At 38.2% G+C, this 72089-nt stretch overlaps 1 protein-coding gene across 2 annotated transcripts; it reads left to right on the top strand.

The window, feature by feature from the left end:
* The first annotated feature begins 48675 nt into the window (after nt 1–48675).
* On the top strand, nt 48676–71655 carry map3k7 (mitogen-activated protein kinase kinase kinase 7). Of its 2 annotated transcripts, XM_023347675.1 has the most exons (18): nt 48676–48896; nt 49405–49524; nt 49610–49720; nt 52247–52312; nt 52390–52435; nt 53368–53506; nt 55278–55402; nt 56256–56384; nt 57493–57623; nt 59524–59605; nt 60009–60139; nt 61921–62068; nt 62637–62717; nt 66709–66776; nt 67444–67537; nt 68902–68963; nt 69078–69193; nt 70310–71655. In XM_023347675.1, the coding sequence occupies exons 2-18, from the start codon at nt 49432–49434 to the stop codon at nt 70488–70490; spliced, it is 1803 nt and encodes a 600-aa protein (XP_023203443.1). In that variant the 5' UTR covers nt 48676–48896; nt 49405–49431; the 3' UTR covers nt 70491–71655. The 2 variants fall into 2 exon arrangements, with proteins under 2 accessions (XP_023203443.1, XP_023203444.1); XM_023347676.1 differs by lacking the exon at nt 62637–62717.
* The last annotated feature ends 434 nt before the right edge of the window (nt 71656–72089 follow it).

The following is a 72089-nucleotide window of genomic DNA, read 5'->3' as shown; positions in this document are numbered from 1 at the left end:
TTAAAAATGTCATTATGTAATGAAAGTACAATATAAGACTGATACACAAAGGTGATTGACAGCACTAGGACCCTCCTCCTGGCTCTGATTGGTTGTTTCTGATGGAACAGGTGCATAGGTGAAGGCAGCTTAGCTCCATGTCTTCACAGATTATCTGTCTTATAGTGTCACAACATAGTGATAGTTTTAACAAATATGTAAAAACATTTTTATTATATAAAAAGTCTCAATGCCCCACATTTGTTCTTCCCTTATGTTCTTGAATATCTGATTTGTTTTGAGTGCAGGTACTGAAACAATGCTACCAATAATCTTACTGAAATCCTGGTCTGGGTGAAACTATGTTTATGTGCAACACAAGCTGAGGGTAAATAATCATTGTTTCTCCTTCAAAATGCACTCCCACTGAAACATGGATAGACCATGAACATCTCATTTGTCACACAAAATATGTCATCTTTTGGCAATCTTTGAGTCTACAAGAGAAGACAGCTGTGTGATTAAAATTCTCACACTCTTGTAGTCTAAGATACTTTAGGGCAGCTGGCTTATTATGGCATTCTGTTTCATGTCTTTGGAATAAATTAATCACAGTAATGCTCTTCCCAAATCTCACGTTGATTCTCATCCCCTTCGGCATGTCAGGAAACTTGAGATGGAGATGAAACAAGAAGGGGAATAAATAGACTTTCAGATGTGCAAGTTTCTCTAATTAACTCTGACTGGAAAAAAACACGAGGTCAAACAAAGGTCAACCAGCAGCTGAGTTGTTCTAGTCTCATTTAAACTCTCAGGTTTCAGCTACGTATCCAGTCTTCATGAACACAGAGCTGTCACGTTAAGAATCCTTTCATTAACATTTTCTATTTCATTTCAAATATCTTTCTGATAATACACCAATAATGAATAAATTACATTCATTTGAGTGATGAATTTCTCATGCTATTGGTTGTATGATATGTAAAAATGATCCCAAAGAACTTTTTAAAAAATTCTTCTTTTCAGGTTTTGTTGCACTCATTAAGAGTCTGGGTCCAAATCCCTGGCAATGTGCTAAAGTGCATTTAAACTAGATCCTGTACCATGTCAGGCACACAAAAGAACTCAAATAAATCACAAAAGGTTCTCCAAGTAAGTTGTCATATATAGTGCATTAAAAAAGATTTAGTCCTTTTTTGTTTTGCTTACATATTTCAGATCATCAACCATATTTTGATTTAGGACAAGGATAAAGGGTAACCCTTTATTTGAAGGGGTGTGCATAAGACTGTCATAGTAGTGTCATAAATATGACAGCCTGATATCAGTAATTGTCATTCAGTAAATAATGACACTCTTAGTATAAAGTTGACATTGACATTGTTTAAAATGTCAACGTTTTGACTAAGACAAAATGTCTTGTTCTTACTTGTTTCACTTTACTTTAGGTATGGAGAAATGTTTATAATTGTGTCATTAATACTTTCCCTTATTACACTGTCAACAGCTTTAATAACACAATCATTAAGATCTCACGACAGTCAGAGTTAAGACTAGTAACAAATGACAGGGGACTGTAATAATACACACAGATGAATGACTTAAGTTTGGTAATTAATACTTATCACACATTTATGACAGATGATGATTACTGGTTAATGTCAGGTTGTCATAACAGCCTTGTTATCAGATAAATCACACTCTGGTGCTATGATTGAATACAATTAATCACTATGCCTAACTTTGTAAACTTGAAATATAAATATGCACACACTTGTGCCCTACTCTAACCAATTAAAATGAAGGCAATTATAATTTGTTAGCAGAATGCAGGTAATGTCTCCCAGTACGCAACAGCAGCTAAAGGAAACTTACTCCACTACATATGCATTGACAATGATGTAGCAAACTTGTTCAAGGGACAACTGACAAATAATATATTTTTTCCTAGTTTTTGGGTGGTACCGTCCTGGCCAATTGCTCACGTGTTAACTGTCCCTATTCTTTCATTTTCTGTGGAACTTGTGCATACAAGCTGATGTGCACATGCGGGGTAGCAACAAAGAAAGTTGAAAATGTTCAGCTTTTGTTGCGGTTTGCTGTCGTACAAACCTTTGGCTGTTGTTCTTCTCTCCCCATGTGTCGGGTCCACAACATGCTGCTGTGAACTATGTAAATGTCCTGGGAGAGAAGCTTTTAAAATAGGTAGTTCAATTAGTCTGCATTATGTAATATTAACACATTAAAACATCGACAGCCCTAGTTATCACATATATTTCCTTATGTTGCACTTTACGTTTGGGAATTCTTCATGTATTATAGAGTTTCTCTCCATGTGGTGCTATTGCTATCCAACCTCTCTCCCTCGTTTCAACCATCTCTACCTTGGTGTCCATTTTAATCAGCAGTCTTTGTTCAATTTAAATATCTTGTCTGTCTGAACAGAATTTAGGAGTCCAAATAACTTCATGTTATGTGCTGAGAAGAGGAAAAAAAATCTTTGTAATTTGGTTCTTTCAGCTCTTCAGACCAGATATCAATGTTCACAGGTTATGCACTCAGGTGATAAAAGACGGATGTCTGTTCTCTGCTCCTTGAAATGTATTTGTTGTCATATTTAATGCTGAGGGCCATTTCTGCCACAAAAGCAATATTAAGTGACAGATAATTTTTTTATTCTAATTTTTTATCAACTTTTGATGGTAGGTTGGTTTTTGACACATTTGTTTTTGTAAAAAATATAAATTTGTACCTCTTGGCAAAGTTATGTCTTGAAAATTCATACAATGCACAACATGACAATGGTGTACAAAATAACCAAAGTTGCTGACTTCTACGCCGTGTAAATAATATAGGAACAAATCATGCTGCTGCCAGGACACCAAAAAGCAGCAAAAGACTTGAACCTCACACAATTTGAAGATCATTCAAAAAGGTTTTTATGGAGACAGTTGGAGAGAAAAACAGATACTGAAAGTGAGTTGTGATGAATAAGCAGGAATCAATAGCAGATAATTCATTTCTGGTGGTGAGCTGAGCCCATCGGGAAGCCTGTCTGTGTAATGAATTAATAAAAAACTTCCACCATGAAGACAATGTGGAGCTTCATCCTCAGAACTGGTTGGTGATCTGGTGGAGCCAGAGCCTCTTCTGAGACAGGAAGGTCTTTAGGTTTTCTAACACCTGATCCCTGGCTTCCTCTTTCATCTTCATTTGTTTAGACTACAAAAATACAAAAATATGAAGATACAAACAATGATGAACGAGTTATAACAACAGCCTCACAATATCAAAGTCTCTTTGGGATACTGAGCTTAAATAAAACCAGGTTAAGTTTATGAAGAAACTAAACCTAGTATGTAATTTGAAACATACTGTAATTAATAATTTGAAGTAAGTGTTAAACGAATTTTAAAAAATTATATTTTGAGCATATATTTTAAAATATACACAAAATATCTTTGACAGATATTTTAAATATCTTTAAAATATACACTTGAGCAAGTGTATATTTTCACTTGGGCAAATACATATTTTGTTCACTTAAAGCACAAGTGTCAAACTCCAGTCCTCAAGGGCCGCTGTCCTGCAGTTTTTAGATGTGCCACAGGTACAAAACGTTGGAATGAAATGGTTTAATTTCCTCCTCCTTGTGTAGATCAGTTCTCCAAAACCTTAATGACCTAATTATTCTACTCAGGTGTGGTGCAGCAGAGGCACATCTAAAAGTTTCAGGACAGCGGCCCTTGAGGACTGGAGTTTGACACCCCTGACTTAAAGTATACTTTTATTTAATTTATTTCTTAAAAGTGTTTTTAGTACAATTACATTGAAGTGTGTTTAAAGTTATAATGTCGAAACTGGTACAAGCATACTTTTAGTATACTTCATATATCTTTATAGGTAGTACACTTAATACGTACTATACTTAAAATGTACTTTCACAAATGTAAGTATGTTTGAAAAATACTAAAGTATACTTTTTTTTTACTAGGGCATTTCAATTTCTGACAAACAAGAACAATAAGCTGTGTGTTGGGGAAAACGTTTGTGCATCTAAACAGTTGATTATGTTTGTGATTGCAAATAAATTCAAGATGAAGAACTGCTTTATATGACACCAAGCTGATATAGTGGGAGCTGCTCATGACAGTGTTGCTCACCATGACAGGAGATGTAATCAATTTACAGGCTTTTCCAAATTGATATTTAATTTGAAAAATGAACCACAAAGCATTGATGGATTGATATTGTTACCTACACTGACTGCCGAGCAGGTACTTGGAAAAGTAGGCCCAGATAACTTAGTTCTAGTGAGTGTTAGCTACCACACTGTCTCTAACCATAAAAAACCCTACCTTTCAACCAATGCTGTCTTCTTTCCGCTGACTTTTAGTCCTCTGCATTTTAACCATTGCTTAAGTTGCTCCACATTGTATCAAAGAATATTGAAATGAAGCTTCCAGGATGTCATCATCTTCCAACGTCACGTTCTACAGATGCTGCCATTCTGTTTTGTTACTTTCGGGCAACAGTGATGTCAATTACAATCAGTTTCATGGTAAACCCTGCTCTAGTACTCACCAATTTATAGGGAATAAATGCAGCATTTCAACAGCAATAAGTTATTGTTGTGGGAGTCTGAGTTTGCAGAAGGAGGCTGCTGAATGATGACGAATTACTTTCTTGTCTAAGTGATACATTCTGGGATGGGATCATTAACAGCATTGTTGAAGTGTAACTCAGCTTCAGCAGAACAATTTGATAAAGTTTGCTACTTCAGTGGCAGAAGTAGGTCAAACTTAGCTTATAATGCTGACGCATAAATACAGCCACAGTGTTTGAGGGAGACAGCACTTCTTAACTTTTATTGAATATTGAACCTTGGACATAAACTGAATAATGAAACCAAGAGGGAGGAAATGGGAAGAGAAACATCTACATGAGACTTAGACTGGGTAAGTGCTTCTTTCCTTTTTTCATTTTTCCTTTCTTGGCTGTATAGTTTTTTTTAAAAGAGATGGCCACAGCATCTTTAGGTATATGTAAATTGTTCCCAAGGGTGAACCAGACTGGTGCAGCTCCACAATACTTTTTTTTTACTTTCCAATTATGTTAAACAAGAAATCAGTGTGTTCCAGATGTTGCCTTAAACAGGTGAGCCTCCAGAAGCCTCAAAAGTGTCAATTAGCTTTGACCATTTACCATTGGGTTTTTCTAGCATTGTTTAAAGAGATAGTAATCATTCTGTAAATTTAAGATTTTGAAGGAGATGAATAAATATGACATTCTTTCTCTCATTATTGTAGTGAAATGTCTGAAAACACCTTTTGAAAGCACAAAATATTACTTTTTGATGTCTCAAAAAGTAATATTTATTACTGAGACATATTACTTTGTGTAATACACCCAATGTAGCATTTGCATATAAATATGGAATGTTTACCATTTCAATCAAATTCACCCATTCATCAAGAAAACCAAAATTAGGCTCGTTCTTTTTACTGTACAGTTTTCTCTTCATCGTTGCCCATTTTCTTTAAACATTTATTAGGTTTAAATAATACATTTTTAATAAAAATTGTGTTTTCACAAAATTATAGCTAAGGCATAAGCTGAGAGGTAATCTCTGGGTCAAGCCAGACACTGGGGAGCTTTACAGAGCCAAAGACAAATATAGAATGGAGAAGTAGATCTGTTCACTCTGCAGAGATTCATTGCTGCTGCCATTCCATAATTATCCCCACTCTCAGGCTTGTTGGCCAACCATGCTGCAATGCATTCATTAAACGCTGGATTCCTATTGTCTCAGTTGTTTCTCTCTCACCTCTTTCTGCCCCATGTTTTTCTTCTCCCTTCTATTTTCATCTCTCTTCCATCCACTTCTTTCAGTTTGCCCAATCCCTTTTGGGTTGCGTGATTGTCAGATTTGGTGGCCCTCTCCTGGTGGGACAGAGCTGCATATTTGTAGCACTGCTTCTTGTTTCTGTTTTATTCATCACACATCTTCCACATGGAATAACTTAGTAGTATGATCAAACTGAGATTGTTTTGCTCCATAGCAGGAAGGGAAGGATTTGGAGCAGTGGAGTGAATTCCTGGTGAAATCTGTTTCCATGACCACCCCAAGCTGTGGATGTGAATTTGTTCTTGTGCCTGAAAATTTCCTCAAGAGACCTACAGATTTATGTAAACTGCAAACCCAAGAGCTTGTTAGGCCATGTATGGCATCACAATATGTCATTGTGCATGAAATTAGAAGGGAGACCATTTTAGTCAAAGAAACTAATAATTCTTTTCACTCAATTTAATAAATACAGTGCTCCAACCAAACAAAGAGTATAAGTAAAACCATTAAAGAGATTTTTTTTAATTGTTAAAGTATGAATCCACCCAAGAATGGGTAAGTGAGAATTATTGACAAACAAGAAAAAGTGCAAGGCGATCAGCAGATTCTCCTTAGCATCTGGTTTCTGCTCAGGGTTTGCACATGAAGGTAAGTGATGAGGATAAACTGAGAATAGGTAGCAGAGGTAGGAAGTAATGGATGACCTGCCAGAGGGCTTTTCCCCGGCCACCTCTACCATAAACATCATTGCTGAAGATCTTAGAAGGCATCTGGTGAGACTCCACCTTGGTAAGGCTGCAAAGCCCTGATGATGGCATGAGCCAAAGGGTGCTCAAAGCCTGTGCTATCCAGCTCAGGCTTTGAGCTGGATAGCAGCTGAATACATGAGTACCTGATGGACTTCTCCATCATATATTCAACATCCTACATTGTTCCAGTGCCAAAGCACTCCAAGGACTACAGGTCTGTGGTGCTGACCTCCAACATCATGAAGACCCTGGAGAGACTCATCCTGGAGTATCTCCGCCCCCTGGTCCAGCCACACTTGGACCCTTGTAGTTTGCCTACCAGCCCAAACGTGGAGCTGAAGAAGTCCTACGAAGTTGTTTTGTGGCCTCAGCCTGGATTTCTCTTTGCCAGCTACACAGACATCAGTGTCATGACTGTGTGACTAACAATCCAAACTTCTATGTGGACACAGCATTGCTGTCAAAACCCACATGTTTTACCTTCCACCTCAGTCATGAACTCTTCTCCAAATACAAGTTAGTCTTCAAACAAATCAGGACATTTTGCTGCTGTGTTTGCACAGAGTCAGTTCTGACAAATTTTTCTAACAGTGAGTTTAAACAACTATACTTTACAATTGTCTATCAGTATTATTAGATCAAATCAAAGGTGTCTGCAGATTATAGCACAATATGAGTAAAAAATGAACCACAGTCACAGTTCTGTGCTCAACAAGCCTCAACAGCCCCTGAAATCTAATAGGATATTTGTGGAAAAGTGAAGTGGGACTTAAAGCAATGAAGCACATATTGGTGGATTGTGTTAGTTTAAATGTAGTTAATATTAATGGCATTTCATAGGTAATGACATACCATTAATGTCATTACCTATGTCCTCAAGAGTAGTGTGCTGCATGTTTTAGGCTCCAAAACATCAAAATGCACAATTAGTTTCATTCCTTAACAGATCCTGGTGTGGATCAGCTGGCAAGAAGCGACAGAAGTGTGGAAGGGGAATAGTGCCAGCTGGTGTGACCAGATTAGAGAGAACCTGCTGAATTTAAGCCATTAAGAACCAATAATGTTATTGTGCTATGAGAAAATAAAAGCTTTATTACTGTTATTAATTATTTCAGACATTTTCATGTCCTTGCCTCCAAACAACTTTATCTTTACATCAGTCATATGAGTTGCATTTGGCAAGTCCCATTATGCATGGCCTGGCTGATGCCCTGCTGGTCATAGTGTGTAAACAATGACCACCCGGTTGTAGACTTCCTCAGTAGGGAACACACACAAGTGCATCCCCCCCTCATGTTCTGCAGGAGCTTGCTAATGACTCATCCATTTTAGTCAGGAGTTTTAAACCAGAGAAACATCTACATGATGCAGTGATAGGGTTCATTATTCAGGCCACTGAAGGATTTGGACATGGATATTACTGTTGTATGTTCTAATTCTATCAAATTACACTGTTTCTCATAAATCTGGAACTATGGTTTACTGGTCTTGCTTTCAAAAATTTACAACTTGAAAAACAATATGCCTTATTTTTCATTTTTAAATGTATAGCCCACATGCATGTGGTGATTTGAAACTGTGTTAAGGTGTTCACTTATGTCTGTGATAATTACAAATGATGTGGGGTTGAATATAATATCTAAGAATTGTGCCCTTGAGGAGAATGGATGAGGCTGTATTTTATGAGCAAACCTAATGTGGATGTCTGTTGGCCACTGCTCTGAGACATCACAACAGTGATCTTAATAAAAGAACATTAGGTAAATTACCTGTGAAAATGGACAGCCATTTCCTTGCCCCAGGCACCCCTTTTCATCTGATTAGACTATTATGGTCATTAATCAGAAAGAAGGTCTGTCTTCAGGAGTTACAATGCTAGCGTGACTATTCAGGACAATGTTTTTCAAAATCCTCATGTTGTAAAGTGGCAGGGTTGTACGAGGAGGTCACACAGCGTTATATCACAGCTAACCTCAAACAGCTGAACTTCCCTTGTTGAAAATAGAACTGTTTAACCAAATCACACAAAAATGCACATAGAAATCACACAAAAGCAGAAAGAAACAAAAAACATGTGACTGAAGGTGTCCTTGTGAAATTTGGACAGAAATAAAGATTTTCATACAACAGTTTTTAATGCCTTCAAAGGTTTTTGGTACACACAGTATAGAGATCAATCCGCTCCTCCAGTGCCAAGTATTCAAGTATCCAAATGAGCCTACAAATAGCCTGACTAAATGGTGTCAGATTTCTCAAGAAGGAAATCTCTGCAGTTACTAAGTGGGAGGTTCCTGGGTGTTGGAAAAGTTGCTGTAAGATGTGATGGGTCACTTTTGGGGGATGTGTCTGTGAACAAGGGATTGGTTTTTACCAGGCTACATTATACCTTAACAAAATGTGACCCTAATTAAGCAAGTAGTTAATGCACTATGACCATTTGAAGAAGAAACACAAGAAGTTTCATCTGAAAAAAATGTTTCAGTATCAAAAGTGATTCCTCTTCTGTTACTCATTCAGCCTGTGAATGTCAGCGCAGCTCCCTTGCCACACAGCAATGCCAGCTCAGATTCAGAGTTGTTGAAACATTCACTGTCTAGCAGACAGTACATTTCTAAATGTGAGGTTTAAACATTTTGGTTTTTGAAACAAAGGTAATGTGGTTTTGAAAAAAACATTACATTGAAATGCAGGACATGAATCAGGCAGGACAGTCAGCTCTCACTCCAGCTCCAGGTTCAGTCCTATTGCTTGCTCACTTGCTCTTCTTCAGTGTCTTCTACCTCAAGGTCTGACCCAGGGGTGACAGAAGTATTTGTAATGTGGGGGGGCACATTGGCTAGGGCAGGAGGGGCTAACACACGGCTCACGAGCCCAACCCAACTTTTCTGCCTCTCCTGTGTCCTCACTGCAACTTGACTAGTCTGTCAAGACTCTCATTTTAACTACAGTGTCATTTTAGAGTTTGTCGCTCAGTGTATTCACTGTAATTAGTCTTTAGTATCTGATGCCTGACAGTGATAGCAGCAATAAGGAAGGATCACAAAGAAATATAATTAGATTTTAACATGTCAGTTACTTCAGAGTTAATTAATCTGTATCAATTGACCATTGTTCCAGAAGTGTACAATTTGCCTGGGACAAATGGGCAGCATAAACACTAGTTTGGTTTTTTCATTGATTACTGTTTGGTCCCTGCAGCAAGAATCAAACCTGATGCAAACCTGCCACATCACCTTCAGTGCTACACTGCAAGGCTAAGGGAAGAACAAAGACCTTTAGTGATTTACCAACATACAAAAGAAAAAACAATTTTCCACCATGACAGTTATCTATTTGTGTATATTTTTAATAGTATAAAATATGAAAGATTGTAATCATGGCAGCAGTCCGATCTACACTTGTGTGTGTGTGTGTGTGTGTGTGTGTGTGTGTGTGTGTGTGTGTGTGTGTGTGTGTGCGCGCGTGCGTGCGTGCGCGCGCGTGCGTGTGTGCGTGTGTGTGTGTGTGTGTGTGTGTGTTAGAAATAAATTATTCAAAGATTATCAACCTAAACCAAATTAAAACACTCCATGTAGGAAATTATACATAGATGCTTTTAGTATGATATTGTTGCTTGTGTGTAGTAATCAATCAGGTGGAGTATGTTGCATTAAAGACTCTCAGGGGGAAATGAACTGATGAGTGTAACAAAGTAAGAGAAAACACATTTCCGCCCACCACCTGGGGACCAGCCCTGGAATATCTAATTACCTTTAAATGAAAGCTAAGCAAAACTAAACTTAGCTTCACTTTGTGTCAAAATGGGTTTGTTAATAGATGGTTAAACTGGCTGGGGTACAGTTTGATAGCAGCAGTTTGATATGTTGATGAATGAAATATGTAATGTAAATGTGACAAAATAATGCAGAAAAAAACAATAGTAAAAAAAGGAAGACAAGACGTTGGCATTAATAGAGTTTGCTTTCTCACCTCTGTTGAAAATATAAATGAGAAAAGTAATTCAGAGAGTGATATAATTACCTTAAACATTTAAATGTAAAATAGTCAACATTTTAGTGACTTTAGAATGTCTGGTTCTTAGCAACTCCCGATAATCTTATTTGGGACAATTAAAATAATCAAGAGAATGATTCCTAATGAGTCACTGTTGCCCTTAAGATACTTCTTATTGTCAGGAATCATTGTTGGGACAAAGAAATAATGGTCCAAACATGTGTCCTTACATTTTCTGCTAAGCTTATTAACTGTCATTAGAAGCAGTCAAGCATGGAGGCCTGTGGCATGAACCTATTTTCTGTCACCTCAGTTGCATGTACCCAGTTTATTGTATTCAGTGTGACAGAGATATTACCTGCAAGCACTAAGAATGCTTATCCACAACGCAGAACCCTGGGCCAAATAAAATGATTTGTCCATTTTGATGGAAAAAAGTAGACCTTTTAAGCATTGCCTCTGGTATTTTATGAAAGGTGAGTCCTGTTAGACACTCACTCCTAAATAACATGCTGTCCAGTCACTTGTAAAAATGTATGCTAACATATTTCTCTTGCTTAGTGCCTGTTTGCAGTTGCAGATGCTTATAAAACTAAAACTCTTGCTGCTAATGTGGCTCAGTGTGCAACCCCCTTTAGCATGACTGTTAATAGAAGTTGCCCCTGATATTTCAGGGGCAATTGCGCCAATGTGCAATATGCTCTTTGCACATTGGTCCTTAGATGAAATGCTGACAGAGGTAAAGTCAACCTCTGCAGAGAAAGGCACTGCTGTTGCTCTATCTGTGCAAACACCATTCCTTTTATTGGAGATGACTCCTAATAGAAGCCAAGAGTTTTCACCAAAAAAACTCTGAAATCTTCCTCTCCCTGTCAGCTGCCACTGCCTTTCCACAAAGTATTTGGTCTCCAGTGAATCATGGGCTCTCCAAGTAAACAAATCCATGTTCTATATGGAAATAGAACTGTGATAAAACAGCAAAGGTAAATGAAAATGACACAACAAAAAATCACAAAGAGAAAATTTTAGGAGCATATACATTTATGCAGTTGTGATGAAGTTACCTGAAGGGTTTTTAAATAAAATCTTCACGCCTATTGCACAAAGAAAATTTATTTCTATACGGGAACTACGTACTATACTCAGTAGTTCCTGTTACATACAAAAGATAGGAAAGCAATTCTCAGAAACTGGAGTAAAGCTAGATTTGATCACTCAAACAAAAAGACATGACGAAGTGACGTGTTCTCAACTGAATGTTGATGAGCCTCACTTGTTTTGTGGTTGCTCCAAAACATCCAAACCATTTTCCTAACACTATAAGGAGAACAGCTCAGGTCTGGTAGAACGATCACTTTATAGTTAACAGGACAATATTCCCACTTTGTTATATATGAATCATTGCAAAAATATGTGTAAACAAGATAAGTTTTTTGATTGCAATAAGATGTAAAGGCTTATAGACAGTCTTTAAAAGAAACCTTTTTTTTGTTTGTTTTGTTTTGTCCTAAGGTTGCATAAAGAACTGCATTATTCTGTTTATGCAGGATTCTTTTGGAGTTTTTGCAACACCACAATGGCAGAATCTTTTTCTTATATGGCTTTTGGAAACTTGCATACAAATGCTGCAGTAGGAGAGAACTATTAAAACTTACACAAGGTTGCTGAAGCAACATGTCCTAGCCAGAAAGATATTTCTTCTTATTCTTTCCACCTCAAGTAAAATAACTAATTTCTCACTTCTTGCAGTGTATGTGTTGGCTTCAAGTGTTGTTCAGTGTCTCTCCTTTGCTGCTATCCTTTGCTTCTGTTTGTGCTTACCTTTTCTATTGTGGTAAACTGTTTTATCAAAGGGAGTGGTATACTTTCCTACAGCTCCTATCCTCTGCTGTTTGCGTCACTTCATTGTTTTGAATGGCATGGTGATCAGTAAATATGGAGCAAGAACTGCCAGAAGTGGAAATCAAATGGTCTGCTGCACACACTCAGCTGAGTCCAGCAGTACCGCACTGTACCATGTAATAGACCAGTTCCTTAAGCATGTTTGGTACATTATTGAAAGGTAATATTGAAAGTCTGCTCGGCTTCCTCTGTCCCTAATGAAGGTTTCAGGGTAGTTACTCAATGTCTCCCTCTCTGAAATTTAAACATTAGGTTTCATGCTTGATTTACAGCTCTAAGTACTTAACTCTAAGTTGAATTAAAGTTTTGAGAGGAAAAGAAACATTAAAATACTTAAAGGAAAGGCATCTGAGGTCTAAAAGATTTATATACCAGCAAACAGTGCTATGTAAACTGACAACTAAAGGCCCAACACTGGACTGGTGATACCCGGGTTTTTGTGAAGATTTGGTTTTCTGTGTGTTTAGTTAGTGCCTGTATCGTCCCATCTGCCCCTTGATTGTTCCCATCTGTCCCTTGTTTCCCCTGATTACCTTTCCTGTGTGTTTATACCCACCGGTGTCTCTTGTTCTCTGTCGGGTCCTTGTCTATTGTCTACTGTCAGTAGTCTTATGTCAGTTGTCGTATGAGTTACCAGTTGCTACCAGATTCAGAGCTTTTGCCGCTGCTCATCTGTGCTGCCTGGACTTTGTGTTCTGTCTGATGACCTCCATTAAATACCATCATTTGCACCTCATCCTGCGTCCGACTGCATCTACCTCACCACCACAAACCACAACTCATGACAGTTTTGAGGTGTGTCTCGGTGACAGTCCAGATCGCTGACACACCTGCAGATTTTCTTCTCCCTGCCTGTGGAGCACCGGGCATTTAGTCTGATACACCAGAGGACCAGCATTTAGAAAGCCAGATAAAAGTCGATAGACTTTTTTCTGCAGTTGGACCTGGTAGGCGGCAGGGAGGGCTTTTTGCACTACTGGAAGGACAATTATGAGAGTAAATAAAATTGTTTTTGCGTAACTTCAACATTAGGCTTACATTATTCTTCACAAACAAGTCTATGTTCAAAATAATATCCATGGCATTAATTTGCCAGGGCTTCAGGCACATTAAGGTGAGAATCTATTTATATCCTTTGAAGGCAGGCAGATCAGTTTATTTATCTAAATTGTTATTGTTAGTTGAATACTATTGTTGAGGGGCACAGGCAGGCCTCCTGACACACACATAGCAAAATAAAAATACACCAAATATACTAAATAAAAAACCCTCAAAAAAGCACTTATAGGACATGAAGGATGAAAGATTCTGGTGCTTGACATTACATTGAGGTCTAATCTATTGTTCCATTTATTTTGAGACTGTCAGAACATGCAGTGTTTTAACCCAGATGCTGTAATAAGAAATTCTTTATTTTGAATGATTGTGAACACATCAAAGTATTTCTTAAAGTAAATGATCTTACTCTTTTAGTTTAGTCTGGGGTAAGCTTTAGAAATGATCCCTGAATAATTCATGAGAGGTTTTCCGTTTAATAGTGTGTTAAATCTTTGAGTAGGGATTTAGTGAGGGACTGAATGTAGACATTTGATGCTTAGAATATTTGAGTGTATGTTGGTAACCTTGAAGGAGTGCACTGTCTCCAGCCAGTGACATTGTTCCACAGCTTTGTTTTTAAACACTTTCTCTCTGATAACATAAGCCACAGGATTTGGAGAAATTAGTACAATAATGCCTATTTAACGAGTCTTTGCAAACACTCTCCTAAATAAAGTCGATTGCACCCAGGCCAGCTGACAGCAAAGACCTGCTCTCAGTCTTTGCTCATTCCTCCTGTTAACTCCCTGGTTTTCCTGGTTCCCAGTTCCCCACTGCTCTCTGTTCCTGGCTTACTGCATTTTTCCTGTTTTTTGTACGTTTTCAGTTGTATGTTGAAAAAACGTCTAACATGACCCATCCTCCCTGCTCATTATCAATGTCATCCACAAACTCAGTGGTCATGACAATTCTAAGATATGCATTTGTACAACTGTAAGCTGTACAAAGCCATGAGTGTTATTAGGAGTTTATCTCACTGGTTCTGTTTAAATGAAGCTATGCACAGGAGTCAGTTGGCTAGAACAAAAGATTTTATTACTGACTAGTGTTTAGCAGATACGTCTGTTATTGCGTTGCTGCTTCTATGCAATGATGATCATCATTGTAAAGCTATCATCCTGTGTAATGATGACAGAGTGTGAATGTGTCTTCGTTGTAAAGCTGCATGCTGTGTGCTAATTCATAATATCTGACTTTAAGTTCAAACAACTGGTCTGAAGTAATATGCCAACTTATTTATTTTGTTTATGATGTCACTTGGGTTCTAATTAGTTTGTATTATTATGATTTGTCTACAGAAACCACACATGTACATTTTGGCAAATTTATCAACTGTCAGTATAAAGAGCAAATTTTATTTCTGGACTCCTCCTGCCTTTGTTCTACAGTTATCTGAGCATCATGCAGGTTCTGATATGACACTGAAGAGACTGCTGCCAGCTCAGATCTATAAAACCTCATTAACCAGAGGCACAGAGCAGATTAACGTGCTGAAAAAACCTTCTTCACTATTTTATTGTTAAGACATTAACATTTCTGCAATCAAAGAGAGATATTTAGCTATTGCAAAACCGAATTTAATAAGTTATTTTTCCATTTCTATCTAGAATAATCTTTTCTGAAAAGAGAGAGCTCATTTTCACCTCCATCTTAATTTGCTTCAGCTGGAAAGGTTTGCTTTCTAAGCATTATTTGGGAGGAGGATTTCAAATCATGTCTGTTATTAAGGTCCAATAAAAATATTGTGCCTTGGGCAAAAGAAGAGCTCATATCATTCAGTTTACTTGTCATAAAGGTGCTGTGTTCTCATCCAAAAAAGAGCTATTACAAGTAAATCTATCTTGAGAATTGTTTTCTTTTTTACATTTCTTTTTTTTTAACTCTTCTGTATTTACACACAGGAAAGTGATAAAAACTTCTACAAATCATTACACAGAGGTCAGAACCACTGACTTCCAACCATGACAGAAAGTCTATCTCGTCATTCCTTTTATCCAGCTGTATGTTGCTCAGGCTTTTTGCAGATGCATTCAGGCAGTAAGTGACTGCTTCATCCGACCGTACATAAGGCGAAAATACTCCACTGCTCTCCTATAGGTGAACCTTGAGCAACTTTCTGAGTCCTTCAGAAACAACAGTTGTGTGGAAAGGGAAGCATAGCTATGGCCAGACTCCTCTCCTGTCTGACTGAAAAGAGATTCAGCTACTGGGGTGATGAGTGAACACTCCAAGCTCATTAAAGTTTTGTTTCGGTCAGGGTACAAGTTGACACTTTGGCTCTGTGCAGTCAAAAATAAAATTCTAGGCTCTTTCCTCCAGATTCTCCAGTTTGGCCCACAAGTGAACATCTTTATTTCTTTGCCAGGAGGGGTTGCTGTGCCCCAGGCAGTGTTCCTGCTTTTGACAGCAGAAAGATATCTTTGTTCTTTTGTCTGGGTTGAAAATAAAAGAAACTTAGACTGTGAGTCTAAAATGTCAAGATTCATAACACAAAATTGTCAACTACATTTCAGATGAAGATCAGGCTTTGTTATCCATACACATTTATTTATGCACATTGATTACAACAGGGTTGATCCAAACAACTACAGAATAAATAGTTAAATGCTTTAAACAAGAAACTTGTTCGATTAATTTGTTCACCTAATAGGAACATTAGAGTTGCATTGCTCAGTATACCCAAGAGTCAGCAGTTGCAACTAGATATATAAATGGTATAGAAGTATTCAGTGTTTCATCACTGTATTAAATAAAAACAGACAAATTCGTTCCTAGTTTAGGTCTGTAAAAAAGACCTAAATTGTTTTTGCTTTCTAACTGCCAGAGCAAATGGGAAAGATTTTTTGAGATTTTTTATTTTTATTTTACTCTCTTCAAACACACAAGTTAACGTTCATTAAAATTACTAAGCCTTTAAGCTATTCTACAAGACAGGAAAACATAAACTTAGCTCTTTGAACTGGACTGGGAGAGAAGCCCAGTCTCTGGTAATGTTTATCAGGTGATAAAATGCATGTTTTGTATATTTTCATGTGGTTTGGTCAACTTTTTTGACCTGATCTTAAGGATTCATTGCCAGTGCTCAGAGTTCCCAGACAGTATGTTTCTCTCTCCGGTTGCCTTCACCAGTTAGCAAAACTTCAATGTTTGAACAAAAGGAAAGTCTGTGCCTACGTCTAAAGTACAGATAAACAGTAAAACAATGGGTTTGGAGTAATTAGGAGAGAGAGCAAAATAGAACAAGGTCATCAGAATGGCTAGAAAAACTAATGCAATGTCTCCTAAAGGTTATTATAACTTATTGTAAATTGTCTTTAATGCTCAAATACACATGCATATTCATATTCAGCACATTTCTTTGGATCAGAGCAGCTATTTTTTTAATAACTTTGCAGAACTGATTATTGCTTATTGTTGAAATTATTGCTTATTTTGCCCTTACTGTACAATATTTTTATTCCTTATTCTGTTTTCTTATATTTTATATTCTACCTTATACTTGAATCTACTGGTCTGTCTCTTTGCTGCTGTTGTACAGAAATCTTGTGATTTGGGGACAATATTCTAGAGGCTCAACGGAATTCATCTTTTGATGCAGTCTGTTGGTTGTCTATCCTGTACAACATCTTCCGAATTATCACTTTAAAATTATATCTTAAATCTGATTATAAATGCTTTAAAACTGAAATGTGATGAATTACAACTAAGAGCAGCAAAGTATTATGAATTTGTCAGTGAAATTGTTTGTGCAGTGTATTATTAAACTGAAATCAAATTGAGTTTCATTTGAAACACCTACAGTACTCATAATTTACAATGATTATTAACTAGTGAAATTATTTACTGTATGGGGAAAAGTTGTGTTCTCTTATGAAAAATGCTGAAAAGTTTTGGGTTCTCAGGACAGAGTGAACCAACTGCATTCTAATGAGTTTTTAAATGTTTAGTGAAACTGACACTATCAGTAGAGGAGCTCGGTTTAAGAGGAGCTGCAACGGGTCCCCAGACAAAAACCATTTTTAATTAGTGTTGCTTACAGGATGGTCACCAACTTAAGACATCCATCTGAGACTATTCAATATTCAATTAAACGACTTGCTTTACATCTTTCCTCACCTCAGAACTCAATTCCCTTTAACAACTTTTATTCAGCACCCCAATTAATCAGCCTAAAGAACTTAATCTGAACAGATGTGAAAGCAAATGTTCTAAAAGCTGCCAAAAAGCAGTAATCTGAGATTATTTTCAATGTAAAGTGGAAATGCTACATAAATTCTTAAGAGAAGTTGATTTTATATCATATTCATCAGAACATGCAGCATTGCATTGCATTTGTCTTACACTGAAATAAAAATGCAATTATTAATTGTCTTTCTTCATCATGTCAGACAATTCAGTTCATGTGTAGTAAAACACAAAGTCATGAAGGAAGATTAAGTAGGGCCTATTAAAATATATATATTATATAGATATGATCAAGGATATAGTTTGAACATTGAGGACTTCAGATTTGATCAAAATTGTTCATGAAACACTGGATGGGAAACAACTAAAATAATTAGATTCACAAACTGCTTAAGTTATTCACATGAGTCAAAATTGTTGTTTACGTCAAATTTGAAAAGAAGATTAAGCCAGAAAGAATGAACATTTTTCAGTTTTTTACAAAAAAATGGCTGTTATAACACATGCTTCTGGCATATTTTGTTTCCACTATATTATTATATTTATTGAAATATACTTATTTATTATTCTTTATTTTTTAGCACTGACTCCGATAGTTGCTATTTTTTAAATTCCGTTGTGCTTTCTTGCACACTGACAATAAAGGAATTCTGGTTCTGATTCTGAAAAGACTTGAGACAGGGCAGGGGTTCAGCTTCCAGCAGGACATGCACCCTACACATAAAGAGATTTAAAACAAAACATATTCATGTGTTAGAATGGTCCAGTCAAAGTCTAGAACTAATCCCAAACCAGAATCTGTGATATGAAAACTGCTGTTCATAAACGCTCAGCATCTAATCTGACTGAGTTTGTTTTGAAAAGAAAAATGAGCAAAAATTTCAGCAACAAAAATTACAGCAAAGCTGGTAGAGACTAAACCCTAAAGACTAGCAGCTGGAACTACAGCAAAAGGTGGCTCCACAAAGTATTGACTCAGCGGGTAAGGATACTTTTGCTCACCGCACTTTTCAATTTTTCATTTGTAAAAAATGTCTTGAATCCCGTATAATTGTCTTTTGACTTCACAATTGTTTACCACTTTGTGTTGGTCTTTCACATAAAATTCAGATGAAATATATTTTTGTTTATGGTTGTAAGGTGAGAATTTTTGGAAGAGTTCAACAGTTGTGAATACTTTTGCAATCTACCTTGTATCCCTGAAATCCAGTAATTATGTAAACACAATCCATTCAAGATTTAACATTGTAATTTAACTGATGGCTTCATTAAAAAAAAGAACACATTAAGAGTTTAATCTAATTATTCAGGATTTATTCAATAGTAATAAAAATTTACAGAAAACTGAAATGAAAACTACAGTTTTCTGCAGAAAATTGTAGTTTTATAAAATACTAGAGATTTTTTGCAGAAAAAAATGGAAATATGCAAATAGCTTTGCATATTTGCAAATAGCTTTGCATATTTAGATAACCATTTTCATTACTTTTGTTGTAGAAACCTCACACAAAAAAAGGAGTTTAGGGAATAATTGCAATCTTTATTTTGTCTGTTTAAGGCAGGAAATATTTAGGCTAAAAGTCATAAAAGAAACTGGTATTAAACATTTTGTAACAATGTTTTAGACTGTTGCACTTGAAAACTGGAAAAGTTTAAATGTAAGTCTATTTGAATAAGCAGATGTTATGCTGCAGTGCTAAACAGAAAATGGATAAAGGAAACATTGGGTTTTTTGGAGGGGGGTTAAAAAAACAAATGTTTCTTGAAACATCTGTGGAAGTCCTTGACGGTTTCTTTTCAGGCTTCTCTTTGATTAGCAGAATACACAAGTTTTAGAGGTCACCTCTGTGTTTTGTTAGGATATATTGAAAAGGAAGAGAAGGCACACAGATTAAATAGCAGCTGGCAGCTGTTCACTAGAAACGATTTAATTCAGAGAGAGGAGAGTGAACTTCACAAGAGAACAAGGGGAGACATTGGGGACACAGACAATACTGTAGACAGCCAAAATGATGGTGTAGCCACAATGAATCACTGGGGGAATCATCAAATGAGCCCAGGCTGAAGTAATTTGATTGTAATAGTTGTACAAGTTGTAGGCCTTGGACTGATGAAATCCACCGAGGTCTGGAATTTTATTAAGTCTCACCGCAGAAGTGATAAAAGTAATAATGAATTAAGTTTTTTTCTCTCTCTCTTTTGATTTGCACATTTTTTAAAACTTTCATCAAGGAGAGTTCTGCATCATGACTAATTAAAATGGTGTCAGGATTAGTGCATAACTTTTAGGTGTGACTCTCTGGAACATGCTGTCTAAACAAGCAAAACTCCAGTTGTCAAGGTTTGGCAGACAAGCCAGAGATAAAACATGATTGCGACTCTTTAAGAAAGCTGAATTTCTTCCTGCAAACACTGTCACACACAAACAGTGTATTCTGATAAAACCTAAATTGATAATTACACAATATCTTCATAAGCAGAATGATCTTTAAAACGCTGGATGTACAGTGACTTGCAAAAGTATTCATGATTTTTGAATGTTTACATATTTTGTCACATTACAACCACAAACATACATATATTTAATTTGAATTTAATGTGAAAGATGTGAAAATGGTATACAATTTTGAAGTAGAAAGAACATATGACTCAAAACATTCTTTACAAATAAGAAATTGAAAAGCAATTCAAAACATTTTAAAACAGATTTCCAGTGTCTATAAGGCAACATTGACCAACAAATGGTTCTCCTTCACTGATCTGCACTCTGATTCTTCTGCTGAGATCAGATTGCCACTGCAGCCCATCAGCTGAAGCCTCATGCAACACAGCACTCAGGATCATAGGAACACTCAAACCCATTAAGTTGGTGATTCTATTGAGGGACAAGCTTGTGAGCTGTGCACTCATATAGAGGAATTCCCTGCACATGCATGTTGAGTCCATGTAGTCTGGCTTCATCCTACAGGTAAACTCGGGTTAAATGGTTTGTTATTTGGGACATGTGAGGCAAATCCTGCTTCTCATCCAATGACTGCTGGAGATATGGAACATGGATGGTTGGATGAATTGTTGTTCATTATAAGGAACAAAGAAAAAAATATTTTCCACATTCAGTATTTGCTAATGTGCAGAATGATGTTGTTGAGCAACTAAACAGGCTTTAAAACATTATGTCTAACAGTTAAACATTACCTCACATTACTGTAAATATCAATTGGTACACAGCACAGTGTTATTCTTTAAAATACATTTAATTACAATAACAATGCAGTTCACTTGAAAGTGACGGAGTCCTTGACAAATAAGAAAAAGAGCCTCTTCTTAACGGTAACATTTGCATTATGCAGTTGAGGCTTTTCACGCTAAACAGGATTATGGAAGTTTCTGCAAAAGGAATGAAAAGGGATATGAGAGCTGTCACCTCCTCCTCAATCACCATGAATTCATTTGTGGAGCATAGAGGAAGTCTAATCAGTCTTGAAGAGACACTCATGGATCTTGTTCTGTTCACAATAGCAGCATCTGTTCCAGCTGCATAAAACATGGCACTTTCTAAAGCATCAATCCCCGATCCCATCGAGGCACAACAAGCCTCTTTTTTTTCTGTCAGAGCATGATAATGTTTAGGTTGCCCATCTTAGAGAAACGACTCATGTTTATCTCTGTCTTTCAAGTCCCAGCTGCTCTGTTAATGCCTTGTAAAACTAAACAATTAGCACCATAAATAATCCTTTTAATGATGTGCGAAGAGCAGAAGTCTGAACCTTAGAGAGCAGGAAAACGCAGGCTCAAGTCCACTTATGGGTTTTACCGCTGAATGTCGGCACAAAGGACCTTTTTTGGTTCTCTCCTTTTACTGTTGCTGTCTTTCTTTTAGCATTTGGTATTCTATAAAAGTTAGCATGAAGGGTACTTAAAGTAAAAAGATGTTTCAGAATAAACAAAAATATATCTAATTTCTTAGGTTTCTTAGGTTGGATTATTTTCATTAAAATCCAAGGTTAGATTGATTTTAATACTGAAATGTTGATAAAGGAATATGTCACCCTGACCTGAAAGCAGACGGCTCTTTTAAAATTAGGTGGTTCCATCAGTTGCTGACTCACTTAACAGTGAGGGAATATTCCAACTCACACACCAGGATTGAGAGGTTTAAAATATTTCATGAACACTTTCAAGTTGTAGATTTCCAAATGAAGGCATCCATATGTGAACACATGAATTATTCAATAAACCAAACAGTTTGAAATAACTGTTATTGTTGCTATTAACAAGAACCCAAACTATGTCATGTTTGTTCATTTCTATCATACTTCTATCCTCTCACTGTTTACCTGTCTTGTTTGTTTTATCTTCACTGTAAGATAAATCCAAAAACTGAGAAAATGGGTCCAAAACTTTCAATCATTACTGGATTCTATTTTTGTTAGCTTTGGTCTATGAATAATATGTTGAGTTTAAACAGTTTTAAGTCACAAACAATCCGTTCTGACTGAGATATTTGAAAACACGAGAAGTTTGGTTAAATTAAAAGTACACAGATTAGAAGGAGCACAACTTTATTCAACTTCATTAGAACCTTATCAGATGAATCATAGTCAAACATATTTGGTTACTTCAAAACAGTAAAAAGCATTTTGTTCTTGCACTTCGACACTATAAGAAAATCAGCCACATTTTTAAAAATTAACGTGCCATCAGTGTATTCGGCATGTGTTCCCTGCACCAGAAAGATCCATTCATTTTTTCTTTTTGTGTGTGTGTGTGGAACTTGGTAAGCTTAACTTAAATTACAAAGCAAATGGGCCACAAAACATCCACCTTAAAAACCAATTGTGTTAGTAAAGCAAAGGTTTTCCTTTCCTTATCTTTTGTTTGAAACCGATGTGGGGAGAAGCTTTGTTTACCCCCACTACAGAAGCTGGATGAGCAGATATTTGTACGGGGGAAAAAAGTGAGCAATCATTTGGTGTGTGGTCATGATATTTTTCACAGAGATAGTGTTTTGATTGCCTGGGGGGAGGAAATGGTATTATTTACTCCAAAGTTGTTGCAGTTTGAGCCACACTGGCAGAACTGCCAAGCAGAGACACAAAATTTCTTCTTGCTTGTGTGTATCACATCTCCACACAAGCTCATCTTTCTGCAGTGCTGAAGGAGAGTGCTAGTTCTCAGTTTGATGGCTGTGTCAAAGGGCTTAGTGGGAATACTCAAACACAGCAGGGTCCAATCATGTCTCCTCAAATGAGCTCTTGGAATCAGGATGATCCAGAATTCGTTGGTTCAAGGCCTCTTATGACTGACCACCTATGAGGAGATGAAGCACATTTCTGCCTACTCTCAAACTAATTCTCTATTTTTCAGCCTGATATGCCTCTGTCAAAAAAAAAAGTAAACTTTGTACTGTAACTTTTTTTCAGGCCACAAATATATACATGTATTTCTGGTATCTGTAGGTTTTCACACCCAAGTCTAAAGTTGGCAGAAAGTGTGAAAATGTAAGCAGTGGGAGAGTGGGTGCTTGATGAGTCATGGCTGCTTGTACTGAGGAAAAATAAGATGAACACATTTACTGACATTTTTCATCTACTCAGCAGTCACTGGAACCCTGACATTTACTACAATACATATTTGGACATGAGCAAAAGCTTGATTGAAATAAACCAATAAAATTAAAGCAAAGTTTTGATGACATTCTTTAAAATTTTTGATTAAAAAATATTTATTCTTGAGAATCTATACAATATTTACAATGTAACTAAAATCCTATTTTCTATGCTGAGCTTTACAAAACTGAAGGTGGAACCAGATTAATGGAAAAACTCCTTAAAAACAGATGTTTCAGTAAATCAGTCAATATAGCAATGAGTAACAGCCAAAATACCTTAGTAAATTCTATACTATTAAACAAATACATATCAAAAAACAATTTGTACTAAACATTGCATTTTTAGTTAAAGTCCACTTTGCCCTGCAAAACATCAACAGAACACTCAATGTTCAATTCCTTTAATACGCCTACTTTTCATGAAGTGTTTTCAAGATGTGAAAAGAACTTGAATGTTCTTGAAATGGAACATTTCAAGAACAGATGTTCTATAGAAATGTTCTACTTCAAGAACAGATTTGGATTTCTGCTACTGTTCACATTTGCTGACTTGTACACATTGGGTGTTGCAGCTAATACGCATATTTAAAGCACTCAAGCAGTAGAAATGCAAAGATGAAATAAAATCCTTTCTTATTTCTTTGTTTTTGAAACAACTTGTAAATATACAGTGTGTGTATTTTCTAATTAATAAATGATTGGTTAAGAACACTTGTGTTGTAAACAGCCTCAAGCAAGAAGAAAATGTCTTCAAGTATGTACTATTTAGGAATAGTATATGTGTTTTATATCTAACATTTATATTTAAGAAATATGCTTTAAAATCTTTGTAATTCACATTGTGAATGCAAATAAGAGAATTTTTTAAAACGTGGGAAACTAACATTGGTTTTGAACAAAATGTGTGGGTAGTGAGTCATCGACAGCCTGGTACAAACCAGTGTCTTGTCGTACAATATGCATTTCCTCCAGAGGGTCTGGGCTCTCTGCTATTGAGAAACAATTGTTTCTTGGACATTTTACCAAGTCGCTAATGTTTATTCATGACTTATGTAATGCACCAGTTCCATGTTATGAAGCTTACTGGAAATTTCCTGCGCTGTAAACAACCACCTTTCACTGCAAAGAGAGAAGTGCCGATCCAAGCGAGGTGGCTGTTAATGTTAATTCAACATGGAAGCGTGACCAACATGGACTGATCAGCTTCCTTCACTTCCTCCGCTGCCATTGCTAAAACTATAGGAAGGAAACAGAAACGGACGTCATCATTCACGACTTTTCCTTTCATTGAACAACATATATTCTATGTTGTTAGAACAAGAAGGAGCTGCAATGTTTGTGTTATTACGGGGGCATCATCACCTCCAAGAAAACTCTACATAGATTTCCTTAAAGTTGAACAACTGTTGTGTACAGGATAGGTTTAATTGATAAAGCTGAAGCTTAACTGCACATTTTTTGTCACTGGGAGAATAGAAAAAAGTGTAACTGCTGCTCTAATTTCTAAAACTTTCCCCAATTCCTGCAGAAATAGATACACCACTTACTGTTAATATATACATAGAAATGCAAGGAAAAACTACATAACTACCTTCAGAACACAGTCAGCAGTTCAGATAAGTGCCAAGCTTGACATTTAACTTAAGATTGAGTGTACCCAGTGCTCTCAAATCAATTCAAATAGGATGTTATGTAAGAAATAAGTTCTATAAAGTTGCAGAAAGCCAAACGTTATGGGAACTGCAGCTGGAGCAGAAGAATACCGTCCCTCGCAGAAATAAAAAATGGTGTATGAAACATATGAGTTTGTAAGGACGGAGTGAAACCTGTAGCATTTTATACTGTGGTGCTTGGCTTCATTAGACTAAACATATGGTTATGGTGCACCGATTGCATGGTGACCTGCTAAGAATGGCAAGAATGGCAGGTCACCATTGGCTAACTGTGAAGGTGCAGACATGACCTGATGGGTGAGTCTATCAGTCAAACCTCTCACACCAAAGCAGTAGAAGAGAGTGGCTGATGTTTAGACCTTTGCTGAGATAGATCATTCCAGTGGATAAGATCAGCCTCACGTTTAATCACCAATTTCCCAAAATTAACAAAATCTGGACCAATTTATCTGCTTTATCGATACACTAGTCTGAACATTGCCTTCTTGTGTAACTCCCCTCAAAAACATTCTTGCTTCCAGGTCTCCTCTTTACTCTGATTCTTTCTGGTATACAACTTTACAACTTCTCCTTCAATGGAACATACTGTATGTAATCCAAACTAACAGTAGTGTACACATTTTTCAGACCCAATAATGAGTCTACAAAATATTGGAAAATTACAGTGAAACTTTACTAGCCAAACAGAAAGGTCATGCAGAGAGGTAAGGTAAGACTCAGACTATTTCATGAAAAGGAACTCTCTTTCCTGTACAATGCTAGTTGCAGAAACAACTTATAGACTGTTTTGTACTTCTGACAGTGGCAACAAAGAACCCTTGCTATATTGCAAGCCAACAGAAGAAAACAAAAATTTAGAGGGACTTGTCAAGATCACAATATGCTTCAAAGAGCAGTCTAAAAGGGGAGATGTTAGACAGACACTCCACAAATATTTAGCTCCCTTGTGTAAAATGTGCAGATCTATGCGGGACAGACACGCTCCATTTTGTACAGATTTTAAGGTGGTGTACTTGAAAATAGTTAATGATCCTTAAATAGTTCCTATGCTGATTATATCCTCAAAGCCTTAATTCGACATGCTGATTTTATAATCCGATAAAGTTTTGTCGACTTGTTTTTGTTGTCTGTATTAATGTTTTGTTGTTGTCATTCTACAGCAATATTTGTGATGGTGGCTTTGAATGTTGCTGTGTGCAGTTTAACACTAATATCTATTTTCAAACTATTTTTATCATTACTGTAATTATCTCAAGAAATACCTCAAAAATATTGAGAAGAACTTTATAGTTCATTAGATATTGTTGGAATATGGGTGGTTTGAAACATTAAGGAAACTGGCAATACAACCAGGTATGTTTAAGAACATATAAATCATTAAAATGGCATGAAAATCTTATGCTCAGATGTTAAGTTATTGACTTTATTTTCAATCTCTAGTCTGTTTGGAATGAGAACAAATCATAAATATTTGGTTTCAGATGTTGATCGGGGCTCAAAATCTAAGCTCCTTTGATAAATGTTAGAAAAGCTCATCAAGGACAGAAAGATCTCATTACCAAGCTGTCATTAGTGAGCTCCTGTGGTCTACCAGAACACTGACAGGAGCAGTGCAGAAGAAATACATTTTTTGTGTGGGGGGGTGACGGATGATTTTTGTTTGTTTGCTTTACAGTGTATATCACAGTTTATTTTATATCCAATTTGTTTACATTGCAGAAAAACATGCAACAGGAATAAATAATCTATTTGGCGTTTGATCCTTAATGACAAGATAAATGATCCCAGTTAAAATAAAAATGAATTCTGTGGAAGACTGTGTATAAACACAGCTTTGGACTGTTTCAGGTAACTATCAGTGTTTTGTTCCTTTAATGTTCTTTTTCAGAGTGGTTAGCACCTTCTGTCTCCATCTTTGCCAATTCCCTTTGAACAGCCTTTGTAGTTGCATGATAAAAGTCTCTTCAAACTAAAATTTGAAACGTTGCACACAAAGTCGACACTTCTCCTTTCTTGGCATGCGTATGGCTGTTGAAAGGCAGGGCAAAGTATGGGTCCCCGTTTTTGAGACTACATAGTTTTTGTGTTTACTCCTGTTTGTGAATTTGTCGACTACAAGAAAACATTTTTTCCACATAAATATAAAAGATGCTCCTGCTCGCCTGGCTCGCCTCCTAACTCATCTTGTATCCAGAAAATCAATTATTTCCTGTTTAAAAGAAGGGCAGCATTCCTATTTAACAAGATTTGCTAAACTGGTTAAAGCTTTCATTGTGTAACCTATTTAATGATGGTATGCCATTAAGTCCACTGTGAGTCAGTCAGTGTTATTACATGCATTATGCATTTCTCAATGTGGGACTACGCAGTTAAATTCTATCTATAAACATCATTTATTTCAACATGTGTGGAATACTCTTGCATAGTGAAGCAACAAAGCAAATGAATGACACTCTGTAGTTCAAAATTTGAATTCAGACTCTTGCTCAAACTCATCAGTGTTTTGTACACATTTTCATTACAACAGGCATACAGAGCTTGTTGATGTTGTGTATAAAATATTCCATGCAGAGATATCAGGTATTCTTTGATCATGTTGTCAGGTAAATGCACACCCCAACATCCATTTGTGACCCTGGCAACAGATGGCCTACTGGGATTTTGTAATTCAAGCAGAACTCACTTTATGCCCAGAGAAAACAAATCTACCAACACAAATCCAAATCATGTCAGCTTACACATACATGTTAGTCAGGAGACTGACACACTGACAGTGTGCCATCAATTCCTCCTCACAAATTCAGAAATAATTAGAATAAACTTTTCGGTGTACATCTACCCTCACCTCATAAGTGTGTTTTTGGCCCAGTGACCACTGGAAAGTAGCCTGGGTAAGCTAAGTGGCCCGAGAGGGTGCCAACCAGCCTGAGCTGTAGACTGGAAGTAATTGGACCCAGATAGCTGTGACCTGGACCTCGATGGTGTGCAAATATGTTCATTGCATCACTGGAGCATTTGGTTTTCAACAATATCTAAAATGCTGCTGTAAAATTTGTGTTTTCGGGTACTGCTCCACTCTTAAAGCTGACAGAGAAGCTAGATGATTGATGCCATAAGATTGGAGGTTCTTCAGTGGGCTTCAGGTGAATGACACACAGAGTATAACAAAGAAGCAGAAAGAGCAACACATTTACAATACAAGCAAAATTACATTAAAAAGACAAATTGTTTATGAACAAATAGTAAAAGACCTCATAAAGATATTTTAAATGGCAAATCCAATACCAAGTATCCAATGAATGTACTAGTACTGTGTCAAAACGTAAAGGAAAATTGTAACAAAATCTGTAAATCTGCTACAAAAACACGTAACAACCTTATGCAAGGACAATTCACAAAAATTAGACACCATTTATAAAAGAATGATGATTGGAAAAATGCAAATTCAATTAAACACAAAGGTGCTGCACAGACAACTAAACAGACAACTAAAACTGTTGTTAAATTGTTTCTAATCAAAAGCAGTAGATGGATGGAACTGTGTGCTCCATTGTACTATGGAGGCTGCGTAGATGTAGCATCCTGACACTTATGCTACAAATATCATTTACGCCCCCTGCTAGAGCACATAGCGACAGCAGAGAATCGCTTGCATTATTTCGCTAACTCTACAGCTGTGCTGCATAATGAGCATACATGTAGCAACAGTGGACAGGAGGAAAAAAAACCCTTTAACAGGAAGAAAACTCAAGCAAAACCAGAACCTGGTTCAGTACAAATGGCCATCTGCCACAAACGACTGGGGGTTTGGAAGACAGACACACTGTTATCCTTTGCTGTATTTTCTACAGTTAAATACCACAAAATCCCCAGTAAAACTACCATAAGACATCTTTACAAGTAGTTACTGTAATTTGCATTGCATTATGGATAAAGTACATAGTATTACAGTAACTTACTGTATGTTTTGAATTTGCAGTAATTTACTGTTTACACATTACAGTAGTGGTGCTGTACTTATAATATACAGTAAGAATTATATTTGATTTCCAACGGTCATCATAGCTGCTTCATCGTGGTTCCCTGTTTCTGTATTTTTACTCCTTTAGTGGTTAACATATTTTTAAGGCAGAAAGAGAGAATGTACTTTTGTTTTTTTCACATCCTAGCTAACATTAATATGCAGTTTATCTAGCTACGTCATCAAGCTTCCCACCAGCTTTTTCTCTCCAAGTGCAGCTCTGTCTCTGTGCTGTGGGCTCACAATGCTTCAGCTCTTCAAGACAGGTAAAAAAAAAAACACTTCTTAGAAAACTGTTTGAAGCCAAAACCTAGTCTGGAAATGTACATTTTAGATGGAGTTAACGTAGCTTATAGCATCATGCTATAATGCTACAACTTAGCATTATAGCATGAGCTCGTTTGGTCTGGTTAGCCTGGTAAAATAACGTTACCTTTACGTTACTAACTCTGGTGTTTTATATAACTGGCATATTGCAACGTTATAAATTACGTGTCTGTAAATGAGGTGAAAGAAAGGAAAATATGATGGTTATTTTTGAGCTGGTTCGGAGTTAACATTAGCTAAGGTGCTAATTTTACCGTTGAAGGTTTTAGCTTGACTTTTGCCGCTTAATCTTCCTCGGGAGGCTTTGGGTTGAGATGAGCTCAGTGCTGAGTGTCTGTTAGCATTGTTGCTACATCCTTTGTGGAACAATATAACCTTAACTGATAATTGATCCCCCCCCCCCTTTTTTTTTTTTACATCTAATGACTGTTCATTTGTTTGAACCATGACCTTGCAAATGTTAAAAGTGCAGATTAGCTACGTAGGTCCGCAAGGATGAATTCTAACGTTGTTCTTTTTTTTTCTTTTCTTCAGATGACCTTTTTTTTTAACTCCCAAGCTTTTTCCCTCCAAGTGGCTGTGCAGTTCTGTCCTGCTGACTGCTAACATAGCTTCATCTCTTCAAAAGACAAGACAACAGGTAAAAAGCTCTTCAAACATATTTGAAGCCACAAAATAGTCTGGAAATGTAGAGGAGCAGCTAACCTAATCTATAACTTTGAGCTTGCTACAGCTGGTTAGCCTGCTAAAGTACCATTACATCTCCAACATAGTGTATAAGAGTCTGTAAATGAGGACAAAGGTGAAAAACATTAAAGTGGTTTCTGTTATTTTTTGAGTTGGTTCAGCCACAGTGGCAGGTGGACAAAAAAGTTAATTTCCAACCCTGGTTACATATAAGGACTGTTCACATGTTTAAACCATGCTCCTGCAAATTTAAAGCTAAGTCAGTACTAACAGGTGCAACTATGTACAGGTGTAAATTCTGCAGCATTTGTACTTCAGAATTTACAGAATTTTGTAGTCATGTGAAGAAACATCAACACAGCTAATTATCGGTTTGCATGTGGAATAGAGCAATGTCCTGCTTCCTTCAGAACATTTTCTGCATTCAGGTCCCACATGCACAGGAGTCACCGCCATTGCAGAAGTCAGACTGAACACTTGTGGAACTGTACTTGTGGAATGTAATGCTTTAAAAAATGCATTTAGCCCCACAAACTGTCATTCACATCCGCTGTTTCAGAGTGGTAGCAGGATGTAGGGGTAAAATCTAGTCTAGTCTCCGGGATGAGGTTCTCAAAAACCTGTTGTAATCTGGGTGAACTGGCCCTTTAAATATAAATTACTACCAGTAATTCATATTTAAGAGAGTTTTCCTTTTATGTTTTAAAGGTATCTTCCACCAAGATGTCTGTTGAAATGGAAATGACCTTACCCACTACACCAAGGGTAATCATGCTTGGTAAGAGGAATATTTTCTATCACTATAATTTTTTCGTAGCAATGTATGTAATTGTTATGGTAGTCTGTACTTTTACTCACTAGCGTTAGCCTGACAAGGGTTTGTCTATTTTAGGAAATAGCTTGATGTCTGCAACCCGGTGGATGGTCAGTATGGAGGAGAAGGTATTTTTCGAGCCTGAGCAACTACATGACTTTGCCAGCGTCTTTGCTGTCTTTCTTGGGTCATATTCTGTCTTCAATCTGGAGTATCAGGAGTCAGCATCCACCACGCTGGAGATGATACAACGGCAAGTACTCTACACCAAGCCATTTATGAATTAAATTTAATGACAGTTTGACTGATGATGAAGAACCATAGCTGATTGCTGTATTGTACGTCTTCATTAAAAAATACAATTAATATATTTTATTTCTGTTAAAAGATTCTTTGTGAGGATCAATCCAGATGTTGGTACCAAATGCACAGCCAAAGTCGGTACAAGCCGCAAGACGGGAAGTCTTGTCAAGAGGAAAGTAGTCAGTGTCAACTCCCAGATCACCACCTTCTTCCAACGACTTGCTGAATTTGAATGGAGGACTTCCAACTAGGTAAGTATTTTACCAAATGTAAATGTTTATTATTTTGTTGTCTTTTCCTCCTATCTTGCATGCTCTGACTTTACTTTAGCCTTTTTAATCTGATTTTAATGATTATTTATAAATGCCATGTGATTCCTACACAATAGCCCTTTAGAGTAGCCTGCATCTTTTCTGTGTCCGTGGTAAAAAGTGGATGTCGCTGCATCTCTTAATAAATCCCAGAAATGTATAAGTGTGTAGTCGTTTAAGTGTGGTGTATTTTTATACTAAGCAGTTTTCAGTTTATTAGGCACACCTTTGCAGTAATCCGTCAGCACCAACAAAATGACTAAAAAGATTGTTGTACTTCATCGTCCCCTTGGGGACATTTGTAGTACGCAATCTTTTGAATTACTGAAGACTGACTGACTGACTGCTTTTGCCATAAACAGTCCAAAAACCTGAAGTGAAGCCAGTCCTGCTCATTCTTTATGCAGCTTCTATTATCACTTCAGCCCAATTGATCTTTTTTTTAAACAAATTATCAACTTAATGCTGCTTTATGACAAAGATGTTATGCATTTGAACATTGTCACTTCAGCTTAATTTGTCAACCTTCCTGTCGATTTGACAATGTAGATAACTTCCTGACCATCTCATGACCTCCCACATTGTCTGTCTTATTCTTTACAGTTCAGCTTCCACAAGATGGATCCCACTGATTTTGTTTGACGAATGGAATAAAAGTTCTTCTGATGTAGGAAATGTGTTCTATGGTTTTGTTGTTTTACAGCACATTATATTGTATTGTGACATTGTTCGTTATGACATTGCGAATATGTAAATGGATTTTATTTCTACAAATCTGCTGAAAATAAATACCTGTTATTCACAGTACTTGGACTAAAATTTCTTTTATGAAATTTTTCGGTTTATGGTAAAATATTCTTATATTAAAAAAAATGTAAACTTTAATTTACAGTAAAACTCTGACATTATGTTGTGAAACAAGTTTACAGCAGACCAGCTTTACTATAAAATACAATTACAGTATTATACTATAAACTACATTTACAGTAAAGCAGTTATAACTGTAAAGCACACTCAGTAAAAATTAACTGTGAAATATCATAACAGTAAAGGTACTGTAGAATGGTAATTACAGTAACTTAGTGTTGCCAGTAAGGGTACTGTAGAATGGTAATTACAGTAACTTAGTGTTGCCAGTAAGGGTACTGTAGAATGGTAATTACAGTAACTTACTGGCAACACTGTTGCCAGTAAGTTACTGTAAAATTACAATAAAAGGTCTAACAGTGCATAGTGACAGCTTTGCAGTCTGTTTTAGCCTGTGTATAGCATTTTTCATGTCAGGGCTGCATAACCTTTTATTTACCAGAACTTAAACTATCAAACTGAAACATATTAACAATAGGCTGGTCGTCATGAAGTCACTATATTTTTTTTGTCAGACAAGTTTGTGTATGTTGAGTGACCCTGGAGGATAAAAAGTGGTTAATGGTTACTGTATAGAGTTGATTGATTATAAAAACAGTCAAATATATTCACAGATAATTAGCAAGCAGCACATTCTGTGCATTATAACACAAATTTTAGTGGAAATGTTTTGCTGAAACATATTCACTGGTGGATATAATTTGGAAACTGACAACTTCCTAAAAGTGCTTGTCTCTCCCTCTGGCACCAGACAGAGGAATACCCTCTGGTACTTAAAAAGGGTCATCTTTTTTTATTTGGCTCAAGGCCTTCTCTGCAGAAAACATGGATATATTTGACCTCTGGTTGACAGTTTTGCTGACGTGCCTGCTGAGGCTGCCATGTATAAATGAATCTCAATTTCCTTTATTAATTTTAGATGTCACTATAAATTTGCCTCTCAGAAGACCCAACCTAGTGTTCTTGTTTCACAACCACACATGAAGAGGTGACTCCCACACTGATTTTGAGCATGACATTGAATCTGTAGTAAGGATATTCCCTCAGACCTGTGTGGGGAATGGTGCAGGCGTTAAGGGCATGAAAAAGGTGAAACCTATAAAAGAGACATCACTGTGTAAGACTGCTTTAGCTTCTACAAACAAGTTTTCTTGACTGATGGTAATCTTTGAGAAAGTTAAACTTATTTTTCACAATAAATCTTTTGGGCTTTCAGAGAAAGTAAGTTGTTCCTTCACTCTGGTAATTTGTCATAGTACTTATTTTCCTCGTTGCTCTCGTATGCAAACCACAAAGACATACTGTAGGTGCGTCGTGCAAAGCGTTGCACCAAGTGCCTAGGGGGCAACAAAAAATCATACTGGTGAAAGATCCATCCATTATATCTCTAGTGGGGTCTTCAGGAGTGCTGGTCCCTATGTCTATCAGTCAACGGGGAATAGGCAGGGTACACCCTGGACAGGTCACCAGTCCATCACAGGGCAAAACAGAGAAAGAGAGGACAAACAGCCATGCACACACACTCACACCTAAGGAGAATTTGGAGACACCAATCAACCTGACAGTCATGTTTTTGGACTGAGAAGCAGCTTTGTGGTTCATTGCTGTTTGTGGATGTTGCTTTGTGTGTCATAGTTGTTGGTGTTCCAGAAACAAAGGGTCTGGAGTTTTGTATGTAAAAAAAAATTTTCTTTAATGATGTAATTAATTAATCAAAATTAACATGTTAAAGTCCTGGTCCCATTTTCTGTCATGTTATGTGCTAATTTTCTGACCCACTCTCAGGAGATGAAGAGAGCATGGTGAATATCTTATATTGAACAATCAATGAGTAATGAATATACGTCTTGGTCTGGGAGCTGGGTGGTGAAGGTAAGTAGGAACTGGTAGCAGACGACAGGTGAGTAATGACGTGATTGAAGATGAATGAATAACTGAATGAAGCTGTTACTGGTTAGATGGAGACGGAACCCAACCACTTCTGCCAGGGGGGAAGTGGCGGTTGGGTTCCAGAGCTTTGGCTCTTGTCTGGGTATTGGTCTGGAGGAATGTAACACTGGAGCCAGGGAATCCAAGAAGCAAACAAATGGAGGTTGCTGGTAGATGATTACGTTGGAGGGAGGACAGGTAGAGATGGGACATCTGAAGCCAGACTTCGAGGACTGTACTGAGTAAAAAGGAGTGTCAGATGAAGCCCGCTTCGACGCCACGTGACTGACAACAAACGATGCCCCGCATTACATCGGACACGTGATTGCTTCATTTTGTGTATTAGTTTTCAAAATAAAAGTGTAATGTGCGTGCTGCTTCATGGGTTGTTGTAGGTAATTTGGTCACGCATCTGAGGAGAATTTTTTCAGCAGTGGCTGAAATAAAAGGAACACTGATCAACATATTTGATGAGTATTGATGATTTTGATGATCTGAAATGAACTGAACCTGTACATGTATACACAATCATCAGTCATTTTAGAGTAAAGTGTTTTAGAATTAGCTTACATGGGAGTGTTTTCAGGAGGTTTTATGTAATATTTATGTATGTATTTCTGGAGCACAGGTTCATTTTCCAAGCCAACAATTATCCCTTTTATGTCCTCCATCAGCACAGTGTAGATTTGAGCCACACATTGTCCTGTTCCATTCACAGGCTCCTAGCCAAAGCATTTTCATCAAAGCCTTACGTTTAAAACCAAAAATGTCCAGAAGGCCAAGACTTCTGCTTTTCTATTCCCCCTTCAGAAAAACAAGCAACAGCTGATGTCAGAATAACCTATACTGACTGTTCACTGCTGGTAATCCAAGCCTGTCAGGGTCAGTGTGGCCCCAGCAGCAAAGGGGAATAACTGTATTAGAAATTGGATGGCACCTGTCTCTCAAGCAGCACATTCCTCATTACAGGCAGTTTTTTTGACTGGTTGTTGAGACATCAGATGTCACAGTTCATCAGCCATGCCCAGGTGGTGGCATCAGAAGCAGCTGCCAAAAGTCACCTCTGCTGCAAAGGAGACATGTGGAGATAAATGCTGGGCCACAGAGCTCTGGAGTCGCTCCAAAGCCTCAGCAATACTAATGCCTCTATTATTAAGCCAGGCTCTCCATCGGGATTCAGAGCAGTATATTAAATAGTTACGTAGTTTCCAATTAGTAGGTTGAAAAAAGTAAAGGCTCATCCTCACCAGAAATAAGTGTTGCCATGGTAACGTGAACATGAAAACTGGCTAAAGAAAGATCAGTCACACTTTATTTGAAGGGGTGTGCATACGACTGACATGACACTGTCATTAACATAACATAACACATGCCATGACTCTTTTTTTTATAAATACATTTTTCATACATTTTTATGACTGGTGTCATGAAGTGTCATTTGGTAAGTAATGACACTTCACAAACAATTGCATTAAAAGTTCATTAAAAATGTTAGTAAATACTGACACTTTCAATACGGCATTCCATCAAAACTTGAGTTAAATGTGTCAGAATGTGTCAACTTTGCATTAAAAGTGTCATTATTTACAGAATGACACTTCATGACAAAAGTCATAAACATTCATGAAGACCCCTTCACGTTCTTAACAGATGTTATGTCGGTATGTCAGAGAGTTTTAGATTTAGAAATTTGAAAAGAAAAATGTTCACCTTTTCTACTTTGGGTTTTTAAGATTTATTTCAGAGATAGTGCAGATTTTGTGAACACAGTGTTCTTTACAGAGACACACATGCATTATACTAGTTGGTTTTGGAGGTTTAATACCAAAACCAGAAAAGCTGAAATGTAATGAGACTTGATGAGGGATTAAAGGCCTCACAGTAAAGCATGTATTCAAACCTCATTAGATATTGGATAATGCACCAAAGATGTGGGTGACAAGGTGGGCATGCCCTGTGTCTGAATCAGACCAGAAGAGTAGACATCTGGAGTGAAGGTGGTGCCAGTGGCAGTAGTTCGTACTGGTTTGATCCACCCAACTCTGTCGTTGTGTCCTCTGACTCCCACCTTGCCTTCTGGTGGGGGTCAGAGGGTCTGGTGGCTTTGGTGTATGGTGTAATGGATGATTGCTGTGCTCTTTGCTGTCCTCTGGGTTTGATCATGTTCTATGCCAACACATTCTCACTCCCAACTCGTCATATATTTACAACTTAGGACAATTTCTGACCATGCGTCACATATTGACGCGAAGGGTACCCCCTTCGCGTCAAAAGTTGACGACTTGGGCAGGGTCCTTCAGCGTCACATGTTGACGATTTGGGCAGGTCACATGTTTTACGTGGATTTTTCACGCGAAGGGTTCTCGTAACCGCTGCCGAACCTTCAAAACCCAACGATTTGGTTAGGTTTAGGGCAAAAATTACGGTAAGGCATTGTGTAAAACACCTCGCGTCACATATTGACGCGAAAGGGATACCCTGCGCGTCAACATGTGACGAGGACGGACCGTCCCATGCGTAAATATATGACGAGTTGGGAGTGAGAATGGGCTGTCTATGCATGTATATAGTCATTTTGGGACTTCTCACTGGATCAAGGGGGGATAGACTAAGGATGTCCTGAAGTGTTGTGCCAGATGTGGATCAATGTTCGGTTCAACCAGGTTAAGATGAATAAAAATTGAATTCATGCTCATAGTTCGATACTGAATCTTTCTGAACTAAGTTTCTTGATCCATCATTAAAAGCAATAGAATCCTGTGACAGAAAGTCCTCCAAATGGCTAAATTAATATTACTCTGCATAGAAGAGAAGTTAGATTAGTTCAATACTAGGTGATGGTGAGTTCATAATTTGTCCTTGATAAGTTTGAGATTGGTTGTCATATACCAGAGACACTTTTCTGGCCTTTTTGGAAAGGCCAAGAAGCCATAAAGTTTTGTAACTTTATGAAGAGATTTCATAAAGTTACAAAAGTTTATTTTGTCCCAAAAAGAAATAATTTTACAAATGAATTTTTACAATAATCTTGCTATTTCTTTATTAATTATCCAACCAATTTCTCGCCAGCTTTGGTAGTTGAAGGTAATTTTCTGTTTTTTACTCATAGTCTACCTGAAGAAAATGTGATTTTATGATTCAAATAAATAACATCCACAAACAGGAAGTAAGTCAGAGATATGTTGCTTTTAATCAGGGATCATAATCTGTCACATCTCATATGAGTCTACTAGTCAAAGCAGGGACAAGCACCAATATGAATGGGGAAAAACATGGAGTGCATAGGCTTTAAAGAAACATTTTACAATATAACTACAACATTTGATATTTAAGAATTTTATGAAAATATATCTCTGTAATGCCATGAAATAAGTAAGTAAGGCTCCAGGGTACAGCCCGCCTCTCCCCCATTGATTGCTGAAGATGGGCTCCAGCCCCTGTTGCGACCCGGATAAACGTGTTAAATAATGGATGGATGGAAGTAAATATTAAAAAATCACATCACTAATATACAATAATTTGAGAAAGGGACAAAATGGAAACAGGTGGATATGGGCTGATTCACCTTTGCTCTTCAAACTTTCATTCATATTTTTAAAACAGAAACACCAAAGATAAAAGGTTTAACAGCAGAAAGTAGCACAACTGATTGACACCAATTTTGTCTGTTTAAACCCGACACACTGCAATTTCAAAAACTGAACAGGATCTGAATAATTCACAATAATTGGGAGCACAATATGACAGTAACTCCTGCACACTGCTCAGTGGATGATACCAGACTGCATGACTAGCTGCTGCATCACAATTTCATCAGACAGATGCAACTGAGATATCAGTCTGTTTACAAATTGACCACAAGTTGTGGATGTTAATGTACTATCATTAGAGGGGGGCAGTGAAGAAGAGGAGGAGGGAAGAAGACAACAGTAACTGCTCATGGCTATACAAAGAGGACAAGAATCGAACGACTGTTACACTATCAGTCAAAACGAACAATTTCCCCCAGAAGACACCGCTATATATTAGTCCTAGGTTGCTTCAGACTAACAACCAGAGGTTTCTTTTTTACAACAAAAAATTTTGCCAACAACAGCCGATGATCACATGGTTTGATGGAATAGTAAATTCCTTACTATTTACCTTGAACTACAAGTAGAGAAAGGTGCTGCATGAAGTGCCACTACTGAAAAAAGACATTCCATGTTTTCATTTCAAGTTAAAATTTTGTAGAACCCTGCTCTACTTTTGGATTGATACCAATGTCAGAAATCACAAACATTCTTGAATGGTGAGCTGTCTGGACCTCAGCAATCCCTAGAAACAACAGAGAAAATGATATGTGATTTTTCACACAGTCGAAAGACAGAATGAAAGACTGTCATGAGCAAGAGAGATGTTGCTAAGGGGTGGTCATAATCCCCCTGAATCCCTGAAAGGTTGTACAACTGACCCAATGGCACAGAAAAGAAATTAGTTCCTCACACTGTAACGATTTTTATGGCACTTGTGAGTAGAGAAGAGAGACTTTAAAACCCTGTAGTTTGTCTTGATTTTTCTTATCACATCCAAACGCAGTCCGCAGGTACTTGGAGGGATAGTCGCAAATAACAAAGATGGTCTTGATCTCTGTCTCATCCCTCTGTGGCTGCAACACTCCGCTCCTCTGTGTTCTTGCCTTGCTACTGTCTGTCAGCTCAAATATAGAGGAAGTACCTTAACTTTCTCCTTTGGGTGTTTTGATAAACAACACTGCTGTGCTACTGTCAGCTAATTTCTCAAAGGTGTTTGTCAATCTGATGGTGAGTACGCTAAAGGAGAGGAGTGGTTTTGGAGAATGTTTCTTTGTTGTAGCCACAAAACTCATCCTCCTTCCACTGCATGCATGTCCACTCCACTGAGAACTTCAGGGATACTCCAAGAAGCATGTATGGGAAAAGAGAGATCGTGTGATAAAGGCGAATATAAAAAGAATGAGAGGTGTCATATAAAATCCTGTAGTACACAAATTCTGTAGTGAATTGCTCTCTCACATCGTCTGCCTTGACCGGTGCTACTACTGCAACTCAGCAAAGAGAACTAGATTTTATAGAGTTCAGATACAAACTTTGTGTGTTCAAATAGTCATAAATTATACATGCTGAAAATATTCATAAATATAGGCTACCCATATATTTATTAATATGGCAAGTATTTTGAGTAAGGCTTAAGGGAGGCTCTTAAGCCTCCCTGGCAAGGTCTATTCAGGCGTCCTGGAGAGGAGGGTCTGTCGGAGAGTCAAACCTCGGATTCAGGAAGAGCAGTGTGGTTTTCGTCCTGGTCATGGAACACTGGACCAGCTCTATACCCTCAGCAGGGTCCTGGAGGGTGCGTGGGAGTTCGCCCAACCAGTCTACATGTGTTTAGTGGACTTGGAGAAGGCGTTCAACCATGTCTATCAGGAAGCCCTGTGGGTGGTCCTCCGGCAGTATGGGGTACCGGACCATTTGATACGGTCTGTCAGGTCCCTGTATGACCGGTGTCAGAGTCTGGTCAGCATTGCTGGCAGTAAGTTGGGCTCGTTTCCGGTGAGAGTTGGACTCAGCCAGGGCTGCCCTTTGTCACTGATTCTGTGACAAAGGGCACAGAATCAGTGCCCTTTGATTCTTTCATGGAGAGAATTTCTAGGCGCAGCCAAGGTGTTGAGGGGATCCGTTTTGGTGGCCTTAGGATCGCATCTCTGCTTTTTGCGGATGATGCAGTCCTATTGGTTTCATCAGGTCGTGATCTGCAGATCTCGCAGCCGAGTGTGAAGCAGCTGGGATGAGGATCAGTGCCTCCAAATCCAAGGCCATGCTCTTGAGCCGGAAAAGGGTAGAGTGCCTTCTCCAGGTCAGGGGGGTGTCCTGCCCCAAGTGGAGGAGTTCAAGTATCGCAGGATCTTGTTCACGAATGAGGGAAGAAGGGAGCGGGAGATCGACAGGCAGATTGGTGCAGTGTCGGATACAAGCGGCCGAAATGGGTTTTCTCCGTAGGATGGCTGGGCTCTCCCTTAGAGATAGGGTGAGAAGCTCAGTCATCCGTGAGGGACTCAGAGTAGAGCCGCTGCTCCTTCACATCGAGAGGAGCCAGTTGAGGTGGCTCGGGCATCTGGTCAGGATGCCTCCTGGACGCCTCCCTGGTGAGGTGTTCCGGGCACGTCCCACCTGGAGGAGGCCCCGGGGAAGACACAGGACATGCTGGAGGGACTATGTCTCTCCGCTGGCCTGGGAACCCCTTGCGATTCCTTCAGAGGAGCTGGAACAAGTGGCTGGGGAGAGGGAAGTCTGGGGCTCCCTTCTGAAGCTGCTACCCCCGCGACCCGACCCCGGATAAAGTGGAAGAGAATGGATGGATGGATGGATGGATGGATGGATGGATGGATGGATGGATGGATGGATGGATGGATGGATGGATGGATGGATGGATGGATGGATGGATGGATGGATGGATGGATGGATGGATGAATATTTTGAGTAAATGCTATCTGTCTTGGTTAATTATTTTTGAAAATAAAAATGTTCTTGTACATTACTAACAATATGATTTTTGAAGACTGATACTGGACTTGCTCTGACATCTGTCAGAAATTAGCCTGGCCATGATCTTCCTGCACCATTCACTCCTAATCAGTCTGGTCTTTCTCCCGTTGACTTGGATTACTCCAGTACAATTTCTTCTGGGCCAGTCAGCAAACAGAAGGAGTGAACTATAATATTGATTTTCTTCTCTGTTTTCACATCGTAGTCTGCCTGTAGTTTTAGCAGTGGCAATGGAGGAAGTGAAGGAAGCCTTTCAATCCATGTCGGTCACGCTTCCAAATATTAAATTAACATTAAAAGCCGCCTTGTTCAGATCAACCCTCCTCTCTTTGCTAATTCTAAATCTGAGGTGCTGCGGTGGTGCAGGGCAGAGTGAGCTACCCATGTGCAGAGGCCTTAGTCCTCAGTGTGTCTGTCACAGGTTCAGGTCATGGTCCGATGACCTTTTGCCGCATGTCTTCCCCCTCTCTCACAACCAGCTTTACTGCCTGACCACTGTCTGACAAAGGCCAGCAAAACTGAAGAAATCTTAAAAAAATAGCTAAATGAGTGAAACAAACATAGGAACAAATGAATTGAACAAAGAACCTAAAACACAAAGTAATGATGGACAGAATAACTTGTGATATTAAGATAATAGCTCTCCAAGAAAAGCATGTTCCTAAAATGACAGGATCATTTTATTTCTGTGTATTTTTTCACATGCTTTGGAGGAGAGTTTAATGTGGAGCTGAAGCCAGGAAAAATTATTCATCTGTTTCAAGTTTTTGTCTCTTTTTCAAAGGAAAACATCTGACACTATAACAGGGAAACCACTGATTAAAGCAAATGATCAAGAATTAAATGTTCCTGGAAACCACAACAGAGAACCAGCCTGTGCAACATCTGGATTTCCCCAGAGTGGAATGAAACCATCACAATTACAGCTGTGAAAGAGTAATGAAATATTTTTTTACATGTCAGCTTGCTATATTTGGATGTCACTTGTCTAAATATGTAAGAAAAATATAAACAACAGCACTGAATATATTGCTGAAATTTTTTAAACAGGTTTCTTTGCACAAATTAAACAGTGATTTTTTTTATCCCTGTTTGCAGAACTGTTCTAAATCTTATACATCAGTTTTATTATCTTATATTTCCATGTGTTGGGAAATAATCACTTTGTTTGGCTGTCAATATCTACTAATAAATACTCAAGGAGATTTCTTAATAAAACTGAGTGATTTTTGATTGAATTACCATGATGGAGCATCACAAATCAATAGTCAAACACTTTCACTCTGTGTAGGTTATTGTTGTGTAAGTATCAGCCTGGATGAGGTGTGATGGAGCATGGAGTGAATCCAAGCACTGTGTACCTGTAAGACAGGGGTCTCAAACTCCAGTCCTCGAGGGCCGCAGTCCTGCAACTTTTAGATGTGCCTTTGCTGCACCACACCTGAACAGAATAATTAGGTCATTAAGGCTCTGGAAAACTGATCTACACAAGGAGGAGGTCATTAAGTCATTTCATTCCAGTGTTTTGTACCTGTGGCACATCTAAAAACTGCAGGACTGCGACCCTCGAGGCCTGGAGTTTGAGACCCCTGCTCTAAGATAAGGGGTAGATTATACAAGATTTTTTTCTTCAATTTGATCCTTTTCTGTCAAACTTTTTGTTTAAATAGTTCTTTATCAAGTTTTGTTTCTTCAGAGAAGGGGACTTCTATTACCTGGCCAGCAACACCTAGCCAGATATTTATTTGACTAGATTTCTAACCAATCATAGATGTAAAACATATGACCGGAATTTCTAGTTCTTATTGCTGTGCTGTGTTTTTAGCTCTATGATGTCATGGTGGAACCTCTGTTCTGGTAGCACCTTCAGCCAATGATGATTCACACCCAGGAGTGAAATTATATGCATACTGGGATGTGGAGTCACACACAGTCCTTTGCTCTCATGGTTGATTCACAAAAATGTTGTTATACAACTGGTGCATTTCTCAGTATGTCAGATCAGTTCAATTGTTAAGTTCCTTACAGCATGATAAAAACATTCAGAAGTTTCCCAACCAACTTACAACCTACCAGACAGGTTTCTTGTTCTTGAAGTCTTCCAGATGAGAAAGTTGACCAACACAGTACCATTAGAAATCACTCAAAAAGGTCAGCCACTCTTGGATTATTGTGATTAGGTGCATTGTCCCAAATGACTAACAAAGCTGAGCTCCATCAGTGAGGCCATGTGGTCACGCTTCACCTTCCCTTTACCACTTATTAAGTGATATGGATTGGTGGAAAATTGTGGAAAGGTCACTCTAAGCCAGCCCCATGCAACAGTGCATCCCAGACCGACTGGCTGGCCACAGCTTTCTGTGTCAGGATAGGAAAACACAGTAAAAATTTTGCACGTTGGTAATTAATCACGTTAATCAGCTTTTCAAGAGGTAACAAAGAAAAAAATTCATCCCTGCATCCATTATCTTCCGTTTAACACAGGGTCGAGTCAGGAGGGCAGCAGCCTTTCATGGAGTGGCCCAGATTTCCCTTTCCCCACCTAGGTCAGCTCCTCCTGGGGAATCCCCAGGTTCCCAGGCCAGCTGACAAACATCATCCCTCCAGCTTGTCCTGGGTTTTCCCGTGGATCTCATCCTGGTGGGACGTGTCTGGCACACCTCAACAGGGAGGTGCCCAGGAGACAATTCATATGTTTGGACCAAGCCTTTTCCTATTCCAACAGGGTCGAACATCTTGATTAAGTCGCACTCATGCTGTATGAAGCTCCTTTGTTGTTCTATAAAACAGCAATGTGAACACTTCAAATTTTCTCTAACTACTAACATTAAATGTAATTTTTCATGTTATCCATTTCATAGTATGGGAAATAAAAATGCAAATAAATTTCAGCTTTTCCAGGTGTAGGATTTACTTTAAAGAGAGTTATGATTTAAGTGTGTAGTTGTGGAGAGTAGCCTTTTCCTCTCCAATATAATTAAACACTAAGTCTTGTAAGGGGAGGTAATATCCATAATGTCAACCTTCAGCACTTAAAAGCCATAAACACAAGACAAATGTTCATCAGCTGCAGAAGTGAGCTGTAATCAATCGTGTGACTGAGGAAAGATTATTTTCTGTGCAGGAGAGTGCTGATGCTGACATAAGAATATAAATGAATGCATGCTAATTGTAAGAAATTTCCCTTCACATAAGCACACAAACAGATGAAATATACTGGCCTCATCTAAGAGGAAAGAAAGAGAGAAGGAACTGTGAAGGATCAGCAGCAGATCTACTAGAGGGAGAACGCAGCTATTGGAAGTACGACAGCAACACCATGTGGCCATAAAACACAACACTTCCAGCCCTGAAAAATTCATCAGGTAGAACCTGTATGTACAAAGGCAGGTTCAGAAGAGCTCTCTTCAAGCACTTTCTGAAAGACTTTATGACACAAGAAACATACGATCATGGTCCAGAGAAACAGCACATTGTTTCTGCTCAGGGCTTAACAGGTCAGGAGGTAAAACAAGTGAACATTTCCAGGTTCTAATTTCATTCATCTCCTCTTTTATTCTAATCTTAACAAAGCAAAGAATAAGCATAAAATGGAGAACAAAAAGCATTCCCTCGTTGCCTCTTTTAGAAACTGGGCAGTTTGCTGTCCAGAGCTTTCAGGTGAAAGTTAGAACAAGTCAACGAGGAAAGGCTTTGTGCTTGATTTTAGAGAAGAGACTTGTCACTCAAAGGATTTTAAAACTATTTCAAAACTAGCTGAAGTCCATCAAAAAAAGAAGTCATTTCTCATGAAACAACCATAAAGTTCCCTGCACTAACATATTCTATTAGTCTCTGCAGGATAACCTAATGGGGGTCAAAAACTCACAAGCTGAGAGATTTGGAGGAATTTTTAAAAAAGTAGAATAGACAAACATTTCCTAACCAAAACATGTTGTTTGGACGGACTCCCACACCAAATGCTGAATTGAACTAAACTAACTAAATTGAACTAACTCAAAAGCAAACAAATTTTGTGTGTGCACTCTACATCTTTTTTTGCGTTCAGTATGATTTATATCACATGCAATAATGGATTGCTTTTAATTGAACTGTGTAGGATTAATGGTAGATTAAAGTAAAAAAAGAAAAAAAACATTATTGAAAAGCTCTATCTAAATGCCTTTGGAAGGCTTTTGCAGAAAAACTGAATGCTTGTTCAGTTCACACTCTGGGTTTATCCACAGTAACAAAACAACATGCCATGAGATCTACCTCTTTACATTACAAAATGTATTTTTGCTAGAATAAGCTTATCGGTGTTGAGACGTTCTGCTTCATTCTTGTGGTAATCAGGACAGTTCTATGTCATTCAAGTCTCTTCATTTTCATTTTGCAGATTCAGTGACAGCTGCATTTAGCTGCCTTACCTTCTCCAGTTCAGTTAAGAGAGTTTCCTCACAACCAAAGGTGAAATGGCCTGAAAGAGAGTGGTCCATATGGTCTAGTGTCCAGGTTTCTGGCAGCATGTATTGTCTTTTTGACCACTAGTCTCAAACCCCATGGCAGTGCAGGTAGTCACAAAAAAGCTGCCAGGTGAAAGTATTTTAATCACCTCTGAAATGAGCGATTAGAATAATTATTCCATGGGAGAGGGATGGCTCCTGCTATTAACAACCCTCTGTTCAATATCACAACAAATTAGTTCATGCTCATTAGTATGAGTTGTGCTTGCCTAGTGGTTTGGAAAACCTCCATTGGGAACTTGCTTTATTACTCCCATTGTGAGGAGCATGTAATTAACATTCATCAACTGTTATGTTTATGATTCAACCACCCCAACCCCATAAATGTAACGTTGCTGTTACATAAGTGTATCAGCAGCTTGGAGGGATTTGAGAGAGGAAATGAGAGTGTTGAAAAGTTAACGTACAAGTTGTAGTAAAGGTGGTTTTAAGATGCTCCTGTGGTTTAATGCAAGACATCCTGTATACAGAACAATGAGCAAAATATCAAAGTACAAAAAAAAGTATTTGATGCAGTTGTTGCACTCCAACCCTAACACACTGTTCATATTTGATACCTTCATGGTAGGTCTGGGTAAATTTTGACACAGGCTGAGAATGTGTTCATATTCAGTATCTCAGCAGAATACTAAATGTATAAATAGGCTATCTGACATTAATAACTGAATAATTATTGTAATTAACTTTTAATTGCAATAAAGCTAAAAAAAAAAACTAAAAAAAAAAAAAAGCTAAAAAAAGCTCCAAAAAAGCTTTAAAAAAAAGCTCCACCTTTAACTCCAAACAGAATGTGGATCATTTTCAGGGTAGATTCTACAAACTTTTGTTTGATTTAGACTTGAATCCTGCAGTGGGAGAGAAGGGATGGATAAAACATCCTCTAAATATGACCCTAAAAACATTCACATACAGCATGTTCCTGAAAGTTGTTTTTCTCTGAAACTTAATTTCATGGATACTTTTCATCAACCTGGGTAGTTTTCTGTCCGTGTGTGCATTATACCAGACGAATTATACAGATGCTGAGCATCGCCTCCTCTTGTAGAAGTAATCTGGGGTCCCAGCTCTATTCACAGTGGAACATTAGATTCCAGAATGTGATTGAAATCAATAAAATGTGAGACCAGCATTAGTCTCACATTTTTAACTTTCTTTTGTTAAAGACAGTCTTTGTCTTTAAGCAGCTGGTAAAACCAGGAGCTTTTACCAGAAATAGGACACCATTGAAAGAGGGCCCAATAGTTTCAGTGGTGGAGGCCTCAACATCTGCCTGGATCTATGACTACCTGACAAACAGACCACAGTTGGTGAGACTGATTTTATTAAATGCAAAATGGTATTTAATAGAAAACAGTAAGTTGATTTAAATAAGTTTTCATCAATTTGCTATCAACACTCACTTTTAGTAAGTTTCTTGGAATTTGTGGTTCTTCAACTTACTACTGTAGATGGATTAATTTACAAAAAGTAAGTGTTTGATAATTGTGATTTGTTTCTGCATTGGAAAGTACTTTGACTCAATACTTCATGTAGCCTGGTACAAATGCTTTACTTGATCTTTTGTTGGTCTATTCTAGAGCCACCAATTTATCTCATCTGACTCACAAGAAGACTAATCCCAGCGTTATTATGAACAGGAGAGCATTCACACAGATCAGAACAAGTCTCCATGTATTATTTTAAATTAAGCTGGGCTACAGTGGATTTTTTAATTTTATTTTTTTTCTACATGCAAAAGTCCCAATCCAAAACTGTTGTTTTGTGTTTTCGGTATTCCTATAAATCTGACACTCAACAGACACCTTCAAACCCTCACTCTCACTGTCAACCATTGCCAGGGATGGTTGACAGTGAGAGTGCATTCATCTTTATTGTATGTTTTATCACACAGAATATTTATTTTCTATATTATGCATTTCAAATATTTGATGTAGTTAGTAATTCTGTGAAGTGGGAGAGAGGGTTGCTGTTGGCGCAGAGGTAAAAACAACCTCTGCGCCAACAGCAGGTTGTGTTTTACCTCTGCTTGTGTATGGAGGCCTTAGTCCTCACCGTGGCTGTCACACGTTTGAGTCCCGGTCTGGTGACGCATGTCTTCCTTCTGTCATTGCCCTTCTTTCTGTCTGACCACAATTAAATAAAGGTCATTAGAGCCAATAAAACCTTAATTTAAAGAAAAAAAGAGCAAAAGGAAGGACAATGACTCAATCAAAAAATTGGTTTGTTTAATTTGAGTCATATGTACTTAATTTTTTTCCCTGTTAGTTGTACTACTTGATTTAGTACTGCTTATTTAAAATAAATTAGGTTTACTTACTTATCTTAAGCTTATTCTGCTTAATGTTTTGAGGCAATTAGTTTGCATAATATTGTTAAGCAAGATGAACTAATTAGATTTTACAGTGAAGGTGGTCAACACCACAGGAGCACCACAGGGGACTGTATTCTCACCATTCCTTTTCACTACATCTTTTTCTGCAGATGAATTCTCCAGCAGAGAATTCATCTGCAGAAACATTTAACTCTGCAAGTGGATCAGAGGTAGACAAGAAGGCCAGTACAGAGAGCTGGTACACCACTTTGTGGTGTGGAAACAAAAATCTTATCTTGAATGCAAACAAACAAAAAAGGTGGTTGCAGATTTCAAAAGAAACAGTGTTAAATCAAATCTTATTATTGTGATCACTGTTCAAAGGCTTCCTCAAAAAATGAAAAATATAATGGACTGTTCTACAACAGCAGAGTGTCTTCAGTCAGAGTCAGTACTGTGTAATGCAGACTGGTACAGGATATTCTGCCCACAGGGATCAGCATCTACAGCAAATATTTTAAAAACCTTGATTAATATAAGTTACAATGTTTAATTTTCTTTTGGGACTGATAAAGCATTTTTTATTCAATTGAATTGAATTTGTTCTTCTAAGTAATGTTATATTATCTGAGTAAAGATAGTTGGGAGGCATAGTGCCAAAAGAATTTAAAAAGTAATTTCTACAACCATTTTAAACTATGATTTATTTAGCTTCTTACGAAAATTAAAGTTGTTTGCTAAGTTTAATAATGCTGCTGTTTATTTATTTTTTTCTTCTTTGAAATAGCTTGGGATTATTATTATTATTATTGTTATTATTATTATTATTATTCTTATTATTCTTATTATTATTATTATTATTATTATTATTATTATTATTATTATTATTATTATTATTATTATTATTATTATTATTATTATTATTATTATTATAGGCGGTGCAGTAATTTTTAGAAAGAGAATAAAGAAAATTCCGTGTTTTAGTGCTCAGGGGACCGAATTGCAGTGTGCACACACTTCCTGATGGAGCTGCTAAGTATCAGCGAAGAATAATACCGAGCAAGACAGCTTGGCGAGTTGAGAAGAAGTTATGTCTGGCTGTCCAGTGGACGGGGAGAAGCTTTTTCTAAAGATGGACGCTATCCTTCGGCTTCCAGAACAGGAGTAGAGGATAACATCCCTATGTCTACGTCTTGGCACTGCTGACACATCTACGACGAAGGGTAGGGTTCAAGTCCCCGTAGCTAACAGTGGCTATCAGGCTACAAGGCTAACGTAAGATGGCTAGCGTTAAGCTCTAGGCCTTTCTAGAATAACCTGTTTTCATCTGGTTCTGTGGTGTGTCAGATGCAAAGTCGTAGTTGTTTCCGCTCTGCTTTGATATTGTCAGAGTTACATTGTTTAATTTACCGACAAAAAAGCCAAAATTGTTCTGAATCTGTAGTAGGGCGGTTTTTAAAGGGCTGTTGCTGTTACCCGTGCTGAGTAGCCAGCTGGGTAAAGGCTGTGGTTATGCCGTTTTGACAGCTTGCAAAAGAACATCAGAAACACTGTTCACCAATTTATTCAGTGAATTAGACATGCCCTTTGATAATAACTTTACAATCATAAAATTGCCACTTTTTTATCCGTGTTCACATTAATTCAGCTATATATTCTGTTGAATTTTATAAGTAATGGTAATTACGATCTGTTATTGTTTCATATCTTACAAATGTCTCTTTTTTCCAGTAAGTTACTAGCTTATTTTAGCTAGTAATGTCTCAAACGTTGCCGCCCTCTGACATGCTGGAAACACCACCTGGATATCCGTTTGAAGAAATAAACTATGAGGATATTGAAGTTGAAGAGGTGGGTTGCACCAATAGAGTATGAAGCTTACATAGTATGGTAATTACTCATGATCTTGAATGTTATTATGTTTGTTCCTGTATAGGTGGTGGGAAGAGGAGCTTTTGGAGTTGTCTGCAAAGCCAAGTGGAAAGGCAAAGATGTTGCGATAAAGACAATTGAGAGTGAATCAGAGAGGAAGGCATTTATTGTCGAGGTACTGTCTACCTTTACTACAGTTCTTGTGTTTAGTGCTATATAACATGCAGTAGCAGCACTGTCACATTAGAAATTCAGATTTTTGATAAAACATAGATGAGCATACTTTATGCATATAGTGTTTTCTATTGTTGAAAGATATTAGTGTGATCAGAGCAGCATCCAAAAGTATCACCTTGGTTGCCCCTGACAACACTGACGTACCTGGACTCTGCTCGACCTCTGAAGGTCTGATGTGGTGTCTATTTCTTATCCATCAGTAAAACATACTTTAATTTTTGAAGGGTATGGGACTGAAATTCCTTGAAAGGTGAAGCACATTCAGCAAATGACTTCAAACCTGAGCTGAGTGTTTTATTGTTGCCACTGGTGAAGTTTTTTATTGTTGTAGTTCTAAAATACTGTAGTTCAGGTTTTTGTGTGTTCAAACACAAAAGGATTGTATTTCAATTTTAGACATTTCACAGTACAACATGTGACTTAGTTTACTTTACATTACTAGTGTAAACAGGGCCTTTCTTGCTGTATTTCCAGTTGTTATCTTCAACTAGGCAGTACAGATAGAGTGCACCATTAGGGCTGAGCCATTTCCACCTTGTAGCACTGTCAGGCCTGTCGCAATAAGCAGTAAATAATTAATCACATGATAAATTGAAACAAACTCAATAATATCCATTTTCATGATTTATCAATTTTCTCTTTTTTCTCTCTCTCTACCAAAAATTGGATGACAAAACTCTGGTGTTTTGGTCTCAACCTGCCCTTTTTTTGAAGGACAGAAACATCATAATTCTTTGTAGATGTCATTTATTTTGTTAAAGTTTATTTTGGATATTTAAAATCTTTTACAGTTCCAGTGTTTAAATGTTCATTACAGTTTAAAGCTTATTGATCTTTGACAATGTGTTCCTGAATTATACCATTAGCATTGCATTATGTATATCACAATAACTTCTGGGACAATTTATCAACCAGCAAAATACCATGACAGGCCTTTACAAAGCTATACAGATCATCTGTTGTCTCAGGTGTTTTTATATTGTTAGTGATTTGTATCACAAATCATTTAATGAGGATCATTTTATTTCTTTAATTTTAGTAATGACTTTACATCTGATACCTGAACCAAACTTGTGCTAGTAGCACTGAAAAAAACTATGCTATAAAGGTTTTGTCCACAAATCACAGAGCCTGCAGTCAGCTCTTGGTTTTCTTTTGTTATATCATACACTGCTACTGCTGTGCAAAGTTCCTTTCTCCAACCAGGTTGTTGCTTTTGCAGCATCCTTCTCCTCTCCACCATACTGGCAAACTAGAGTTTTAGAGGTATGTTTGGAGCTTAAAAAGAGGGAAACAGCTGTTACTTTTGCTCTCAGTGAATCACAGCTTCTTTTATATCAACTCATTGTTGCTTTTGGCTCTTGTGTGCCCTCAGCCTCATTATTACGGTCGAGAAAATGCGTCATGTTCATATTTTGTCTGAGTTTTAGCTTGTGGTGCTTTTATCCACTGTTTAGTTCCTGACAGCCATTAAAATAACTTTGCAAGAATTACAGTTGTAGGAAAATTATCTTTATAAACTCTGCTTATGTATTTTACAGGTAATGTCTTTCTAAACCTTTAACACTTTGAAGTCTTTTTATCCTTCTGAAAATGAAAAAATTATGCCCAAGTGTATTGATACATTAGTAAATTAGTGCTCACCATGGAATGATGTCTTAGAATTGCACTAATTCTGTCATGTTTCTAATCACCATACACAGTGAATATCAACAGCAACATCAAATTTGCAGAAGTTTTAATTATGTAACTGTGATTAAAACAACATATATATTTGAATACTTTATTACCTTTTACCCTGTTGCTTGAGGAGTAATAATGCATTCAGCTAATTAGAGGATAAACAATAGTAGCTTCATGTCAAAAAGATGAGATAATATTTTTACAAAACATTCTTTTTGTTTTTCACAAATTGAACAAGAGCATCAATGATCAGAAACGATGTTTATACACATGTAATAATAATATTTTATCCATAATGTGTCCCAGTTGTTGATTTAAAAAATTTTTTACAACTAATTGAAATGTTTTATGAATCTGAAATTGTTTTTGAGAAAATCATTGGTCCACTTCAGGAACAATCCTGACTTTTTTTTAAACCTTCCTAAAAACTTGGAGGATCGAAATGTTTGGTTTGAGACAATGGAACATTTTCTTAAGCATTTTTTTTTGAGAAATGCTTTTATTTTTCAAGCTTATAAAGTTAAGCATGTGATTAATCTGATGAAATTGTATAAAAACCTGTTTAAGCTCTTCTGTCATCTTTTAGGGCTGTACTTGTTGCCCATTTGCATTAGTCGTGTAACACATGATTTGAGAGGAGCGAATGTTGACAAGATGTTTTCCACTCACTGCCGGCGGCCATTTTAACCAGACAATATGTGTTTTGGCCTGTAAGCAGTTATAATGTTCTTGCTGAGCTGTGCAGACAGAATGATGTATGATGTTTCGTCTTTATCACCAGCTCAGGCAGCTTTCACGTGTCAACCACCCCAATATTGTGAAGTTGTATGGCTCTTGTAAAAGTCCGGTAAGTTAACTTAAGAGTGAGTACATGCCATGAATTTTCTGTCTTGGTTCCTTGATGAGGGTTTTTTCCTCCTTTAGGTCTGCCTGGTGATGGAATATGCTGAAGGTGGATCGTTGTACAATGGTGAGTCCAGATGCTGCTGTTACACTCTTTAAAAACCACAACCTTGAGATGAGGAACAGCCCTGTTTCAGTTGACCTTTTCACTGTTGCATGATTGATGGGAAACTTGTTGGATTTTCTTGACAACTCGTCATTGCATAGTGACTTTCAGTGTTTGTAGTGGTTGTGACTGTTGTATCTATTTTTACTTTATTGTTCTCACTATAGACTTAGATTTGCACACCAAGTACAAGATGCCCTCATGTTTTATCTTACATGTATGTGTTTTTTTCTGAGTTAAGAATGAATTTTATCTTTATGTGAAGGTCTGCATAGCTGTAGTTGACTTGGGTAAATTCAGCATTTTTTCTGTAGCTTGATCCTGTTGTGCTGCAGCATAGCTGGATTCTGGAGTAGAGTGTTGGACTGTTGTCTCCTGAGGCTTTTTTCAAGGATATAAAAATTATTTCCCAACATTTAGGGAATTGTGACTCAAGTCACAATGAATGAAATGTTATTTGTCCAGTAACTTGTGGACTTCTTATTTGCAAAATAATTATGATTTGAATATAATTGGTTAATTAATGAAGCTGTGAGGTGTGTATTGTATGTAGAGCTGACAGTATTTAACACAGACTAGTGATATGAGCTTGGTCATGGTTTCCATTCTGTACACTCTTCTAGTCCAAGCGCAATATTTTTGAAACCATACCTTTAATGTTTTTGGGATCTCATGTGAATGCTGTTTATAACTGTAAGGTCTCAGTTTTATCTTGTCTAATTGTTGAAGCAGCTATAGCCAAGAGACAGTTGAGTAGATGTGTGGCACTGTGTTGTGTGCCTGCAGGACCCAGTTTGCTGCCTGTTTTCTTTTTCTTTTCTTTTTTTTTGCTGCTGTTGTTTTTAAGTTTGTTGTCCATGGTGGTGTTTGTGACTGTGTTCTCTTGTTCACAGTGCTGCATGGTGCTGAACCCCTCCCTTATTACACTGCTTCCCATGCCATGAGCTGGTGTTATCAGTGTTCCCAGGGCGTGGCCTATCTCCATGGCATGAAACCAAAGGCTCTCATTCACAGGGACCTCAAACCACCCAAGTATGCTCCTTCTCACTATACACACACCGCTGTCTCTTGTGTAACTATCACTGAAGTGCCTTGACTTCACTCTCTGATCTTGGTAGCACACAAACGCAGTGAGGCAAAAACTGTTTGCTTTCCAGGTTATAAATGTATACACCTCCTGCATCAAAATAAGAATGTCATTAATAAAAGAAAAACACTAATAATGTGTAATGCAATGCAGAAGCGATTTAGTTTAGTTCAGAGATGGGGCTGCTTAGAAAATGTCAAGTTGCTGAATAGAGTCTGCGAGGTCAGAGGTTTGAAAGTTGTCCCTCAGTTGTGTCAAGTAGGTAAGCATGATACAAACATAAAGACAACCTCATAAAGTCCCAAGGAAGCAGAAGTAAAAGTCCTAAAAATTGTGCTCTTTCATTATTCACTGCTTTGCTACCTATAAACTGTTTAAGAGCCAGTGATGTGTTATTGAATCACGTCTTTGAGATCTAAAGTGCTTCACACACTTGAAATATGTTAATTTACAGATAATCTGACTTTATCCAGGAACAAATTTCTTTTAAACTGTGGTTTTCAAACTTCTTAAGTTCCTTTTCAGTGCAATTTGAGTTTATTTTCAGACCAAAAAAATAATTCACAATATCTTGTATTTCTTTTGTCATTTTCACTTGTTTGGGAAAAATAGACATTGCTAAAAATGTATTCACCATTTAAAATGCACAACTACGTGTGTATTAAAAGGTCTGACAGCCTCAGTCAGAACAGACTTGCTGTAGCGTTGCTTAGCACATCTGGATTGCAATAATCTTTAGCTATGGCTGCTCCTCAGGATGTCCACCAGTTTACTGGCAAAATGAAAGTAATTCAAAGAAACCAAATTATATATTTAGACGTTAGTTGACTGAACAATTTGTTCAACATATTCACTGAAACATAAAACTCCTCAATCAGAATTTACTTGTTCAAACAATGAAAATTTAACAAAATATTTTTCTTTAATATTTTGTTAAAAAATAGCATATGTAAAGCATATATAAAGATTATATAAAAGAATCCCAGAGACCTAATAATAATTCTGTCTATTGTAGCTCTATTTACTACATGGCAACAATTTTTTTTTGCATGTAAAAAATGTCAATAAAATAATATCTCTAATCTCACACTCAGTAAAATCAATTTTTAGAATAACCGATTTAAAAATAGTATACTTTTAAAAATGCACCTCTCCAATTTTTTAAAAGATTAATAGTTTTTCACTTATCAATAAAATATGAGTAGAAGAAAACTTGTTGAATGAATGGAAATGCTGCACACTCTTGAATAGGAATTCAATAGTCTTGAATTTTGCTTCTTTGGGTCAGTACCCAGTTCCATAAATAAAAAATGTTAATCATAAACAATCCTAAAATATCCAACTAATTCCAGCTAAGAAGATCAGTATTTGGTCAATGTTTCTGCTTTGAAGCTGATGGGATGATTAGAAGTTGTCACACATAGGCCAGAGCAGAAGGAGATGTGAATACATACAACACATGGTTCTCCCCTTTAACCTAAGGAGAGAAACATGCGTTCATGGGTTCCACTTGTTGCAATAAAAATGTGGCTAATTGGTGGTGGTACTTACTTTTGTTTGTAGAATTAGCCAAACTGGTATTTTTACAAAAGGTAAAAAAAACAGTTCTAGAAAGGAATCTCTGTCTGTGAGAAATCTTATTAGTGCAGTTATTTCAGCACATCCTGGTAGTTCTTTTTTTCTAATTGATTTTATTTGCTCCATTGTTTGTTCCAGTCTACTTCTAGTGGCAGGTGGCACAGTGCTGAAGATCTGTGACTTTGGAACAGCCTGTGATATCCAGACCCACATGACCAACAACAAAGGAAGTGCAGCATGGATGGCCCCAGAGGTATTTGAAGGCAAGTAGAAATGGCATTCCTGCTGCCCTCCTGGTTTTATTGGAACAGAATGCATCCTGATATGTTTCTTTTTATTTATTTCTGCACATTCTCTCTGAATTGCCACAAACCCGTTCAGCCATTTTTTTTGTTTTCCTTCTTGCAGTTCACTTTGCACAGGCACTTTTCACTTTAATTGCATCTTGGTGCTGCCAGCATGGATACATTAATAGTTGATTCATCCTCAGCCATCGTACACTCTGCTTTATTGATGGTAGTCACCAAAGCAAGGCAAAAAGATGGATGGTTTGATACTTGTGCCTTTATTTCCCCGGGGACACTACAGTGTAGAATTTGTGTTCTCATTCAGCCAGCAGCCTAATGTATCACTAAATGATGAGACGTGTTCTTGGCGAGAGGGTCAGGAGAAAAGATGAAATAACATCTAGTCATTTCCTTGTTTTTGGAGGCGAGATACACGACTCAAATGCAATTAAACAACTTTCTCCTGGCCTCTCCATGAACTCTTCACAACTAATTTGCATCGGTGTAAAGAGCAATCAAAACACACCAGCACAGCAAATTTAAAATAGGTCTGTGATGTGCACGTTTATTCTTCAACAGAGGCCTTGTAATTAAGCAACACAGGAGCTGTTCATCAGTAAAAATTGCTTGCATATTTTCATCCTTCTCCCTTCTGAAAGCAACGAGGAAATAACTGCTCTTCTGCTGCTCTGTTTTCTCGGGCACATCTTTCTCTTGCATCTTAAATTTGCCACAGAGAATTGATTTTATCAGTCATCAGTATGAGAGTTTGAGTTTTCTCTGTCTGAAAATCTGCTCAGTGTTTTTGTGGCTCCCTCTGTATTTGCAGGCAGCAATTATAGCGAGAAGTGTGATGTTTTCAGCTGGGGCATCATTCTCTGGGAAGTGATCACTCGCAGGAAGCCCTTTGATGAAATTGGTGGACCAGCTTTTCGCATTATGTGGGCTGTTCACAACGGTGAGTCACACTGTGATTTTAAATGTCGTCTGTCTGTGTGTGGGATCCAGAGGCCATAGTCCAGCTGTCGGCCACTGAGAGGCCTCAGACGTGCCTTAAGGCTCCCATCCACTGACACATGCAGTTTATTGTCCTGCACACAATGATTAAAGAAAATGACCATGGGATTCATGTATATAAGAGTGCTCAGCGTTTGAAAGTTTGCTGTTGGGAGAAATTCTGAAACTTGCAGAACTGAAAAAAATTCAGATGTATAAAATGTGTGTAGGCGTGTCATCATACATGTTGCCTTCATGAATCCCGATTTGTGGTGAATTGGGCGCAGCTGCGCATGTCATTTCTCCACAGTTAAATACATATGCAATTTGGTATAAATACACAAAATGTTTTCACCACTGGTCTGAATAACCATGGCAACGACCTCTGCTTGAGTCTGTTTTCAATGACAACTAATAATAGTAGATTTTATTTAAATGTGCCTTCCAGAACACCTTTTAAATGTATTTATTGTATTACTTTACAGAAAGTAAAAGTAATAAAATTAAAATAAAACTTAGAGGGGCAGTATTGTGTTTTTCACATTTTATGAATCATAAAATAATTGTATTGCATAAAATGTTAACTTCAATTATTACAAAAACGCTGAGCTCTTTTTAGGAACTCCTTCTCAGTGCACCACTGGTAAAAAAAAAAACATAGTTAAAGGGTTAATAGAGGAGCCATATTGCTCTGGCTTTCTGAAGGTGCAGCTTCAGAAAGAGCAGGAGTTTTTAAAAAGACGCAGCCCGGAGCTTAAGGTGTTAAATTAGGAAGTAAAATTTATTTTAAAAAAGTTTGCGTTGCTGCTGCACATTTTCATGGCAGGTTAAAAGTTTGTTTGGATTACCACACACCATTATGCTTTGTTTATTTTTATACATGCCAAATTGTGTGTAAAATGTTGCACTGCACATTATTTTTGCATACACAACAGGGCCCTTAGGAATATCTTTTTGTTACTGAATTTGTATCTGTGGATCTTTAATAACTCATTCTGAGGATGTAAAAAATAAATGTTCTATCTTTCAAGATTTGTTTGTCTTTTTTAACCTAATGTTTTTGCGTTTAGGTACAAGACCACCACTCATCAAGAATTTGCCTAAACCCATTGAGAGCCTGATGACACGCTGCTGGTCTAAAGACCCCTCTCAGCGGCCTTCCATGGAAGAAATAGTCAAGATTATGACTCATCTAATGAAGGTAGTATGTCATCTCCCATTGCTCACACCATCTGCACTTTTTCATTGAAGTGCAGGTGGTGGTAGTCTCCAAATTAATATTTCTTTGGATAAGTGGGAAAATTCATATCAAGTAGCTTCCTGTTCTAATGTTCCTCATTAAAAATTAAAGAAAGAAACCTGCAGTGTTTCAGCTTGGTTGTAGGAGAACTGCTGTGGTCTGTTGTTCTGAGGGGCAAAAACGTATTTAGTCAGTCACTGATTGTGCAAGTTCTCCTCAGAACTTAGAAGGACGAGAGGCCTGTAGTTTTCATCATTGCTAATTTAATCACTTCAACTATGAGATACAAAATGAAAATAAAAATCCAGCAAAGTTTCAGTGTATTCACTCACACAATTTAATAAATTCCATGATGAGCTTTAAACATACTGTTTTACCAAATAATACAGATCACAGATCATAACTGCAAAATTAAAATGAGTGAATTGGGTCTCAAAACAAGCTATTTAATGTTTATCCTACAATCACATTGTAGGATGTTTAAATAATTTATTTGTAAATTATGGTGGAAAACAAGTATTTTATGTAGGGATGGACCAATTTATCGGTCAACTGATTTTCTTAATTTTGTGAGATCAATGCCCGGCTGATAATTATATGTAAAGCCAATTTTATCTACCAATCTTCTCTATCTCGACAAAGATCTAAAAATCAACCACTGTTCTCTTCTGCTCTGCAGTGAGAGATATTTGACTGCAAAGATGCAAGTCATGTCTGCGCGTTTGCAGTTAAACTGTTTCCAACTCAGGAACTTTCTTGCTATGTTTAGCGACATTTCACACAAAAGAAAATTGGTATTGGCCAAAATCATAATCAGCAGGAGGGACTTTTTAAAGAGTGGTAATCAGCGATCAACCAGAAAAATCCAATCAGTGCAGCAATAATATGGTCAGTAATAAAAATTCAACTCAATGCTTTGTAACATAACCCTTGTTAGCAATCACAGAGGTCAAATGTTTCTTCAGACTTCATCTCCAGCTCTGTCTCCTGTTCTTTCCTCATTGCCTCCGTCTCTAAACCAAACAACTGCTGGTCTCACTACTGTCTTCCCCACCTTTCCTTCCATTCTTACTCAGACCATTTTATCTGATGCTTTTCTCTGCCAGTTCCAAACTGTTTGAACTCACTTCTTCACCTCTTTTCCAAATGGTTTGTTGTTCTGAACCTTTGACCCTAAATACTTAAAGTCCTCTACCTTCTTTACCTCTTCTACTGTAACAACACCGTTCCACCTGTTCTCCTCTTGTTTACACATTAATTCTATTTTGCTGTGACTAATCTTCATTCTTCTCTTTTCCACTCCACACCTCCATCTCTCCCACTTGTCCTCTACCTGCTCCCTACTCTCACTTCAGATCACAATGTCATCTGTACCTCAATGCTTTGTAACATAACCCTTATAGTCCATGGAGCCTCCTGTCTGATGGACAGGCTGGGTTTAGAAGGGGTTTAGAGGCAATCCTTGATGCACTCCCACTATCACATGAAACTCCTACAGCACACCTCACTGCTGTCTCACAGCATGTCTCATACATGTCCTGTACCAGTCTGACATATTTCTCTGCCACTCCAGACCTTGTCATGAACAAGCACCCTGTCGGTACAGTGCAGCTCTCTCTGTCCTTCTCTGTTCTCTCCAAGAGAACTGAAAGGTGTTTTCTTAAAAGGAGAACTGAAAGATGGTTTTAAACAAGCATGAGGTGAACTGAAATCACTAGCATCCATCACTCTTCCCCACGGCTTCATTGTATAACTCATCACATTTTCATGCAGAGCTGGTCTTTGTTTTGTTTTTTTTGCTTATTTGTGCATTTCATGGATTAAAACTAAATTCAGGCTGTTTATTTGCTATTCCTCTCAGTACTTCCCAGGATCAGATGAACCTCTTCAGTATCCATACCAGTATTCAGATGAGGCACAGAGCAACTCTGCAAACAGTACAGGTAACGAATAATCTTTTCAATTTTCTACGACTGTGTCTGTTCTGGCTTCATTATGTCTTTAGCTTCATCTTCTACAGATAATACACTGCTCAAAAAAATAAAGGGAACACTCAAATAACACATCCTAGATCAAAATCTGCTTTATTTACTCTTACTTCATCTACTAAGTGCTGTGGAAGGACACTGTAATTCAGTACACCTGTTTATATAGTTTGAGGGTGGGTTGTCTTTATTTGCTGTGCTTTGTTAGGGGTTAACTTTGTACTTCTGTATTTTGTTTTGACAGAAATAATTTTTCAAGCTCAGTAAACATTCTGTTAAATCAGAGGGATGTAAAAGTAATCAAAGGAGAAAATGTATATAATTTAAAATCTTGTGTGCCTTCTTGTTTACTGGATCTTAGTTTCATATATGGACTATACTGGGACCAGCACAAGCAACAGAAGTGATGTAAACATGGAGCACAGTGATTCTCAAGGAAGCAATGACACCATCAAGATCACTCCTCAGTTTGCACCTCATTTCAAACCAAAGGTAAGACCAACATTATTGTTGGGTTCTGGTTAGGCCTGTCACAATAACAAATTTTGCTGGGCGATTAATTGTCCCAGAGATGATTGCGATAAACAGTAATATTGTTGTTTTCAGGGTTTCCCCCAGAAAACTTGCTAATCCCTGTGATTGGGGAGATTTAATTTACTGCTGCTAATGTGGCTTTAGTGGCTCTTCCATTTTATGTTTGTTTTTAATAAGCGCCACAGAAACTGTTTTGGTTGCCCGAGTTTATGGGACGAGAGTTTCAGATCTCCACGCAGCCGTGCACATTAACTCTGGTTGACTAAGTGGAAAAATGGTTTGATGCATCGTGTAACCGGAAAAATAATGTTAGAAAAAATAATAAAATAATATAAAGCCAGCGTGATGTGTGACTACGAGGCGAGCGTGAAAGTTCCTCACTGAGCTGAACCTGCATGATGAGGTTAGCACTGGGTCATTAACCACTAATGCACCAGCCAACCAGAACCACATACATAATCTTTACTCTGAAGACAGAGCCACACGCTGGGCAGCATGCTGAGATATAAACACCTCTTTGTTCACAAAGATAAACCATTCTCACCACTCGCTCAACTCACCTCTGAAAGCACGGCTGCAAGTTATTCCTGTGGTTTACATAGAGCTGCGCGACCAGAGCTAACGCAGTGGGCTTTAAACTCTTCCCTTGACGTAGAGTTCTGGAAAGAAACATAATTCCTCACAGGGGGTTGATGTAAATATCCATACAGGTCAGCCTGTCCAGTGTGAGTGAAAGGAGGCGCCCGCGATCCGCGCTGAGGTAAACTTAAGAGATTAAACAGCGGTAGCGCGCGAGGCAATGAGCAGAGGCCCCAGCGGTGTGATTGGTCCGCTCTCCCGGCTTTAAAGGCATCAACTATAAACCTTTCTTCTAAAAACCTATCTTTTTAGGAATAAATCTGCTCTGCCAGTGATACGCTCAGAGTAACAGAGACGATTGCAATCCGGCTTTGGAAAACAAGCAATTCTTATTCTGGCATGGGGGCTAGCATCATCTCTTCTACCATCATTTGTTGGGGCAGCAGCATCAGAACCAGGGAGCTAAAAGAAGAAACTCTGTTCTTAAAACAGTGGGAACATGGATCAGAGGTGGAACATGGCCCGTGTGGAGTGTAATATGGTGGTTGCTGGGATCATGTTCTGTGATGATACCTCTTACATAGCTCCAGTACATCAGGGTGCAACTGAAGGAGCTCCTCTCTGCAGTCACGGTCTAGCATAATTTTAAAGATGGTCCTTCAGCTGTGACTTGGTTGGCATGTGTTTTGTCTCCCATCTCCCGTTGGAGAACTCAGTAACACTCCTGCTGGGAGCATCATTCTCCATTGAATTTGGTTGACTTCAGGTGTACTCTCTCTAAGGTTTACAGAGTTCCCTGCTATCAGGGCAGTCTACCTGAGCTTCAATCTCCTCATATCTTTCTATTGCCCAGGTCAGTTGGTTTGTGTACAGTTGGTTTATAAGATTGTTTCCTCCTGTGAGATGTAAAGGTTGCGATCTGAGACCCTAGAGGGTTAGAATTACCAGGTAAAGGCTCTTTGGTTTTGGCTTCAGTCCAACTTTTAGGAGCTCACTTCACAAAACACCTGACTATGGAACTTAAGTGCCTTTTCCACCTCTCTTTGTCTTTGGTTTTATGCAAGTAATGCAGTTTAATACCCTGATGGGTTTCCTTTTAAGTATTGTTTTGGAAGGAAATTATTTGAATCAACAATATCTGTTTTTCTTTCTTTATTTAGGGAGACCCACTGAGAACTTTACCTTTGTCCAGAGGGGGCAGTGTTGAGAGCCTGCCAGCAAGAACACAGTGCTTTACATCCTCTGAAAGCAAACGAATGAGTGCTGACCTGTCTGAGTTGGAGCCCACAGTGCAGTTTACACCTGCAGGTACAAGCAGACATCACACTGCACAAAAATAAGCAGGGAGTATAAATTCTTAAAAGATATGTACAGTTTTGTTTTGTTTGAGAGGACTTTTAAGAGAGTTCTTTCCACAGACTGAAGTCATTTTCTCTTTATTTACCCAGATATTGTCACAACTCTGTAAACTTCACATATCAATGTGCTAAGTTTGTTTTAAAGCTTAAAGGCTTGCAGGAAACAGCGGTCAGTCATGTTTTCCTCTACAGGCTGAGAAATAAAGCAGACACACCACTGCTTTCATTTATGCTTAAGCGTTTGCTGTGTTGTTTTCTAGGCTTTGATGCTGCTTTAACAATCTGTAATGTTCTCCACATTGCCAAGCATTGCAGATGAGTGCCTGCTGATGTTGTTCTCAGAAGTGTTGCACAGCACTGCTCCTGGAATGGGCAGGGTGCATGTTTTTCTTACAAGTTCACTCTCCGCTCTGCATGTACATGACCCATATTAGTAGTCATGCTGTGGGCCCAAAGTCTGTCTCAGTCTGCATGCTTGTTGTGTACGCAGCTGTATGTGTGTATGTGTGTTTTTGCAGCACGCAGCCAGTATAAGCCAGGCCATCGCAAAACTGCATCATTCGGGACCATTCTGGATGTTCCCAAGATCGTCGTCACAGGTATCACTGGATCCCTGGGCTTCCTGGTGACTGGATAGAGCTTGCTTGGCTGAGCCTGTGGGTTGCTGTCCTGTCAGCTGACATGGTTCTCTCATTTGTGTTAGTTTCTGCCTGTTTATCCCCACTAAATTTCCTGGCTGTTTAGTTTTCTGATTTACGGTTGTGTTTGTTCCGGCGCAGGGGAAACCACACGTTGTCTCTTGCCTCATTGCTTTCTGATTTACTTTTTAGTTGACAAAACCAGAACATGAGTTACTATTGAACTTTCTCATCTGAGTTTGCAATTTCTAACATCAGTTTTTAGTTGACCGTGACTTTTAATAATTCACTGGAAAATCAGTGAGAACATCACTGCAAGTCAAGTGTGCAGATGAGTGAACTTTGCTAACTCATGGCTCTGTGTTCTGTTGTCTTCCTGTCTTGACTGCAACAAATCATGGGCACAAAGAGGAAATCGGCTCACCAGTTCTTTGGGTTTTGTCCTTGACTTTCATGCATAAAGGACCAAGAGAAAGCATGACTCTTTGTTCCTCTTTTTCTCTCTTTAAATCCATTAACTTTGCAAAAGTCATTTTGATTAATTTCCTTTGCTTTGAGGGTCAGAGCTATTATTACTAGCAGAGATATGAATATGAAAGAATGGGGACAGCTCTGGGTGTCAGAAATGGCTTCTGTTCTCAACTCATGAGAGAGACACTGAATTTGACCAGATAGAGATTAAGAAAGTCATTATTTCATTAGTGTCACTTTAAGACTTTTTATAATATGACAATTATGAACTCAATACCAAGAAGAACACTTTGATTAGATTTTTTGATAAAGATATAAAAAACAACATAACAGTTTTTTTAGCTGATCTTTGTGATGCAGTCCAACTTCATCTGATAAAGAAAGATGAAACTCATTGCTTTAGATCAGAGATGAACTCCTATTAAAATGTAGGCTAATATCAATATCCAATATTAATAATGCTGTTATGGCCAATAGGATGTACATTTATATGCATCATAATCTCATGGCCAGCCCTCATCTCTTTCCAAAATACACACAAACACTAATCATTGTTTTTTCACTCCTTTATTTTCTAGTAACTGTTTCTTAGATAGTTTCAGTATTCAGTAGTCTGAATACTGAAGACCTTGAATACCTTGAAGGATTCATAGAAAGATGATTTGCAAATCTGGCATAGTAGGTCTACCTTATAATAAAATTATATAGAAAAAATTCTAAAAGGGAAATTTAATTTGAAAAATGTGTGCATTTGCATCCCATAACACAAAGGGAGATTATTTTGAACATCTTTTAGCACTTATGAGCCATTTGTGCATCATAGCTACTCAAGAAAGTTCAACAATTCAAGTGCCAGTAACATCTACATTTATTTAACTCATAGTTTTACCTAGATCAGGGTTAAACTTTGCGCACATCAACTTGTTAAAATGTCAGCATTGCAAGTTGTTAGGTCTAAATACCTATTAAACAAAACACAGGAAAGACAAGAGAGTTAGATTCTTTGTTTCTCGCGAGGAGAGCAGACAGAGATGTGTTCACAGTTACAAATCTCCGACCGCTCTGCAACACATCTGTCTGTTCCTCTCTTTTATTGATCTTTAGGAACCCTGCCACAAGGGGCGCTGCAACTCTAAAAGGGTGGAGTCAAAGCATTCATCACATGGTTGCAGCGCTAAATAACATTCACTTCTAGACACATGTTATCTATACTCTAGATCCCTTTTGCTTCCAAGAACGGCGTTGAACAAGACACGTTGCATAGCTTCAAAGCAACGGCTTTGTATCACAAAGAAGCACAGAGCAGAGTTTATTGTCAGGCTTGTAAAACTCTGCTGGGAGCAATTAACACCTCTGTCTTGTAGGAAGTCCTGCAGGACAACAGCTGCCGAGAGTAGCTGTCACCTCTATTTCCCAGGGAAGTCTCAGGATAGAATCAAAGTTATTTAACACACAGAAACATTATCTAAAATGTAACTACAAGGCTACATGATACAACAAATATTTGATAATTACTAATAATACAATTTATCCAACACAAGTGTGTTTAGTTTAGCAAAAAGAAATTCAGAAGTCTGCTCTGACGTGTTTTGTGTTGCGTGCTGTGTCATTGTTTACATGTGTCCTCATGTTTCATGCTGAAGTGTTTCATAGAGCACAATATCAGCCAGAGTTAGAGGAACCCTTATATCTGGTGTAGAATAAAATACCTGCAGAAGTTGGGTATTATTTAAGCTTGCAACAACAATACAATATATCATCTTCTATGTACCTTTAAATTTGGAACTATGATTCAGATGTAAATAATGAATACAAATTGATTTCTTTTAATCTTGTGATTAGAAGAATCACAGAGCCCTGTTTCTGTTATTTTGTCGGATTTTTCAGAGAATAACTGAAACTGTACTTAATTGTGGTCTATTGAGATATATATTGTTATTGTGACATGAAATTGTCCATAATGTGATACGTGATGTTTTTTTCCATATCACCCAGAACTAGAGGAAAGACGTATTGAATGTATGAAGAAAATGTGCAAAAAGTCATAGAAAGCCAAGAAAGCAGCTGAAGTCTGTCAGTAAAAAGCATCTCTGCTGCTCAGCATATCAATATTAGTAGTTTAAATTGATGACTTGTAAAAAGAAAAAGGTTTCTTATTACCAACATATTGCACAGACTGGTACGAATGGTAAAAGCTAAGAGACCTTTACATAAAGTGTAATGTTGCAGAACACTAGTGGGTTATAATTCAAATTCAAAAATACTTTATTGATCCCAAAGAGAAATTAAATGTTGTAACTCATTAATTCAAAGTATTCAAAGAGTTAATGTAGAGAGTGATGGCTGTTGGCAGGAAAGATCTCCTGTAGCGGCCTGTATTACAGTAAAACTGAAGAAGCCTCTCAACTTGTGTCCTATGGAAAATCTTTATAATCTGACATGAATTTCGTATTAATAAAAATACAGTATATTTGCTAGGACGGCTGTTGACATTTTAATACTTTTCACATGCTGCATATCTTCTGCAGCTGGATAAAACATGGTATCAATCTGTTCAGTACATAAATGAATAAATATCAGGCACCAGCAGTACCTTTCAGTTCTCTTCGGCCTTGTTGGCCAAACATTTGTTCATTTGCCTGTAATTCAGCCCAGGCTGTCGGTGCACACTCATTAATAGGAGCTGCTGTGGTTTGACTTAGTTTGCAGTAAGAGTGTCTTGCAAAAGTATTCTTACCCAATTATTTTTTGTCCCATTTTGTTAAGTTTCATCCTCAAACTTGTGTTTTTATTGATAATTGATTATGATTAAAATGATTAATGGAGAAAACATTTTAGTTTGCCTTCAGACTGGGATTCACCTGCCAGCAACATGCAACCAGACTTGCAATAAAGTACGTAGGTCAAGTCCAGACCTAAATCTAATCTAAAATCTTTGACAAAACAGTGACTGGCCACAGACACTCAGATGCTTGGAAACCTGCATCTGAGTGTGCAGGTTTCCAAGTTTCAATTTTTAGAATTGCTAAAATGCCACTGAAATACTGTAATTGCACTTAAACATGATTCTATTGAGATAAAGATGCATGCCACACTCTTGTCAGATTTGAATTCATAAGAATCAACTGAAACCATATGTTCTTTTCATATCTCATCACAACCATGTTCTGCTTTTTGTTGATTTTTCAAGTCAAAGTAAGTTATTGAAGTTTGTGGTTGTATCATATTTGGAAGCTTGACGGACACGGACGTATGAATACTTTTGGAATGCACCTGTATGTGTGTGGTGGAATGGAAGCAGTGAAAGCTCTCTTCACAAACCTCCAACTCTATAGTATATTTTGGGAGGCCTGAACGTAAACCAATGAATAAGTCCCATGTCGAGCAGCAGCAGGGAATGTGTCTCCCATCACAGCTTCCTGGTCCTCTCACGGTCTCATTCTGTCCCTTGTTTTTGCTTGTCCTGTCCTCTTGTCCACAGCCACCTGTGAGGCTCAGAGACGCCGGTCTGTCCAGGATCTACCAGCTATTGGCACAGAGTCCAGTCAGGTAAGGCAGTAGTAGCATCATCTGGAATTGATATTTCTAATTTCAATACAGATTCTTGATGCGTTGTGTGATATTAACTTGCCAAGTGGCAGAAATGGGAATTCATTGTGATATTTATAATCCTGCTTTGAAATCTAGTGGAGTTTTTTTCACAAATGACAGTAAGACAATTTGTCAGGATCGTAAAATCAGTGATGTGCTGCTCAATCATGTATTATACATCTGTTTATGAAGGTCATTACCGTTTCATCAGAGCAACAAATCAAACTGAGTTTGAAATGTTGCGACCAGAATAATTTGTGCATGAGAAATGTTGAGCTCTTCCACAAAGATGTTCACACCTTTGCTAGCAACGCATCACAAGAAAGTAGAAAAAAATCAACTTTTGTTGTTGTTGTCATGGAAACTTTTTTCTTTCACTGTTGTTTGTCACACTCCACCTATCGAGTCCACAACATAAGTGATGTGAATTAGGGAAACCTCCTGGGAGAGAGGCTTTTAGGTCAAAATAGGTAGCTTTCATATTCACCTAATGTTGAAATGTTGACGGCCCTAGTGGGGGTTTTTTATGTGTCATGAACTGCATGTGGTCTTGGTTCATTTCTACCTCTGGCAGTCCGTATGTGTGTAAGAGTTCTCTGTTGACTGTGTGTCTTTCCTGTTTCAGGGGAGCAGGAGCAGCAGCCGCTCCTCCAGTCCCAGTGTGAGGCCACCTGACAAGACAAACAGCAGAAGCTACTTCCCCCATGATGACCCCACAGGTGACCCCACACTTGGAACACAAACATCATCTGGCCATCAGCTTGTCTTACCTAAAACTTCTAATGAAAACCTCTGCATGACATTACTTGTGCACTGTTGCTCCCAGTTCACTACCTTGTACAGTTTCTCCACACATTTTATATTGATACCAAAAGTAATAACCTTTGACCCCAGCACCATCCGCCACATGATTGTTGAGCTCAGTACATGGCCTTTGGAGAAATTTAAACAAGCTCTTGGATGGCTTTCCTTCAGTTGTGGTCCTCTTTGTGCAACTCTTTTATAAAAGAGTTAGAGTTGTAGTGTGCACACTTATTAATTGATTAGTTAATTAATGATTAATTAATTCATGCTTGTCCTAACAACAGATTTTACCATTTGAGCTGTGTAAATCTCTCCTTGCCTGGCCTGTCAGTTGAGGTGTTGCTAGGCAGCACATGCCGCCGTGTCACACTCTACACATGAGCTGATTGGTTGGACAGATCTCTGGGAGATGTAGTTGTAGAACAGGGGTGAGCAGGTCCAGGTCTCGAGAGTCGGAGTCCTGAAACCGTTAGATGTGTCTCTGCTTCAACACACCTGAGTCAAATAATGAGGTCATTAGCAGGACTCTGGAGAACTTGACTGCACTTGGGAGGTGATTCAACTATTTGATTGAAATGTGTTGGATCAGGGAGACATGTAAGAGTTACAGGATACCGGCCCACCAGGACCTCTGGTAGAACCTAGCTCTGCTGGGCTCTCTGGTCTGCATGATGCTGGATGTTCTCTGATGTTCTCTAACTAACATCTGAGGCCTTCGAGGAACACCTGAGCTTCCAGCACTGTACAGAGATTAAACACACACAGGTCACTCCATTTCCTTATTCGGTGACTTCTGAAAGCTGTTGGTGACACTCTGGACTTTGTCTTTGCAAATCACCTTTTTTTTATCTGTACTTGTAAAACCACTAAAAAACATATCTCAGGGGTGCTGTGGTGGCGCAGGAGCAAAGCACGACCCACGTATTGAGGCCTTAGTCCTCGTGGCGGTGGTCGCAGGTTCGATTCCCGGCCTGGCAACATTTGCCACATGTCTTTCCCCTCTCTCATTACCCTGTTTCCTGGTCACTAGAGTCAACAAAACCTTAAAAACAAAAACATATCTTGGGTTCCCTCCACTCTCCAATTATGCACAGTAACACTAACTCACATTAAGTGTTACTGTGTTGGTTCATCATTTGAATCCCATTCAGATGTTGTATCACAAGTATTGGTAACATAACAATATGAGGGAAAGTCTTTAAATCCTCTTGCAAAGCGCTGTCACTGTGAACTTCAGCCACAGCAACCATCAGCTTATCTCTGTCTGCTCTGTTCACAGACACTAACGGCTCAGACAACTCCATTCCCATGGCTTATCTGACCCTGGATCACCAGCTGCAGGTACCTCATCCTCTCTGCTGCCAGTTCTCTGCTAGCTGGGTTTAATTAGCTGTAGTCTGTAGCAGCTTTCAGTTTCTGCCTCCATTACTCCTGACAACATACTCTGTCTTCCAGCCTCTTGCTCCTTGTCCGAACTCCAAAGAGTCCATGGCGGTGTTTGAGCAGCACTGCAAAATGGCCCAAGAATATCTGAAAGTCCAAACTGAGATCGCCCTGCTGATTCAGCGGAAGTAAGTGTAGCTGCTGCAACTCTGGCTGTTCATGGCAAACTCTCAACATCTGTTTTATCAGAGAATATATCAGTGAAGGAAGTAAATAGAAACAATAACTTCATCTTCCTTCTATGGGCATGTGTGTAAGTGTGTGAGTTAGTGTTACTTGCATAATGCATCTACTGGTGTCTCTGCCTGTGAACTGTTGAGTCACAACAACTTCTCCTTTAACAACTTGCTTCCCTCTGAACTGAACTGACCAGGTTCATTGCAGCGTTGCACCTTGAAACGACGCTCAAATAAAAATAAACTCTTTAAACGTGTTGTTTTAACAGGCTGAATGTTGTTTGGAGCATTCAGTGCTTACACTGACCAGTTAAAACCTTAGTTTCACTAGTAACGGCAGTATGTTGGTGATTAAAGTTATCAGTTCAAGATGCATCAAAATGTTCACTTTTAGTGAATGTTTTGTATCCATGGTTTAACTTCAGAAATGATGAAATGTTTATCCAGGTGATAAATCATCTGTCACCCTTTGTGCATGTTAGGATGCTGTGAGAAATTACCAGGGTTTTGTTTTGTAGTCAACAAGTCTGGGAAAAATCATAAAATTATGACTTCCAGACTTGATTTTCTTTCCATTAAGAAAAAGATAAACATTGACATTTCAGTAAATTAAGTTTCCTGTCTTAGATTTACCACATCAAATCTGTAGATTTTGTGCTCCCTGGTCTCAAAATGTAAACGGAGAGTTTAACCATTTCTTTGGCTTCTAGATCCTCTTAAACCTAAACTTGGTCTGATTCAATGTTAGAAGCATTTAAACTGTCATTTTGTGGAATTTTCACAAACCAAATAGAGATGTAACAGATATCAGCAGCTATACAATGACTAAGTGTAAAGTATAAAGATCTCATTTAATTTAAGACCAACTTCACTTACATTGTGAAATCTGATCCAGGTTTGTCCAAAGATCTGCTGAACTGTTGAGTTGCTTCCAGATAAACCTATCAGGTTACTGGACTAAAACTGTTTCATGTTTTTATGGAATGGCAGCACAGCCTGGAAATGGTTTGGAATGCATTACTTCAAGTGTGTGTTTAAAGTGACCTGTGTGTGTGTGTGTGTGTGCAGGACGGAGCTGATTGCTGAACTGGACCAAGACGAGAAGGACCAGCAGAACACGTCCCGTCTGGTGCAGGAGCACAAGAAGCTGCTGGAGGAGAACAAGAGTCTGTCCACCTACTACCAGAAGTGCAAGAAGCAGCTGGAACTGATCCGGGTGCAGCAGCAGAAGAGACAGGGCACATCATGAAGACACTACCCAGCATCCTCTCTGCTTCACTGCATCACACACACACATACACGCCCGCGCACACACATACATGTCCCCATCCAGCATGTCCTGCATGTTGCATCATAGACTCTATAAGAAGACAAACCGCTGCAGCATCTTCTGTGACCACGGCCCCAGCAGGAGGGGCGGGAGGCTGACTGACGGACTGACGGACTGACTGAGAAGCAGCTGCTGCTGCAGGACGGACAGGCTGAGGCCGCAGCAGTGGGAGCTTGTGTGGGTTTTTTGCGTTTGCACTCAGGACTCCAGGCTGCCTTGTGAGTGTGTGTTTGGATCATCATGAAGCTCCTCAGAATGTGAAACTGGGATGGAGTTCATTTAGCTAACCGTCTCCAGAACAATCAGAAGCTAGCAGGGGGTTTGGAATGTGCCCTGCTGTGTGCATGGGATCCTACTTATGCAAAACACACCTGGTCTCCTGGAAACGAGCAGAATCTCTCCAGCTGGTCCCCGTTCTCCTCCTGGACCCTTCTCCTGGTCACGCCTCACAGCAGCAGCTGGAGGTCCGGCTGCTGCTGCTCCTTCACCTCCTGCAGCTTCTGGAGCCAACACTAAGCTGTGGATTCCCTGATTGTTTGACCTCAGTATTGTTGTGTGTGTAATGTTTTGTATTTTGTATCCAGCAGTGGATTTGGCGAATTGGTTCTGTGGTATCTTCCCGTTGGAGCGGATCAGAACCAGTCTGGGAAGGCCCTTGCTGTCCAGGCTGCGTTTGAGCGCAGTCTGCTTGTAGTTCACATGTTGCCTTAGAGATTGCCTACATTTAAGTGCTTGTTTTATGGGACAGCTATTACAGAGTAAAAAACGGAGCAGATTTTAACATTAAGGCTGAGGTGGGAATGTTTTCTGGTGAGAAAGCAGAGGAATGTGTGAATCTGTTTCCTAACAGCTTTACAGGAACACTTGATGTACTTTATGCCTCACATCCTCCAGATATGTTTGCACAGTCACTGATTTTGCTCTGGCTACTCTGACATTTTATTTCCTTTTTTAGTAAGTGTTTTTAAAGTGGCCAGGCCCCTTCTGAGGTAGATTCATCCCACATGTAACCTGCAGGTGTTTCCTACGTCCTGTGAAAAGGAGATCTAGAAGGCATTCTACAATAAACTGAATGGTGAACAGATGTGTATCTGTGCAGTGATTCACTGTGTTACTGATTGTTTTAAGTTCTGTTTCAGACAGTCAAGGAGTTCGGGAAAAAACATTCAGAAAGCTGAACATCTGTGTTCAAACAGCTCAAATAAAGTAACCAGGAGGAAAAAAAATCCAGATCCTTCCACAAGGTTTCACATGTTATCATGTTCCAAACTAAAACTTTACCGTCCGTTCTGATCGGCCAACACAGAGCAAGCATGGGAGGAAAATGACTTATGGTTCTCCAAGACTTTAAAGAATAAGAAAGTGAATAATAAAAGAACATGCTGACGGTGCCCCTCTTACATCCAGAGACGTGTGGATAGAGTTTATGGCCTTCAGTTTTCTTGTTGCTTTGACTGGACCGTTGTACCCTGGCTGTGCTGCTCTGCTGGAAGGTGAACTAGCTTCAACTTTCATCAG

Source organism: Xiphophorus maculatus, chromosome 15 (assembly GCF_002775205.1).
Source record: "Xiphophorus maculatus strain JP 163 A chromosome 15, X_maculatus-5.0-male, whole genome shotgun sequence".
NCBI classification, from domain to species: Eukaryota; Metazoa; Chordata; class Actinopteri; order Cyprinodontiformes; family Poeciliidae; genus Xiphophorus; species Xiphophorus maculatus.
Note: the sequence above shows the minus strand (reverse complement) of the source record. Positions and strands in the feature narration are given on the sequence as shown.

Bases quoted from the DNA above. Each gene is read 5' to 3' on its own strand.
- map3k7 (XM_023347675.1), top strand. From the start codon at position 49,432: ATGTCTCAAACGTTGCCGCCCTCTGACATGCTGGAAACACCACCTGGA. The intron at 52,313-52,389 runs GTAAGTTAACTT...TTCCTCCTTTAG, and splicing joins ATGGCTCTTGTAAAAGTCCG to GTCTGCCTGGTGATGGAATA. The intron at 60,140-61,920 runs GTAAGACCAACA...TTCTTTATTTAG, and splicing joins CACCTCATTTCAAACCAAAG to GGAGACCCACTGAGAACTTT.